The sequence below is a fragment of the Vigna umbellata genome, chromosome 1 (assembly GCF_029865625.1).
Source record: "Vigna umbellata cultivar VRB3 chromosome 1, Vumbellata_1.0, whole genome shotgun sequence".
NCBI classification, from domain to species: domain Eukaryota; kingdom Viridiplantae; phylum Streptophyta; class Magnoliopsida; order Fabales; family Fabaceae; genus Vigna; species Vigna umbellata.
Genome location: NC_142165.1, coordinates 76,823,617 through 76,895,248, shown reverse-complemented (window position 1 = coordinate 76,895,248; position 71,632 = coordinate 76,823,617). Strand labels below are relative to the sequence as shown.

General features: G+C 35.7%; 5 protein-coding genes, 1 non-coding gene and 1 pseudogene across 9 annotated transcripts; 2 read left to right on the top strand and 5 right to left on the bottom strand.

The window, feature by feature from the left end:
* Positions 1–4,023: 4,023 nt before the first annotated feature.
* On the bottom strand, positions 4,024–22,911 carry LOC124819789 (beta-glucosidase 42). 2 transcript variants are annotated; one of them, XM_088104280.1, is made up of 13 exons: positions 22,646–22,911; positions 21,320–21,386; positions 21,151–21,209; positions 19,563–19,638; positions 18,289–18,363; positions 18,123–18,213; positions 7,926–8,151; positions 7,410–7,525; positions 6,100–6,314; positions 5,984–6,018; positions 5,699–5,798; positions 5,393–5,501; positions 4,024–4,416 (listed from the first exon to the last, which is right to left on the bottom strand). In XM_088104280.1, exons 1-13 carry the CDS (start codon positions 22,757–22,759, stop codon positions 4,221–4,223), a joined length of 1,479 nt encoding a protein of 492 aa, XP_087960406.1. In that variant the 5' UTR covers positions 22,760–22,911; the 3' UTR covers positions 4,024–4,220. The 2 variants fall into 2 exon arrangements, with proteins under 2 accessions (XP_087960406.1, XP_087960407.1); XM_088104281.1 differs by having other exon boundaries at positions 18,123–18,210; positions 22,646–22,910.
* A 1,239-nt stretch (positions 22,912–24,150) lies between these two features.
* Positions 24,151–26,013, top strand: LOC148206412 (putative E3 ubiquitin-protein ligase RHC2A pseudogene; annotated as a pseudogene).
* A 2,876-nt stretch (positions 26,014–28,889) lies between these two features.
* On the bottom strand, positions 28,890–29,996 carry LOC124844265 (N-terminal acetyltransferase A complex catalytic subunit NAA10). The gene is made up of 2 exons (XM_047321159.2): positions 29,623–29,996; positions 28,890–29,410 (listed from the first exon to the last, which is right to left on the bottom strand). The coding sequence occupies exons 1-2, from the start codon at positions 29,920–29,922 to the stop codon at positions 29,126–29,128; spliced, it is 585 nt and encodes a 194-aa protein (XP_047177115.2). The 5' UTR covers positions 29,923–29,996; the 3' UTR covers positions 28,890–29,125.
* Positions 29,997–31,186: 1,190 nt separating this feature from the next.
* Positions 31,187–45,679, bottom strand: LOC124844267 (F-box family protein with WD40/YVTN repeat doamin). The gene is made up of 9 exons (XM_088104279.1): positions 45,326–45,679; positions 45,033–45,215; positions 43,862–43,916; positions 35,854–35,952; positions 34,513–34,616; positions 33,795–33,884; positions 33,266–33,405; positions 32,271–32,355; positions 31,187–31,703 (listed from the first exon to the last, which is right to left on the bottom strand). Exons 1-9 carry the CDS (start codon positions 45,511–45,513, stop codon positions 31,334–31,336), a joined length of 1,314 nt encoding a protein of 437 aa, XP_087960405.1. The 5' UTR covers positions 45,514–45,679; the 3' UTR covers positions 31,187–31,333.
* Positions 45,680–50,845: 5,166 nt separating this feature from the next.
* LOC124823198 (protein RETICULATA-RELATED 4, chloroplastic-like) lies at positions 50,846–57,014 on the bottom strand. Of its 3 annotated transcripts, none has more exons than XR_015783592.1 (8): positions 56,463–57,014; positions 54,375–54,443; positions 52,923–53,054; positions 52,764–52,817; positions 52,644–52,688; positions 51,663–51,802; positions 51,285–51,423; positions 50,846–51,185 (listed from the first exon to the last, which is right to left on the bottom strand). XR_015783592.1 is itself a non-coding variant. In XM_047295369.2 (8 exons), the coding sequence occupies exons 1-8, from the start codon at positions 56,967–56,969 to the stop codon at positions 51,137–51,139; spliced, it is 1,122 nt and encodes a 373-aa protein (XP_047151325.1). In that variant the 5' UTR covers positions 56,970–57,011; the 3' UTR covers positions 50,846–51,136. The 3 variants fall into 3 exon arrangements, 2 of the variants coding, with proteins under 2 accessions (XP_047151325.1, XP_087960404.1); XM_047295369.2 differs by having other exon boundaries at positions 51,285–51,410; positions 56,463–57,011; XM_088104278.1 differs by lacking the exon at positions 54,375–54,443 and having other exon boundaries at positions 51,285–51,410.
* A 6,931-nt stretch (positions 57,015–63,945) lies between these two features.
* On the bottom strand, positions 63,946–64,017 carry TRNAQ-UUG (transfer RNA glutamine (anticodon UUG)). The gene has a single exon. It is a non-coding gene; the product is annotated as a tRNA-Gln (tRNA).
* Positions 64,018–67,481: 3,464 nt separating this feature from the next.
* LOC124823193 (cinnamoyl-CoA reductase CAD2-like) lies at positions 67,482–71,282 on the top strand. The gene is made up of 6 exons (XM_047295362.2): positions 67,482–67,766; positions 67,872–68,041; positions 68,127–68,318; positions 69,248–69,410; positions 69,958–70,144; positions 70,927–71,282. The coding sequence occupies exons 1-6, from the start codon at positions 67,646–67,648 to the stop codon at positions 71,069–71,071; spliced, it is 978 nt and encodes a 325-aa protein (XP_047151318.2). The 5' UTR covers positions 67,482–67,645; the 3' UTR covers positions 71,072–71,282.
* The last annotated feature ends 350 nt before the right edge of the window (positions 71,283–71,632 follow it).

The window sequence follows — 71,632 nt, the reverse complement described above, 5'->3', positions numbered from 1 at the left end:
GAACGTCCGTTTAGTTGACTGAATGATTTTGATGCATGATGGTGATATGATTGTATGGAATGAAATATGAATGAATTAGAGTAAGTACGTAGGCTCTAAGCCGGATCCAAATGAATGTAGACACATCAAGACGTTAAAGAATCATATTTAGAATAATTCAATTATAGAAACCTAATGTCCGTCAATGACCGAACACGGTAAAAGGATTTACTGAATTTGGACGAACGCTATTTCATCAAGTTTGATAAATTAGAAACGATTACGAGCGTTCGGTATAAGACCGAGCGACACTCATTACGAGAGCTTGGGTTGAGACCCATTACTGATTTAAACTCATAATAGAAATATTGATAGTAATAAATATAATACGAGGTGATGAAGATAGGGTTAAGAATGACTAAGTATCCAACTATATGTTTACAAGATGCTCAATTCCTCACATAACACTCAGGGGCATCTACGCTTGGCCGAACGCTCAAACATAGCATTATTATAGAGGGCGTTCGTCCTCAACTAGAATTCTTTCCAAATGAAAGAATCCCATTTCAACTATGTTCAACAGGAAAACCGAACGGTAAATGACCATTCAGTGACGAACGTACTTTATCATAGTGAAATCTCATATACAGAATCTTTTACATTTCAACTCATTTTTCTTAACTTATAACTTCATAACTTCAGAACTTTATAAAAATTCCTATCATAATCAATTTTCATATCTCATACAGCACATATCATATAAGTTTAATATATTTCATACATTATAACCTAATTCAGTAAATCCTTTTACCGTGTTCGGTCATTGACGGACATTAGGTTTCTATAATTGAATTATTCTAAATATGATTCTTTAACGTCTTGATGTGTCTACATTCATTTGGATCCGGCTTAGAGCCTACGTACTTACTCTATTCCTTGAGTGTGGGTCTGAACTCACGAGAGTCAGTTCATTCAACTGATTCACGTGGTAAATAATGTTCGTCATATAGGGTATATTATTGTAATCGGTCTTATTCTATTCTGAAACTGGAGATCTCTATGTCTCGTTCCTACGTTCGTCCTCATTATGAAGAGGGCTGAACGTTCGGTATTTTATGTCCTTGGAATGGATGATGGAAATGATATTAAAGTGAAAGGGTGTACAAAGGGTTTACAAAAGGGTGTAAAAAAGGTGTACAAATGGTGTAAAAAATGTGTAGAAAGGGTGTAGAAATGTTGTAGAAAGGGTTTAGAAAGATTGTATAAAGGGCGTAGAAAGGGTGTAGAAATGATGTAAAAATTGTGCATAAAGGGTGTAAAGAAGGTGTAGAAAGGGTGTGTAAATGATATAGAAATGATTTAGAAAGAGTGTAGAAAGGTTGTACAAAGGGTGTAGAAAATTGTAGAAAAGATGTAGAAAAGTATAGAAAGGATGTAGAAAGGGTGTAGAAAAATGTAGGAAAGTTGTACACTATTTCTACACCCTTTCTACATCTTTTTACACATTTTCTACACTTTTTCTACAACTTTCTTCACCCTTTCTATAACCTTTCTACAGTCTTTCTACACCCTTTCTATACTCTTTCTGCACTCTTTCTACAACCTTTCTAAACCCTTTCTACACTCTTTCTAAACCATTTATACACCATTTCTACATCCTTTCTACATTCTTTCTACACACTTTCTACACCCTTTGTAAATCCTTTATACACCCTTTGTACACCATTCTACACTTTTCTACACCCTTTGTAAACCCTTTATACACATTTTCTACATCTTTCTAGAAAAAATGTGGATACACTATTTCTACACCCTTTCTAAGTCCAGGTTAGGGGTTCAGGTGGTCAGGAGGATTGGAGGGTCTAGGGGGTCCGAGGTCTAGGGTTAGCGGTCTGGGGTCGGATGATCTGAGGGGCAAATTGAAGAGTATTATTATAGTGTGGGTCACATTTTTTTAACGAAGTGGTACCATAGCTTTATGCTTTGAGTACCGAGAAAAAAAAGGAAGGGGAGAGAGTCAAACAACGTGATGGAAACAGTGAGTGCTTAAGTGTTTTGTGAGAGAGATGACAAAGGTTGTCAATGGTATAAGTGTGCCACAACTCATAAAACCAATTATGATAATTGGTGCCTACAAATAAAGGCATTATGGAGATCCCAAAACATTTGGGATATGATGGAAGATGGGTACGTTGAACCCGATGGTGATGAACATCAGACGGTGGCACAGATGACTGTGTTGAAGAAATCACATGCAAGAGATGGGTAAGCATTGTATTTTCTCTACAATGCAGTAGATGAGTCGGGATTCAAAAAAATAGTGAATGTCGTATCAACAAAGGAAGCCTAGGAGACATCAGAGGTTGCGTATAAAGGTGACAATCACATATGACAAGTCTGAATACAAGCTCTCAAAGGAGAGTTTGAACAATTGAGGATGGGACCCAAAGAGCATGTAACCGAGTACATAACTCGGATGAAGAAGGCGGTCAACCAACCCGGCAGGAATGGAGAACAAATGCCACATAACCGGGTTGTGGGAAAAATCTTGCGATCACTCACAGAATATTTCGAAAGTATCGTGTGTGCCATTGAAGAATCAAAGGACTTGTCAGTTCTCATAGTAGATGAACTTGTTGGGTCATTAAAAGCCCACGAACAAAGGAGAAGAAGTTGGGATGATCGAGTTAAACCTCTCGACCAAGAACTACATGTACAGTTTGACTCGAATGAAACTTGAAATACTAAGAGCTGAGGTCCTAGAGGCAGAGGACGAGAAGGTTGAGGATGAGGTGGACGTGACCGAGGTAATTTTTAGGATGACAGTGAAGAACAAATCGATCATCAGAATTAGCGTGACCGAGGACAAGAGAAAGGCCGAGGAGATCAGTCAAGAGTTGAGTGTTTTAAGTGTGGCAAGCATGACTACTATGTGAACAAGTGCAAATCGAGGAAGTGCTACAATTGTGTAAAGGCTGACCACATTGCAAAGTACTGCAAGGTTAAGACAAAGGGGGAGACAAATCTCCTTACTAAAGATGCGAAAGAAGAGTGTGGAATCTTGTTGATGGCAAAGAGCTCAGATGTATGAAGTATGTACATGGATAGCTTGGTTCCAACAATGGATGAAGTGATCTCGGTAAATGATGAGACAAATGTGAAGAAGGAAAACCTAGAGAAGAAACTCAAACAAAAAGATGAAGAGATTCAACAGATAGGAAAGCTTCTTGATGAAGCTAATGAGATTATGAATAAATAGAGGGCTGAACTTGAGAAACTAAAGAAGGTGGTTGTTGACAAGGAGGAGGAAGCATCTAGTGTTCTTCCACATGACGAAAACGTGAAAGATGAAGATGGTGAGAAGAACCAGGGTATGATAAGCTCAGATACTAAGATAGCAAAAAATATGATGAACAAAATTTCAAACAAAATGGAAAAGTCGATCAAGATTGTTGAAAAATCGTCTAAAATTCGAAACGAGTTGGTCTACAGAACTTCCATTTAAAATGTTTTGAACTAAAATCTAGTTTCACACTACTTCAATTTTAAAATTGCTTTAAACTAAAATCATAGCCTCTCAACAAAATTTTTTTTTAGTGAAGTCATGTCATTGACATACTTTATCCACTTTCGTAATTTATAAAAATCTGTCCATTTTTGTAATTTAAAAAAAGAATTACACCAAAATGGTTCTTTTGCCTTGGTTATATTTTACGTAAAATTATTAACAATTTAATGATTGTGTGTGCGTGTTTGTGGTCGGCGTGTGTTTTTTTTTTTGCATGCACTGATGGGACTTGAACAGTGGGTTATAGGCTCCAATTAGGGTTGTTAAAAAAATTACGCTTAACCAAATTAATATACTGAACAGAATTTCAATTGTATAAAACAAACATAGTTTTTTTAAAATAATTACCCTGTATTATTGTATTAATTTAAATTTTTAAAAATTGAATTCTAAAATATAAGTACTTGAAGTGAATTATAACTGAGATTGTGGTTTAGTTTAGTTTTATGATAACATCTCTACTTGCGACAGTCACATCAAAAGCAAGAGAAATAAATATGAAAATAAGAGGGGTTTGACAGACTTGGTAATTAAGTTGGATAGTGAGAAAAAATGAAAATGTAGAGAAATGACATTGCATACCACACAAAGCTTCCAACTACCGATATGGGTGGAATTTGTTCTTATTTTATTCAATTCCTTGTAGCTAGCAAGACCAAGTGAAGAAAGTCAATTACTCTTCTTTACCATTCTTGTTTTCCCCAGCTTTCAGAAACCGTGAAAACCAATACGCAGATGATTTAGGGTGTCTGCTGAGTCCATTTTTATAGTCTACATATACCAATCCAAAGCGTTTGGTATAACCTTGAGCCCATTCAAAGTTGTCCAGTAAAGACCATGCAAAGTAGCCCCTCACATCTACTCCATCCCTGTGCATTCAAATCATACACAAAACTTAAGTTTCTTAAGAGTCAACTCAAAATCTCAGTCAGACTACAAGGTCAAGTTTGGTTGTTGTGCTGATTTCAGAAAAATATAGCATATAAGTATGCTGATATAAAAAAAAATACAAATTTAAAAAGAATCACTAAAATGTATAAATGATAACAAAAGCACAAACACACACCATTTTAATCTCACAAAAAACAGATGGAAAATAATCAATATCTCATACTAGAATATCACACTTCATACTTTCAATCTCATAATTAAATCTTATTCATCAAGAGAAAGAGGAGTCAGTTAAGAATGGCAATCCCTTCAAACGGATCACCTTCATTTCTACCAATACCTCAGTTCTCTCTTTCATCAGATGAGACGGAGATTTATATCCATCAAACTTAGATCAACTTAGTGGGAGTGTATAGGTCTCGTACGTTGCCAAGTAGCACTCAAATTAAGTATCTGTTTTTTTAAACTGGCTACTTTTGGTTTGGATCATTTAAGTACCCAATTGTATTCAATACTGCTACGTACCTATTTGGTGATGAAATTAAATGTACCTTTTTTTTTTCAAATTCAATTTCATTGTTTTTTGAAAAAACTGTATGGGAAAGATCCTGTTTAGGGTTCTTTCTATTCTCAAGTATACCTTATTGTATGAAAATCGTGGTAATAAAGGAAAGGGTGAAGGATATACAAGAAAAGTACATACAATTTCAATAAGTACTTTTGTGTGCTAACCTTTTTATCAATCATTAACTTCTCAAAGATATACGAACAAGACAAGAATAAAAACTTAAATGCAAGAAAAGCGAACATGGCATAACAATATGAAGTAAAATGTGGTCATTAGGCATCAATCACGACATAAGATGCGTCTAGCTACGAGATTTGTCGTTAGTTGGTGAAATAAAAAGGTTTAATTGAAGCAGATGGCTTGTATGTAGAAAGTGGCAAACTCACTTTATAGCCTGAGCAACTGATGCAAGATATCCCTTGAAATAGCGAACTCTAAGTTTGTCATCTAGCATCTCATGTAGCGGCGAGTCATCACTATCTTCGTCATCCATACCTGCCAAAGAGAATTCCGGCCTCAGATAGAAGAGAACGGTTTTATAATGTACTCGTACACATTAATATTTTTATGTATCAAACAATTCTGAATTGCCGCTATATAGTCAAAGATTCTTTCTTGGCATTTTTTTCATTAGTTGTTTATATATCTGTTTTCTTGCCAAACTTATAGGAAGGATAAGTATAGTTACGTACCGTTCTCTGTCACAAATATGGGAGTAGCATATTTTTGTGATACGTAATTGAGAACCTTCCGAAGACCCCAGGGAACAACATAAAGCCACTCTGATGCTGCCTGTTACACAATAAAAAGAAATATTTTCTTTTGCTAAATACAGGCTAATAGTATTTGATGATAGTTAAGCCCACCAACAATGTGATTGATTGTTCACAAATTTTAGACACCTAATTCTTATTAGTTGGAGAAAGAGTGTGAGCCTAATCTTACAACAAGCACATTGAATGAGGGAGAATACACACCTTCTCACCTATGGTCTCGCCACCTTCCCATTCCACTAATGACAGGAAGCACACGTGTCAAGGAGAATTCATTCTGGAAGATATTTTAGAAAATGAGAAAATTTTCCAATTATTACCAGTCCTTTTTGTCTCCTGCACCTTGTAGTAGTAGTTTCCTCCAGCGCTTTCTGTCACGTGAGAAATAAACCTTGACGTATAGTGATTTAGACCAATAAAGTCCAATTTATTCAAGAGAAGTTTCTTGTCCTCCTCAGAGAACTTGGGAAGTTGGTCTCCAAGTCGTTCACGCATAGACTCAGGATAGTCTCCGAAATACAGTGGATGCAAGTACCTGGGTTCAAATCATATTTTAGCAAAAGCATGCATCTCATACCAAGGCTAGATATGACTTCACCAGAAAACCTATGCAAGCCTCATATCCTACTTTCTGTTGTTCTCTTCAGTTTTCATTTTTCTTATTGCTAATATTGTGTGCAAACGATCATCCATAGTATTTTGGGAATGAAGGTGAGATTATATATGTGGGTACAAGTGGGATAGACAGGGTTACAACAAGACAAGAAACGACTTCGGTTCATCAGGAACCGAGGTATAATCCTACCATTTTATGCCTCGGTCCTTAACCGAGTCATAAAGTCAACCACTTTTTGCCTCGCCTGAATATGCCTCGGTTCAGGAACTAGTGTCGTTTCCCCTAGCTACACTAGTGTAAACCCTTAACTCTCAACCTTAAACCTTTAAGTGAACCATAAACCTTGAACCTAAACCCTAAAACTTAAACCCTACACTCTAAACCATAAACCATTCATCCTACACCCAACACACTACACCCTAAACTCTAACCCATAAACCCTATAGCAGCAAAAGCTTTCTGTAGAAAACGATCGTCTTCCACTATGAATGATTGATTACAAGTAAACAGCTGTACACAGGCCAGGAAACTGAAAAAAAAGGAAAAAAATACCACAAACAAAAAAACTCAATATCCAAAAAAACAATTTGCTAACTATAATTTTCTCAATTGACTTGCGTCTTCCTTTCATATTCTTGATAACCAAAATTGGACTCTTGGATACTAGTATATAGAACTGGATCAAAAATTGAAGATATTCGGTCCATGAAAATAGGATAAATAGTTTTAGTCCTCTAAATGCTTTTTTTAAAAAAAGTTCTAGACCGTCAAATGTAGAAAAATATGGTTTTAGTCCCTAAAAACTAAATTTGAGGGATTAAAATAATTTTTTTAAAACTCTTTAATACTTCAAATTTATTGTTAAGGAACTAAAATCACTTTCTTTTTTGAAATTTAAGGGACTAAACTGAAATTTTTTAATTTGAGAGATAAAAATAGAATTCAACCTGTATTTAAGGAACTAAAATGTAATTAAACCACATAATAATATGAAACAAATGCACAAGGAACTACCAGCCAATCTGAAAATCCAGGCGCCTTGCTGCAGCAGATTTATCTTCAATCTTATCAGAATTAGCTTCTGCCCATTCACAATCTACCACGATGCCCACTTGTCCCCCTTGTTTTTCCTAGATCATCAAGAACTAGAAAGAATAAAATTTTACCTTCCAAACATTTTTTTAGTGTGGTCAGAGCATTAAATTATTGATGAACAAAATTCACGGATAATTTGGATATATGGATCGATCAACTGCACTGGTCTCCACCAAAATCCACCTTTTCACTCCAACACTTTTTTGTATGCTTTCTACTAATACTTTATTAGATCAGATCATATGCACATAATTTAAATACATAAAATCAAGTTAGAAAAATAGAAAAATAGGCAAGTAAATGAAAATCAACAAAATACACAGGGGAGGGAGGAGTGAGGAAAGCATCATATTAAAATAAATAGTGCACAAAATAAAAGTAATCCAACTTGTAAATACAATTTTCGTGTAGAAATAAATGAGTACCGCTGTGTACCTTGTACTTGTTTCGGTATATGGAAACAGCTGCTGCATGGGCTAAAATTTGATGGTGTGCTGCCAAATATGGCTCTATACGAGCATTCTCACGTCTTCCTGGAGCAAAAATTGCAGTATCATATCCATTGACCGCAGTTTGAAGTGGCTCATTAACAGTCATCCAGTTCTTCACTCTATCACCAAAACTAGCAAAGCAAGTGTCTGCATAAACAGCAAAATACTCTCTGGCAAGTGCCACATCAGAACCACACCATTCAATAATAGAATATTGAAAATCAATCCTTAAGATGACAAAAGCTGGGCTTTATGAGAGCATAATGGGTCAAAAACAGCATTAGGTATTCAAGGCCACTAGAATAAATATACAACATCGAATGTAAATTAGTTGACTCAAACCAGGTTCTCGAAGTTCAGGCTTGTGTAAAAATTAAGTGTCCATGAGCCTATTTACTTAGCAAGACATTCAGCAATCCGTAAATCATTCTTGATGATTGATTTTAACTCAGATCGAAGATGTCTCAATTTAGCATTCACGGGAGAGGAAGAACTTATAAATACCCTGCCAACTTTGCCAAGAATGAAAGCAGTAGACCACTTAAGGTGGCACTGTGTTAGGATATGGGGTGGCAGGGTATAATGGGTAATGGGTTTACAGTGTTGATTCTTGTTTGTGTGTGTGATTGGGTTGTCTTAGTTAGGTTTCTAACTCAGAAACCTAACACACTGTTTCAGAAATTGTTGAGAACAGACATTCGAAGAGCAAGGAGTCATGTTGCTCCCATGCCGAATATACTGGATTAACAGTATCAAAGTCATGATCATGCTCGGAGAAAGACTGGAATGGAGGGAATGACAATAAATTTAAGGAGCTCTTAGCCTGTGATCACCCTCTACTTGCTGCTTCCATGAAACAATCTTTAGGATCTCATTTGTGTGAGAAAAAAGGAAGTAGATATAGAATAGTCCAGAGTCAGGGAAAACATGTTTCAAGATCAAAGAGAAGTTCTTGAAACCATTGTTATATGCACAGATATCAGGATCATATCTTTAGAATTACTGATATCAGGGTCATATCAAGATCATGTGTATATTATTAGTGGGGTTTCTAGGATTATATTTTTAATATTAAAAAGTATCAAGTCTCCTCTATTTATTGTATTCGTTTCTTTTTCTCTAAAAAAAATGACCTATGCTATCACGTATCAACATGTTTTTTAGCTCAATTTCTCGTTTTATTATCCTTTGACATAGTACCTATAGCCTCTTAAAAATTGTGTTGGCTCCTCGAACCCATGTTTTGCAGAGATTTTTTTTTTTTGTGAAAACATTTGTTTCTTCAAAGGTTCGCTAATTATTCCAGCTACTTTTCCAATGACATTTTTACTCAGCAACCACAAGGTTGGGATCATGTCTGTACAAAAAACAACCCTCACACTCACCCTCAAGTGCGTGCTCTCTAAAAACAAATATGAATTCCTTGCCGGTGCATGGGCGACACTTGAGGACTAACCACCCCTACCTAAATGTTCCTCCTCCAAGCGATCATAACTGTGTAGCTTTGGCTCCATCAGATTCTGAAAAATGGCTTCCAGCGAAAGCTCTTCATCTAGAACAGATTCCTACATCTTTTCTAGCCATATCATTAGTATTGAGAAGATGGACAAGTCTAACTATTTCTCTTAGACTTCCGAAATCGGGTCATGGTTCAATGGGTGGAGTCACAAATCCGATTTCAATACATCCCAACAAATGAACAAAAACAATGGACAAAGACTGATACTCCATTGTGCAGTGTTCTCAAGTCTAGTATCCACATGTTACTCACCTATTTTTCGTCCTCATGAGATGTGTACATCAGTTTGGAGAGAGGCATGTACTCTCTATACTAATGACACCAAACCTTTGCACAAAATTTGTCAAGACCTATTGATAGTAGTTACTCCATGATGATTTGATGGCCTTACGTATGCTTAGTTTGGTTGGATTCATGTTGCCTTAAATGATTTTCATTAGTTCCTACCACCTACAAATGTAAAGGAGTTGAGAACCGCATACACTTGTTATGACCTTAGCCTCGTATGGCTTACCTCAAGAGTATATGTTAGGTTTCTAGGTAAGAAACCAAACCAGACAGCCACTCACACACTCTCTACTCACACAGATAAAAAAAGAATGGGTTTCTTGTATTCAACACTGGTAAGATACAATGTACAAGCAATCAATGGGAGCCTAACCTCCCCGTCATAACCAATGGTTTCTGTCAAAGCAACTGTTGTCAAAAGTCGCCTAACAAAAGAATAGAATTCTATTTATACAAGTCACTTCCCGCCCATCCTAACTGCTAAAGCAGTTAGGATATTAACTCTTCTTTATATTCTACACCCCTTATATCCTATCATTACACCCCTACTTGTGATTGGATTTTGTGATCACCAAGGAACCATGAATTCATCCTCTTCTAGACAATACTCCTAAAAATAAACAGGGAGAACATATCTCTTCAACTAGGGACTCTTCTGCATTTGCCTCACAGAGGACTAATTATGGGTGCTTTCAAACAAGTAATTCTAAAAATCATTTAAAATGAGAGCATTTTCACAACAATAGCCATACAATTGAGAAGTGTTGGACATTGCACAAGAAACCTCCTTGTTCGACCAATATTATTGATGCATCTATTAATGAGCCATTGTTGCCTGTGCATTGCCAGCTGATCAACCTTGTATGTCTCCTGCAACATATGAGAACTTTCTCCAATGGTGTGAGAATCACCAAATTGCTAATAACACTGTTTTGGTAGCACACTTATAAATCATCCACTTGTCTCTCTATTGGATTAGCAAAAATAACAAACAAGAAAATGAAAGAACAAGAATGTCTCAAGTAGATGGTCTTCCATTCCTTTCTATCAAACGAAGTCATTGTCTCACTAAACTCTTCAACAGAGCATTTTATAAACATGATTTAGAGCCAATCATCACAATTCTTCACCTTGACTTTAGATCATGGAAGAGATTTGTTCATCATCTCCTTGTTCCTCAATGAAAAACTAATCTACTCCAAATACCGTTTGAACTTCAAGACTATCTTTTTTATTCTAACCTTCCCAGACTCAACAATGTCTCGCACAAAGTGTAGTCTAACGTTTATGTATTAGGTTCTCTTATGGTAGATTTGATGATCAATTAGATGAATAGCACTTTGACTATCATAGTGAATAGTCATACAATACTGCACAATACCTAGTTCTCCATCATCCCCTTCAATCACAATGCCTCCTTTACCCCCTTGGTAAGCAAAATATACTCTGCCTGGGAGTAAACAAGGCCACAACAGATTGCAAGTTGGTCTCCCAACTAATTGTAGTTCCAAATAATGTAGACACATACCCAGAAATAGATTTTATTGTACCAACATAACCTACTTAGTTAGCATCAATAAACCCCTCTATAGTAGTTATGCTATGAGTAGAATGCCTATACACTAGACCAAACAATGTTGTTCCATTTAGATATCTCAGCATTCACTTCAAAGCCTCCCAATGAGCTTGTCATGGTTGTCATGAACCTGCTAACTACACTAATAACATGTGCCTAATTCGGTCTGCTATAGACCACTCATACACAATACTTCCTACTCCATTAGCATATGGAATAATCTTCATCTCCCTCTTTAAAAGAGCTTGGGCAATTGAGAGCTTTGCATAATGTCCTAAAGATATTCTCATAGGTTTAGATTCATGCATCCTAAACCTCTCAACCATCTTCTACAAGATAGACACAATATCCCAATTGTATGATCCCTCTATATGTCCATCCCGTGCTTCGCAAGACCTAGATCCTTCTTTCAAACTTCAAGCTCGATTTTTGTTTGAGCTCCTTCAATTCATTTTTATTACAGTTGGCTATTAGAATATCGTCTATATGTAAGAGAAAGAACAACACAAACCTTTCTTCTGTTATGAGGATGTAGACATAACTATCACAATTGCTCCTTTGGAACCCTCTCTGCCTTGAGAAATCACCACATATCTTGTACCACTTCCTCAGACTCTGTTGCAATCCATACAATGACTTCTTCAAGAGACACATTTTTCCCTTCTCTTCAACAAACCTTTCAGGTTGTTGCATGTAAACAATTTCCTCCAAGATACCATGTAGAAAAGTTGTCTTAACGTCTAAATGTTCCAATACCATATTATACTAGTTAACATACCATGTTATAGAGTTAAAGTTTTCTGTATATAGAGGTTGATGTACTGTTTCAAATTAATCAATTGAATAAAAAATCTTCTTTCTTTCAAATTAACCTTTCTAGTATACTTTTATTAACACAGAGAGCTTCACAAGATACATTGTACAATATATACACTCAATGGTCTCTATATAAAAACCAAGAGCCAAAAGAAAAAAGAAAAAACATTAAAAGGAAAACCATTAAGACAATTACAGAAAGAGGCACTAGACGTTCTAACTAGTTAACACTATTAGATTATCTCTAGTGAATGATCTTCTATTCCCTTCTATCAAACAATGTAATCACCCAAATGAGCTCTTCAACAAAGCATTTGTTGAACATGATTTAGAGCCAATCACACTTAATCTCCTTCCTTGGGCTTTAAGTCATTGACTCTGGACCAATCGATTATATATCTTGTAATCATTATCTTTTCTCTTCCCTTAGTACTTTTCACAATTTGTTCATTTATTTTCTATTACCATTGTCAATGGTTCACAAACACAAGCTTACGACATTGGCATTACCCATCCCCTTTCATCTCTTACAGTTGACTGTGTTCTCTATGTACCTAACTGCCCATTTAATTTACTATTTGTCACTTGCTTGACTGAATCATGTGACATTATCTTCAATTTCACTAAAAATACTTGTTATGAAGTAAATTTTAAGCCTAACTCACCCCACAAAACCGACTTGTAAGGTGAGGTTTGTACCCACTTATATACTCTAAATTAGTCTTATGTCTAGTCAATGTGGAACTTCCAACAATACTATTACTTTGCATGATTAAATATCAGGATAGACAATTGGCATCATGTAAGTTGCATGTCCTGTATTATCTTTCTCCTTCAACACATGTTTGTACATCTACTATTTATCTAATGGTCAGTCATGCACAATTAGAACATCCCGGGTTGACCAAATTGTAGAAGACAATGTGAAGTTTAAAAGAACTATCTAATTTGAATTGTTAGTTGTGACAATTAGGTAAAAAGATTTTGCAATCTTTTTCTGATAACAATAATTAACAAGTTTTGTATCATTTCTCTTTAGTTCACAATATTTGGGTTCTTTCTTGTATTGTTACTCCTACTGGTTTCTTCTTCACAGTCATGTTCCTCATCACTTTCTAGGATATTACTCTGACAAAATGTTATTTTATTAATCAAATCTCATCATACTTCCTTAATTATTAGGTACCTGACCTTTTTTCAACTTGATATCAAGAATGCATTTTCCCATAGGAATCTTAATGAACTCTACATGAAGCATTGTTACGTATCTGAGTACGTAAACTAACCAAATACAACCTTTCACACTGTCTCACACGTAACATAACAATAAACGAATAACAATGGATGAATGAATCTCTTTTATTGATGGTAATATCTGAATAAACAAGAATAAATAAGGATAAACAGTAATTGGGAGCATAACCTCCTTCAATTACTTTGAGAGCATAACCTCCCTCACAAGACAATAATGTCTGTCACAAAACTCAATAATCAAAAGCATGTCTTTAACCCTAGACTCTAACTTTATTTATACTAATTATTTCCCGCCCATCTCTTATTAAATATTTCTCTAGAATATATCTGCATTTAATATAAATATCCTTATATTTAATATTTAATATAAATATCCCTATATTTAATATTTAATATTTAATATAAATATCCCTATATTTAATATAAATATCTCTCCGTATATTATCCTAGCATATATCCTTAATTATAAATATCTTATATTGAATATTTCCCTAAATATATATTTATTTACTCTAATTAACTTATACTATATTTATTTACTCTAATTAACTTATACTAAATATTATCTCTGCTTATATACTTTCCAACCCTTATTATTACCCCTACCAATAACAGTTAATAGGTCCTGACAAACACAGGGTAGTTTATTTATAATGTAAGATATGGTCAATGCCCTTAATACAGAATGGGCTGAGCCCAATTAACAGAAACACACATCTTAACATCTAACAATAGTCATAATTATAGTTGTTAGATGTTAAGATGTGTGTTTCTCTTATTTGGGCTTAGTCTATTCTGTATTAAGGGCATTGACCCATATCTTACAATATAAATAAACTACCCTATGTGTATGTTAAACACACAAGGGATATTTTCTCCCAATCTTCTCTATTTCTCATATGGTATCTAGAGCACAGGAATAGTTCCAGTCAACTCCACGGTCTTTGGCACTCATCACTTCTGCTGTCGTTGCAGTCGCCACCGCTGCCGTCGCCTCCACCGTCGCCGCCGCCGCATTCGCCGGAGTTCCAGAATCGACCGGTGACCACACCATCGGAATCGTCTCGGCCGGGCGACCACCGTGGTACGAAGATCGCCGCGAACGAACCACCCACGCGCCTCCACGAGCCGCCGCAAGAGTCACAACTGTCGTCGCTGCCGCCGCGCGTGCCGGCACGTCGTCGGAGCTTTCCGCCGCCGATCAGCACCGCCGTGATCGCCTCCTCGCCCTCTTTCTGGATCTGTGGTCGTTGCGTCAATCGGAGCACTTTGAATTTTTAGGGTTTCTCCCTCTCCATGGCGTCTTCCTCGTCTACAAACACCTCTCTTGTTGGCTCATCTTCTGATCCCTCAATATATACCAATTATGTGAATGTACATTTGTCCACTGACAAGTTAGATGGCACAAATTATGCAACATGGGCATCCGACATCAAACTTTGGTTGAAGAGTCAAGGGTACTTAGATCATCTTACTCAAAATGTGACTATTGCTCCCATAGATGACACTTCCCGCTGGATGAAAATTGATGCTCAGTTATGCATTGTTATAAAGTCCACCATTCACTCCTCACTGAAACAAATGTTTCGATCCTATGAAACATGTTCAGAAATATGGGCACAAACGAAGTTATTATACACAAATGACACTCAACGTCTTTATGGTGTTTGTCAGGACCTATTAACTGTTATTGGTCCGCGCAATCCTGGTCCCATGGCAGAATATTTGGGTAAAATTCATGCCCTTCTTCATGACTTTAATGATATATTACCTCCTGCTTCCACTCCTGCTGAAGAATTGGAACAACGATCAAAGTTCTTCATGTTGTTGGCATTATACGGACTCTCTGATGATGTTTCTCATGTCCGTGATCAGATTTTGGGTTCTCTTGTCATACCCAACTTTACTTCTACTTGTTATGCTCTTTTGCGTATACTGAGCAAACCCGTCACTGAGACATCCCCTCATACTGATGATTCCTCTGTTATGGCTGCTCAACGTGATGATCGAAGTCGGTCTCGCAAGCCAAGTAAAGGATGTCCAAAATGTGACCATTGTGGCAAGTTAGGCCACAAGATTGATAGATGTTATGCTCTCCATGGACGTCCTCCTCGACCTGTAGCAATGGCAAATTCTGATCCACCTCCCCGATCACCGTCTGCAGACCATCCTACTTCATCTAATACCGTATACAAACCTGCAATCTTTAACGAATTTCTCAGATGGTATGAGGATCATCAGCACTCTGGTTCCACTACATCTGCATCTGTTGCACGTACAGGTACACCTTTTGTTGGTCTAACTCACTCCCTCGGACCTTGGGTCCTTGACTCAGGCGCCACCGATCATATCACTGGTAACAAGTCCTTGTTTTCTTCCTTGTCATGTCCGGATAATTTACCCTCGGTAACAATGGTTGATGGGTCTAGAGTCTCATCTCATGGTATTGGTACTGTTAATATTTTTCCATCCATATCCATTGATCATGTACTTTATGTCCCAGGGTCTCCCTTCAACTTATTGTCCATTAGTCGTTTAACTCGTACTCTTAATTGTGTTATTTCATTTACTAAAGATTCTGTTTGGTTGCAGGACCGAAGTTCGAAACACATGATTGGCACAGGATGTGAGTCTCATGGCCTTTATCATCTCCGCCCTTCTCCACATGTTGGCGTAGTCATGGAGTTACCATCCCTTCTTCATGCTCAGTTCGGTCATCCTAGTCTTGCTAAACTACAACAACTTGTCCCGAGATTGTCCACATTATCCAGTTTGTCGTGTGAGTCTTGTCAGTTAGGGAAGCATACTCGTAGTTCCTTTCCTCGTCGTGTCTCACAACGAGCGTCGTCCCCCTTTTCATTGGTTCATTCTGACATTTGGGGACCTAGTTGTGTTAAGTCCATTTTAGGTTTTCAGTATTTTGTTACCTTTATTGATGACTATTCCAGATGTACTTGGTTGTTGGTTGCAGGTGGGTGTATGCTATCAAGGTTGGTCCTGATGGCACAATTGATCGTCTGAAAGCTCGACTGGTTGCCAAAGGCTACACACAGATTTTTGGTTTGGATTATGGTGATACTTTTTCTCCAGTGGCAAAAATGACCTCTGTTCGCCTATTCATTGCCATGGCCGCTCTTCAACAATGGCCTCTTTACCAACTTGATGTCAAAAATGCTTTCCTAAATGGTGATTTGCATGAAGAAATTTATATGGAGCAACCGCCTGGCTTTGTTGCTCAGGGAGTCATCTGGATTGGTATGTCGTCTTCGCAAATCCTTATATGGCCTAAAACAGTCTCCTTGGGCCTGGTTTGGTAAATTCAGCTGTGTTGTTCAACAATTTGGTATGTCTCGCAGTGAAGCGGATCATTCAGTGTTCTATCGCCACTCAAGTGCTGGATGTATCTACTTAATAGTATATGTCGATGATATTGTTCTCACAGGAAGCGACTATCTTGGCATCTCTCAGATGAAACAACACCTTTATCATCATTTTCAAACCAAAGATCTTGGCAAACTCCGGTACTTTTTGGGTATTGAAGTAGCACAATCCAATGATGGTATTGTCATATCTCAGAGGCAGTATGCGTTAGACATCTTGGAGGAAACAGGGTTAATGAACTGTAAATCTGTTGAGATACCTATGGACCCTAACATCAAACTCCTACCAAATCAGGGGGAGCCTTTCTCAGATCCTGAGCGGTACAAAAGATTAGTTGGTAAATTAAACTATCTTACTATTACGCGTCCTGACATTTCCTTCGCAGTTAGTGTGGTGAGTCAATTTCTAAACTCCCCATGTGAAGACCATTAGGATGCAGTTGTTCGCATACTAAAGTATATTAAAGGATCACCTGGAAAAGGTTTGCTATATGGCCCTAACAACGATACAAAAATCGTTTGCTATTCAGATGCTGATTGGGCTGCTTCCCCTTCTGATAGGAGGTCTACTTCTGGATATTGTGTCTCTATTGGTGGCAACCCGATATCTTGGAAAAGTAAGAAGCAAAGTGTTGTGGCAAGGTCCAGTGCAGAAGCAGAATATAGAGCTATGGCATCAGCTACTTGCGAGCTTGTGTGGCTTAAACAATTGCTTAGTGAATTGAAATTTGGAGATGTCACTCACATGACACTTATATGTGATAATCAAGCTGCTCTCCATATTAGCTCTAACCCTGTCTTCCATGAGAGAACCAAGCACATTGAAGTTGATTGTCACTTCATTCGAGAAAAAACCATATCAGGAGATATCAAGACTGAGTTCGTTAACTCAAGCAACCAGTTGGCAGACATATTTACTAAGTTCTTACGAGGACCTAGAATTGATTATCTTTGAAACAAGCTTGAACATATGATTTATATGCTCCAACTTGAGGGGGAGTGTTAGATGTTAAGATGTGTGTTTCTGTTATTTGGGCTTAGTCTATTTTGTATTAAGGGCATTGGCCCATATCTTACAATATAAATAAACTACCCTATGTGTATGCTAAACACACAAGGGATATTTTCTCTCAATCTTCTCTATTTCTCATAATAGTCATAAAATATATACAATCAACATAATCATTCCAGCTCCACAGAAATAGGTTACCTCTCAAACTACTACTTTCAAGCACAATACAAATCAATTTTATGATTATTTGAAAAGAAACAGATTGTAGAATAAAAACTCAATTACATGAGACCTACACGATTTGTTTATTTAACCATCCTCCCATTGTCTCATGAAGATGAAGAGGAAGATCCCAATGGTACAACGTTACATAAGGTTGTATGCCTGCTGGAAAATAGAAACTTAATATAATTTTTTTAAAAGATAAAAGGATAAGGTAAATTAGCTGCATGCAGATCATACCTCTTTCAAGAAGAGCATTTATAATGTTGTTATAAAAAGTTATCCCTTCGTCATTGATTTTGGTTCCTAAGCCATCTACACCAAAACAACCATTACAATACAACAAAATGATAAATCCAAAGAATCGTTAGCTTCTATATACACTAATAAGACAACACAAATACCATTTTCAGAATGAGAAGTATCTCATCGTGTATGGACTCATTTAGTGAAATCAGTTCGTTTTCAAACTTTTTAACTTCTCTGTATCACCTACTTTACTCCTAAAACCATCAAATGCCCTTGCATAATCTACATTTGTAAACATTTCCATTGATAATACCCTTTCTTCTAAATACCAATCATCTTCCCATACTTGCTGTTAAAATGTAAGAAAGAAAGAGTAACGAGAAGTGTGTTTCTATAGTTATATAACTTTTCTTCTAAATACCAATCCTCCTAAAATGTATTTCTATAATTGTATAACTTTCCTTCAAATACTGAAGAATTTGATTCACTATATACGAGTGTCTTTCTCAAGGATCATGCATAAATTAACTGAACACAGTCACAGCATAAGAAAACTATAGTCTACTGTGAGATAAATAGATGAGTTTTCCCACAAGTTCTTTGGTCTTGGAGATGAAGAAACTCATATTCATGAGTGGCTAAGCGAAGCACCATCAAACATGCAGAAAAGTGTATTTTGAACCAATCATGGAGACTCTGGATTTCTTGTCATGCCATATGGGATCACCAAGTCAGATGAATGAAGCCTTGTACCAGCACTTTCATAAGTTCATTTATGCTTTTGATGACATCTAATACAGAAAAACACGGACTGAACATATGCATCATGTGAAGTTAGGATCTTTAATTGATATCGTAGCTTTAAAAAGGCAAATTCGAACTATAATCATAAACAAATATTTCCTTCTCCTCATAAAATGTTCTGTATTAGTTTAGGATGGCTTCAAATAAGAGGAAAAGTTTTCCACTATGGATCGCAAGGAGGCTTTAGTTCCTTGACCTGTGATTCAATCTTATGAAATGACACACATAACATGCTTTCCCAACTGGTCCCCTCCCTTTCAATCTATAAATAATCCTTTGGTCAACATTTGTGAACAATGAACATATATTTGGAGCAAAAAGATTAATATATTAGCTACTGACTAAGTAATGTTTACACAGATAAACTTTCAGGATTCATGATGTCGGGACATCAAAAATGATTTATGAAACTACTAACCATATAGAAAGCACGTTTAAAATTCATAGGTAGTATAACTTACCAGGAAAAATACGAGACCACGAAATGGAAAATCTGTAAGCATCAAATCCCAACTTGGCTATTAGATCAATATCTTCCTGTTACGATTATTACATTCAGAATGTTAAGATTTGAAAATTTGTGCATAAGGCAAACCAGCAATAATACTTCACAGAAATAATTACAATACCCTAATAAAATTTCATATATCCCTCCATATTCAAGCAAAAATAGAGTCAATGACTTTCCAGCTAAAAGTATTTGGCTTCGAAGAGAAAACAGGTGCGAAATTATCAACGAAGTGGTAAAAAGAAAAAAGATGCATGCATGCAAAAAAGTCAGTCTCCAAGGAAGAAACATTTCTTGAGCAATGTAGTTTAACCCAAAATAAATTGACAACAGCAATATATAAAACGAAAGGCTTAATACCCCTGATGGTTCCTATTTTCGTTAGGTGTGTTCGATTTGATCCCAGTTTTTTTTTTCTGTTTAATGTTGTCCTAAAGAATGTAATTTTTGTTCAATTTAGTCTTTTTTACAAACTGCGTTTAAATCGTTAACGGCATACCGTCCAAGTGTGCACAAGACTAATGAGATGACATTTAACTTCTACCACATCAGCATCTTCTTCAACCTTCAACCCAAAATTAGGGTTCTGCATTTGGGGAAACCTTCCTGCGCCTGCACCGCGAGAAGAAGGAAAACGCTGCTCGTGGTTTTACTTCAATGGAGGATGATTTCGTGAATTGTGCGGCTCATGGTAGCATGAAGAAGACGAACCTAGTTGTGTAAGAAAGCACTCATGGTGGTCGGTGGAGGCAAGCAGCGGTGTGATTTTAGGTTTCTTTGATTTTGGATTTTTCTGGATTTCCTTGTGGTTCTCTACAGGTTGGAGAAGATGATGGCCTTGGAGCTTTGCGCGACGGCGGCAAGGATTGTCGCGTTGACGATGAAGCTCTCGATTTGGATGATTCATGACTAATGCTCGAGAATGAAGACTCGAATGAAGTTCGAGATTAGGGTGGCTTGCGACATTATTGATGGTGAAGACTTAGTGGTTTGGGTGGTGCGATTTAGCTTTCTCTGTTTCTGGCGGTTTGGGTGGGCGGCTTGAGAAAATCCTGTGATGGCGGAGGCGTTTAGGTGATCTAGGTAGCACGGCGGCCTGAGGAGAGTTTCGTGATTTGGGGGAGATCGCGACTTTGATGGTGGTGCCATGGAGGTTGCGTGTGATGGCTGCCATGGTTCTCTGCAGGAGCGGCTTCACGGCGGCATGGTGACTTTGGACGAACTCTGCGGCGGCGGTGGCGCTGCGGTTCGGTGGCGGCTCTAGGGTTTCGGTTTTTGTTTGGGCGGAAGGTTGAAGAAGATGCTGACGTGGCAGAAGTTAAATGCCATCTCATTAGTCTTGTGCACACCTTTAAACGCCGTTTGGAAAAAGGACTAAATTGAACAAAAATTACATTCTTTAGGACAACATTGAACAGAAAAAAAAACTGGGACCAAATCAACACACCTAACCAAAATAGGGACCATCAAAGGTATTAAGCCAAAAAGAAATAAATGAATATCAAACATTAAAAAAAAAAAAAAAAAAACCTGTTACTGACCATGTACCGATGATAATGATCAACTGCAACATCACCATTGCTTTTGTCAATAATTTTTCCTAATAAAACAATAAAGACAAACAAGTAAAAAAGCATGAAGGGGTGCCATTAACAAAATGATATTGAAGAGTTTCACAATCTATTAATATCAAAGAAAAAGTTCTCATACCGTCAGTGTGTGAGAAGGCATCCCATATGCTAGGACCTCTACCACCCTCCTTGCAACCACCTTCTATCTATAAATTACCAAGTAGTTTAATGTCTAATTGAACAACTTTTCCATCAGTTATAAATATGAAATTACTTGTTTTGATATATTCCATTCTCCAAGTAATTGGCCAAAAGACATTGATCCAAGATCTCCCTATCATAGAATAGTTTATATCTTAATTACCTTGTCTTTCATGATAAGTACACATTACAAGTTATTTTGAACAAATGGTCACCTAGTTTGGCTCTATAGCTATCATAGAAAGTCCTCTTGATCAAAGCCAAATTTAGGATATGGTTAACAGAAATTAGAGGAAGCCGATGTTTAAAGAAAAAGGAGTAAAAAAGATCGAACAAACTAAGCACTGCAGTGTAACCTCAACCGAAGAAGGAAGAACTACAAAGATTAACAAGACCAAGAATTTCTAAGTTCAAATGACAAGATGAATTAGATGAGGTGCAGTAAATGTTTGCAAATCCAAATTAAGTAATGCTATGTAAAAATTTTGTTAAAACACGTCAAAGTTTTTTTTTTATCATCAAACACATCAAAGTTGAACATTGACAGTATAAAAATTCAAGTATTCTCCCAAAAAAATTGTGTCCAAGCACTGAAACCTTAGAACTAGATCTATAGAAAAGAAAAACAATAAAATAGAGTATAACCAAACTAAATAAACTACAACATAAACTTCTTACAGTACCCCAAACGCCAACATTAATACAGAGAAAGCCAAATCAGAGATCATCTTGAAGGGACTTTTTTAAATAATAAAAACAATAAAAGGTTGTTGGGTTCGCAAGAATTATAAGAAAAGACACAAAAACAAGAATAAAGAAACTTTATTTCAATACACAAAGTATGTATCAACACAATTTATATAGCATCTAGTTTGGCATATTTTCTTTATATAGAACCTAGAAAAGGAAACAAGAGAAAACCTCTAAAACAGGAGAAAACATCATCTAATACAACTAATAAAGGGTAGACGGTCTAACAAAACATTACATTACATTATATAATAAATATCTAACAGACTTTCTTGTGTACTCTTCGACTGTCATAATTTTTAGATTCACTACATTACATACATACAGAAAGTTCAATAACAACAACACAACTTTTTCTCTTTCTTCTTTCTTCTTTTGCTAAAAACATAGACCAACAGAATATTTAATAGGATTAAAGAGGTAAAATAAAGAATCAAGGCATTCACATTTGGCAACAAAATGGTGTTCAAAGTGACATAAAATATTGGAAGAATGAATCTGCATTGGCAGGAACCTGGTATGCAGAAGTGGCAACTCCGAAGACGAAGTTTGGAGGGAAGTCGCTGCGGGAGACAGAAGAATTTTCGTTGTGGTCATTTTCTCTCAGGAACTCCTCTCTCTTCACCATTTTCAACTCTCTCTCTCTCTCTCTCTCTCTCTCTCAGCACCGTCTTCTTCAGTTCAGTGATTCCAAAGATTCTTCTGCTTTTCGTTAACGGTTTTTATAGACTCAACTCAAGCAATAACACGACCACACACAACATTTGACGTCGCTGTACTGTTCGGTATCATCACATTATCTTCTGAAAAAACTAGATTTAAATTTACTTATTATTCTTTAACGAAAACTTTTCGCAATAAATTAATTTGTGTGTTTTACTTTAGTCGTTTATTTGACATAAAAGTTAGGGTAAATATTCTTAAAAAGTAAAACTTTATAAATAAAATTTGGTTTAATCCTTTAGTACATCCCTATTTATGTACAAATGTCTCAATTGGGTCCTCGTTTTTTAGAGTGTATCAAAATGGTCCTTAATTTTGAAAATTCATATCAATTGAGTCATTTCCGTTAAGTTGGCTGGACGGCGTTAAAAAAATTCATGAGTGGATGCTGAGATGACGAACGAACGCTCGTCCACAAGCGAACGAACGCTCGTCCACCAGAGAACGAACGCTCGTCCACCAGAAAACGAACGCTCGTCGACCTCTTACTGCTGGACGACCGTTCGTTCCACACTGGATGACCGTTCGTTCGGTGGTCGACGACCGTTCGTTCGGTGGTCGACGAGCGTTCGTTCGCTGATGGACGAGCGTTCGTCCGCTGGTGGACGAGCGTCCGTTCGTCATCTCAGCATCCACTCATCAATTTTTTTAACGCCGTCCACCCAACTTAACGGAAAGGACTCAATTGATATCAATTTTCAAAATTAAGGACCATTTCGATACACTTTAAAAAACGAGGACCCAATTGAGACATTCGTACATAAATAGGGATGTACTAAAGGATTAAACCATAAAATTTCTAAGAATAGTAGAAGGTAAAAAAATACAATTATGACATTCCACTAATGGTTTTCTTTAAGGTAAGTGTCAACTTTTTCGGTAATAAATTAATAAAAACAAAAAATAAATTTGGTAAGGTTTTCTTAAAATATGATAGATATTCCGAAAACGACGTCAACAAGATCTAAATCATCAAGTTCCTGTCAACCAATGTAAATATATACAATACTTAAATATTGTTACATAAATTTAATATTAGTAATAATCTATTTATATAGCATAAATCGATTATTAAGAATAGAAGGATATAATATGGTTACAAGTAGAAAATTTATTTATTTATTTTATGTAATGGTTTTAGTTAGGGGTGGACAAAATGCAGTTCAGTGCACTGTACTATAAATAATTGTAGTTAACTATAAAATAGTTTAAGTGAACTGAACTGAACTAAAAAATAGTTCAAAGAAATTGAACTGAACTAGTTTTTAGTTCAGATACACTAGTACAATTCAGTAAACTGGTACAGAAAACATCAACAATAATACTACCCTGGCAGCAACTAAGAAATTAAACTTGAATCCTAACATCCGTGGTTGTCCCGACTGCGACTGCGGATTCATCGAAGAAATCGAACACCCGCCGCGCTCAGTCCACCTCGACCCTTGCCGTCGTCGCTTCCCTGCTGCCGCCATGTAAATGATCGGCCAGCGCCCTGCCTCCGACAACGTTGTCCGTCCCTTCCTGCGCCGCACCCGCCACAACGGTGGTGACCGCTCCCCCTTCAACCCCGTTATCGTCCTCCTCGGCAGCGCAGCTGCCACCTCCGCTACCAGCGAGGAGGAAAGTCGAGGCTTTGAGCTCTTCTACGGCAATGGTGCCGATTTTGGCTTGAGACCCTTGCCTCCGAGCATGTCAGAGTTTCTACTCGGATTTGGATTCGATAGGCTTCTGGAGCAACTGTCTTAGATTGAGATCAACGGTATTGGAAGGTATGAGCACGCTTCTGCGTCAAAAACAGCCATAGATTCCTTACCAACCATCGAAATTGATAACACTCACTTAGCCATGGAATCACACTGTGTGGTGTGCAAAGAAGCTTTTGAATTAGGTACCGCGGTGAGGGAAATGCCGTGTAAGCATATATATCACCCTGAATGCATCTTACCATGGCTAGCTTCGAAGGTTTTCAATTTGGGGTGAAATTTTTTATTAAAAGAAAAATCTGTGGTTCAGTTAACTGTACTCAAACTCTGTAAAGTTCAGTTTCTTTTAACTGTACTATAGAATAGTTTATTTAGTTTTTAGTTAAAACAAATTTAGTGTTTTTAAGTACATTATAGTATGGTTAACTGTAGTTACAATACAGTTTATTGAACTATGCCCAGCCCTAGTTTTAGTAATTATTTAAAAGATTTATATGTAATTCTAAAATATAAAAAGATAACGCGTATAGTATGATTAAAGATATTTATTGGATAAAATATCTGATTAAAGATATTTTAAGCGGTTAAGATATTTATGACTAATTAACCAGATTTTCAGGTAAGGTTATTTTTATTTGGCTTATAAAACACTTATAAATACAATGACAGAGTCATAAGCCAGATACGTTCCATATACACTCTATTGACACTAGATAATAGTCTAGTGATAATAAAATCACTTTCTTGAGAGCTGAGGCTCCATAACTCACGCCTGACTTGAGTGTCAGAGCAAACGACTTCTAGAAAGGACAAGCGAGCAAAACATCGGACAAGCGAACGACATAGACATCCTGAAACAAGGAAGACACGTCGGTAAGGTATGTTTCTCGATCCCATAAAATATTTACTAAAACATTTTGGCACCCACCGTAGGGCCGAGCGGCATCCCATTGAAACTGCAAGGAACCCGGACGCAGTCTCAGCATCGTCATGTCAACCACACCCCAACATATTGATCTCCGTCAACAAACTTCTGCAATTTTACAGATAACTATTTTTGATATAACCATCTTAAATGTTATATAATTTAATTCATATTATATGTTATATAATTTAATTTATATTATGTTAATACTTCGAAACCACAACGTGCTATCCATCTTAGTGCATCGTCCTCGGTGACGGCTGAAAAAGGTAATTGTTTATAGGTTTAATTGCTTCCTTTGTCCCCAGTTTGGTTGAATTGTGTCAAATTCATCCTCATTTTTAAAAAAGTTTCATTGTCGTCCTCACGTGGTATAAAAGTGTCAATTGAATCCAAACATAGAAAAAATTTGTGTCAAAGTAGTCATTTTTCCTATATATCTGTGTCTTCCTTTCATATGTCACTTCTCTGGAGCTATGAAAAGCCTTAAATTGGATAAGGTAAAATGAATATCTGTACTTGATTGTATGAAAGGAAGACACAGAGATATAGGAAAAATGACTACTTTGACACAAATTTTTTCTATGTTTGGATTCAATTGACACTTTTACACCACGTGAGGACGACAATGAAACTTTTACACCACGTGAGGACGACAATGAAACTTTTTTAAAAATGAGGATGAATTTGACACAATTCAACCAAACTGGGGACAAAGGAAGCAATTAAACCTTGTTTATACTAATGTTACTATTGATGAAACTTATGTCACGTAAGAAAGAGCAGGTTTTCTTTGAAAGAAAGGCTTTAAAAGGAATCACCTCCACCTCCTTTAGCAAAGGCGAAGAGAGCGTTCGTGGATTGGGTTTGTGACTACCTGGTTATAGGCGGCATCATCCGTACACGCCGCCTGCAAGGCGATCCCGCCGCGTCGTTCAGTCCAGCCCCGCGTCAGCCGCTGCGACTTTCAGGCCGGCCCCCGCGTCATCCACCGAGTCGTTCGGTAATCATGTATTAGTAGACACCACTTTTTCATTATACTATGATCAGGTAAAAAGAAAATCTTCAGCTGCAGTATGATGATAAATCATGAAGGCCGCAAGAGTATTGAACATGATGCAGAAGGTGGCGCATTCTTTCGGCATCATCGGAGCCGATTCCACTTTTTAATCAACGGCGGCCAGAACCGCTACCCATCGCCCACAGCGCCACCTCATTGCCTTTGCCGGCCAAGACCACAATGCTTCCGTTACAGCCATCATCGGTTTGTTGCTACAGCGACAATTAGAAATATCGTTAACCTGTGGCCAGAGACCTAGCTCACATCTGAGTCGATCATCACTGAAATGGTGTCGTCAAACAGTACAGTCACATCGTCCAGTCCATCCTCTGCGGAACTCACGACATTCTTTGCGCCATCCGGTCCGACCTCCAGCGCGCATTAAGCCACCCGTTACGGCACATTAATGATAATTTTTCCATTAGTACCTGTATCCGTCATGATCAACTCCTTTTGCGGGGGCGCCTCACTATTTCCACCGGCATAGCCTCTGGCGCCATTCATGTCCACGTCGAGGGCCAAATCCAAGCCCGACGATCCCCACGGGCAAGTCGCTGATTATTTCGAAATCATCATCAGAACCAGCATTGGCGACATCTTCGCCGCCATGACTACTGCCGACGATGGCCTTAGCCGACCTCTCTGCATTACCTATGAGGTTGTCTACTTCGTCACCGAGAGCAACATCGGGCAGCATAAGCCGAAGCGTTTCGGCATGTTCTAACGCCACCACAGATCATCGCCCTGTCTCACCGGTGAACCATCACAGTGCAGAGTCTCTATCTCCTTCGCGACACAGGCAAATCCCTTTCTTCCTAATTGAAACCCTAATTGCAAAGATGACACAAACACCACCAGCATTAGAGCAGGTCTAGTGCCTCGGCACCAAGACGACGACAGTCACCTACTGCGGGCGCGGCTGCAAACATATCAAAGATCAGAGAATGTCCTATTCAGCTTGTCGAGCCGGAGATCCTCCACTTCAAGGCTTCCGAGCCTATCCTTCTCCTCGGCTGCGCTGGAGATCCTCTTCTTCAAGGCTTTCGAGCCCATCCTTCTCCACGGCCGCCACCGTCTCATTGGCGTTAACATGCATCCAGCTGGCTTTCGTACAGCACTATTGTAGGATCGAGAAGAGGATCCAGCATTTTAACAAGAAAGAAGATTTTGTGTTTAACATTAGGTTTTCCTAGTGTATCATCTATGTGCCTCGACAAAGCCAGCACTATATATTTCAAAGCAGCACGAGCACGAACAAGTGAAAGGGGAAATTACTTTCAAGTCTGCTCAACTTTTCATTCTCAGTCATATGATATGCATGGATGCCCGTGATGGCATATAATACTTCTAGAGATTTGCTGGGTCAATGCATTAGGCTGTATCTGTCATGCTTAGAATTGGTTCTGGCATCTACACTGCATCCAGAATTAGTACATTGAAAATATTTTCCACAATCAAAGAACTGAATTTATCTTTGGAATGGTAAGAATCTCTTCTGCTTCAGATAACGAAGGAAAGCAAAGATTCAGTATCCAACTCTCAATATCAAGTTCTTCCAATAACATTGTAATCCCCTCTTGAAGCACCTCAAGAATAGATAACCTGAGCAAATTATCTGCATCTGAACTGATTTCTTCCTCAAAAATCTGAATCATTGCCTCCTCAGGGATGGGTACAAATGACTGAAAGGTATTTGAGCCACGAACAAGGGCGCTGTTATCTCCAGTAAACTTCCTAGGTTTCAGGCATTGACAATACGAGCTACTCAATTCACTACAGTCGAGAAGCAGAGGAGATAATATTCCAGCTCATAAACAATGATGAATGGGACTTATTTTTCAGAAAGAATTCACACAATATCATTGAAGTGGTTGTTTTAGCAAGGTGACGTAATCAACTCATTATGCCGTCATAAAGGTATCATATGACATAATCAAATCCCATATGCTTAAAGTATCATGGAATTCAATTAATGAAAGGGAATCGCAAGCACTGGTGCTAATTATGTGAAGATAAAACGTGCGAAATCCAAGCAGAGTGGATCCTCCATTTCAATCCGGTCGCTTCTTCATAAACCACGTGTGCGTAGTGGCATGAATCGCCAATTCAAAACATGCAGCTACAGCGACATAAACACAAAGTAGTAACCGCTACTATGAAGAAAGTAGAACAACCAACAAACCTTTTTCCCAGCAAAACTGTAGACAGTAGTGGCCACAACAGCCACAGCTATGCTGGCACGCACCATGGTGCCAAACAAATGAAGCTCCAGTAGATCAATGCCGCTCCGCATACCACGACACCAATCTATAGTGCCTGCAATTAAAAATCTGCTCACAGCAAGTCCTCGAGTGAAAATAAAATAAATTCCCATGACAAAAATCAACAAAGATACCAAATCACAGCAACCCTGTTATTCATTCAGGCATCACAAAGCCGAAACCAAAACAGCAAAGAAAAAATTTATATCAAAATGAAGCAACACAGCCCAATAAATGTACAACAAGTTTGCACAACACAATTCAACCACAGCCTCCTACTTCAACCAAAAGTCTCATTTCTTTCCACGACTTAACCATTCAATCAGGTGGCTTTGGCATTCCCCTTGACCTCTCCGGAACAACACATGCCTCCATGTTCGTGATGGTGGTGGTGGTGATGGTGATGGTGGTGATGGTGGTGAAGATGGTGCTGCTGATGCTGCTGCTTCCCCTTGAGCTGCTTCCTCATGTCATAAGCATCCTCTCCGTCCGCATAATACTTAGCCTCCACATCATGAATCTTGTACCCCAAGGTCTCGGTGTACAAATTGAAGGCCGCGCGGTTGCTCTTGCGCACGTGCAGGGACACGTACTCGGCACCAAACACCTGTGTGGAAGAATCCAATACAAGACCGAGAAAACAAATATATGTAATTATAGTTAGCCTGATTTACTTTTGGTTCTATATTTTACAAAATCCACAAATGGAACCCTAAATCCCCAATTTTATTCTCTCAGTTTTTAATTATAAGTGATTTTAGTCCCTGAATTTTTTTTCCAATATAATTGATCTATCGAAAGATAGGAGTTGTTATGTACCTGTTCCATGGCGTTCTGTGCGGCGGTCATGAGTTTGGTGGCGAGACCGAGTTTGCGGTGGGTGCGGAGGACGGCAAGGGAGGTGATGTGGCCGTGGCAGTCGGTGGTTTCCTCCTCCATCTTGGCGAGGACGTAGCCAACGATGCGACCGTTGTAGTCTTCGGCGACGTAGAGAAGCTGAGGCCATGAGAGGATATGATAGAAGTAATACTTCATCTGGTAGTTCTCAGGGAGGCAGAAGAGGTTGCACGCCTGCATCGCCAGAAGGTCCTTCACCGTCGCCTTCCTTATGCACACCATTTTCTTTCCCCCTTTCCCTAACTCCCTTTGCTACCTATGGCGTCTTTCACTATGAACACCACACTGCACCCAATAAATAAAACGATTAATGCTAATTTTGGACCTCTCTTTTTTTCCTTTTTATTGTAAGTGTTATTAACTCAATAACTTTTTAAAAAATAATGAAAATATAATGATAATTACGTAATATATAGTTAATGTTTTATGATGTGTTGTGGTATTAGAGGATTTGGTTATTTGAATATTATAAATAAAATTGTGGAAGAAAAACATACGCACCAAAATAATACATTTTTTATATATTTAAAAAATACAAATACGATTGTAGGGAAATTAGTATTAGTAGATATATAGATAGATAAAACAGAACATAAGAATGTAGGTACCAAAACAATGTATTAAGACATATATAGTTATAGATTTTGCAAATTTAGTTTCTTTATTTTCTTTCATGTGTGAAATATTTAATTTTTTTTACTGTGTAATTTTGTTTATTTGCTTTCTTTCCCGAATTTAACTTTTAATATTTTTGGAATTTAATTTTGTATTCATTAATTTGGTGTTTAAGTTTTTTATTGAAAATACTGAAATAACATTTTATTATCCGATTGCATCAGTATTTTTATTGAATAATGATAAATTTTAAGTTAATAGTATATCAAAACTATATAATTATGTAATTAAATTTGACAGAAAAGAAGAGAGACTAAATCTATCTATGAAATAATGATAGTAAAACGACAACATCCACTAATTTCATGAGTTCAAGTGAATGTTTATTCAATATTTTACTTTTCGCTTCTTTTTTCTTTCAAGTTACAATAGCTTGTTATGTAAGAAGAATAGCAAGCATCCTTAAAAAGAAGTAAACAAAGGGAGTTATACTTATCATACACTAATAACAGGAGAAAGAGAGTCAAACCACTTAATGTCTAATCTTTTATCAATCATAAAATTGCAAGCTTAAAATGAATTCCTTTATGAAAAGAAAAAAGAGATTCCTAATCTATCTACCTTTAAGAGATCTGGAACACTTCGAGAATAAGAAAAAGCTTCACATACCAAAAACTAATCACTCCAACCACACATGTCTATATCCACCAGCCAAGAGATCTTAACATCTAAAATAACACCCATAATCTAAGAATAAAATTTATTGTGATTTTTTATAAAACTCTTCCACGATAGAATTCTATTTAATGAACAGAGGCTCAAACTACCCGAAATTATGAACCAGTGCTTTATATGATACACAAGAACGCGATAATAGCTTGATAAAATTCATGGATTGTATAATAGTGATAATTATTTAGAACGATAAACTTTTCTTCGTCACACTACAGCTCTTCAAAAAGATAATTATTTACAAACACTATTCGGAAAATTAAATACTTAATTTTACAAAGAAATGTCAGCTTCTGAATTTCCATAATCTGATGTCACTGGTATTGTGTGTGGTAACAATCTTCTTCATTCCAACAGCGAGGCAGGTAATAGAAGGTCGATCAGTTATACAAACGAGGTGCTCAATATTTATTAAGTCATCCTCGGGCAACCTCTGCCCTTTTATTCTTTGAACGGAACCAGAAGGACTTTGAAAGGTTGATAACAATTTATCATCCATAGAAAAACAAGCAACAGTTTTGCCATCGTTCTGATTTAGCAATCTTAAGATACCATCTATTCCACCAACGACTAATGTTGATGTGTCATTTTGCATGTGCTGTAGGGAGTATATAACATTAGGACACACTCGGTTGCTCCACAACAGTTTCCTTGTTCTGCATGAAATGGACAAACAAGGTTGAGCATATGATTAAACAAAATAGCGAACATTTAGTAGTGATTAAACAGAAACGGATCATTACTGGTTTATGCTTGCAGTAGAAACAATTTCTGTTCCATATAAGTTCGTGTTGTAGTTAACGTCCTAGGAACAGACGTTTTATTTTTTCCATTCTTACCTTGTCTATGAGACATAAAAGTTCCAGCACAAATGAATAATGTAATGGAAATACGAAAAATTCCAAATTTCTGGGAATGAAACAACCGGCTTAGAGCCAGAGAACATATAATGTGCTTCATTACAGCAGTCTTAATTTCTTTAGGAGTTTCCTACCCTTTTAGGATGTTCATAAACGTTATATCAGCTTCAGATAATTTTTTTAGTAAGTCATTACTTTGTCTATTTGATTCCCTCTAACAAAGAAGACTAAAGCAGTTCTCAATTAAATTCATATAATCAATATACTTTTTGTTGTAGCAATTGCCTATATAGTAGCGTGTAACAGCTGTAGTGCACGAATGCACCTAAGGAGCAACCTTTATTACACTATTGCCGCATTTACCTAAGGTCCCAACAATATGCACATCCAACAGCTGATCCTGCGAATAGTAGCTGAGAGGAGGGATTGAAGCACATGGTCCTTATGCCTATGAGACAAAAATTGAATCAGATTCACTTTTTGCACCAGAAATGTATAGTGCTTTTATAATATTAGCTAAAACTAATCATGGCACTCTATGGCATACAAAAATAATATCCTCAATATATAAAGATCAACAAAATATTTCACCAAATAGAACTGGTCCACCAAAACATGAGCATATATAAACTTCAACAAAAGACCTCAAATTTGGGAAGATTACAAGTCACAAAAGACATTCAAGTGTAATAATCGAGCTCCTTGCATATCTCCATGAATCCAATGTTTCATATGAGGACCAAACACACTAAAATAGATTATCATTTCATTAGGGAGATGTTATCTATATAGGTATCATCAATTGCTTTGTAAAACAACTTACCAGTTAGCATATGTTTTCACCAAGTATGTGAGAAAGGTCCTTGGATGAATTAGATATACAACAAACTTGGTGCATACTACCTATTTGCTCTAGCTTGAAGGGGGTGTTTAATTAAAGTAATTTTGGCAGGACACAAATATACAATAGTATTGTAACTTAAATTATTAACATTTATAAATTAAGTTCCAATCATTATGTACAAGTAATAACTCTTTTAATTTGTCCAATTAGAGACATTAATTAACCAATTAAATACTTTTAGAAAATATTTTCATAGCTATGTGTGCTTTTAATATATATATATATATATATATATATATATATATATATATATATATATATATATATATATATATATATTGCCCTATCCCATTTTTGGTGGGCTGGGCCATAACAGGCCAAACTGACCCATTTTGCCGCCCTTGGGTATAACAGAAAGTATAATTGAAACACACAGAATTCATCCATTGTCTCTTGGTTTTCTCTTCCCTTGACATTAACCAACAAATGCCAATTAAAAGGGATAAATTTTTACCTCTGACATCACTTGATCTAAGTGTTGCTACCTGTTGAACAGAGGATGGATCTGATATTCTTATATCCCCTGAAGTGGAGCCACTTATTATCAATCGATCTTCGTTCAAACATAAGCATGTTATTGGTACAGGGTGCATTCTGCAGATAACAAGTTGTGCACATCATGAATGCTACATGACATCTTGAACATATTAATCAAGCAATATATATGAACCAACTTACAAGAATGAGACTATTATTTTTGTTTATGAATGGGATTATTTGTTCCAAGCCACCAAAAAAATGACTACACCATTCCTTTTCAACCAATGTTGATGGGAACTTGGGTATTATGAGGTGCCTAAGTCCCACATCAAGTAGTATGGAATACTCATTGAAGTATTTAAGCGATCCTCCCCCTTTAATAGCTACCTTTAGAGTGCAAGGATGCATATCAAATGTTATAGTTCAAAATCCTTTCTTGGTAAACTTAAAATGTTGCTGACCAGTTTTGGACAAAAATCAACATAAAAAAATCTGCGAAATACCTTAATATTTGAGAACATCTCCTACTGTACATGTCAAAAACACGAACAGCTCCATCATCACACCCAACCACAGCTTCTGGATCAACATAGCTGAAAGAACAGAACAGAAAAAAACTCAGATATCATATGTAAATAGTTTTTCGTCTTACTTCTGTTGAATACTGAATATCTTCTGTTGTACAACTTTTATAAAGCTGCTTTTAAACCCTTGTCTTTCTTTCTTGCTGGTTTTGTAAATGGCCACCCTTGGTTGTGTGGGTATGTTCTAGGGCCTATTTTCGCTATCACTAGGACACCCACCATCACCACAAAGAAACACAATGGTAAAAATTATTTATCATGGTCTGCCTCTATGGAACCTTGGTTCCTCCTTAAAAGATAACCCCTACTAGACTAAATAACTTCCTCTAATCACCCGTAAACTGTCCAATTACTGTTAACCGTTTTGTGACTTCTAATTTTGAACCTTTTTCCTAACATACATCTTAAAAGTCTTATCACGTACAGTGGCTTATCATTATCCAAGAGAGTTACATACCCTAATTAGTTCTCTTACACATAATTCAACCTGATTTTGACTATAACAAAGATCCAATTGAGTGATAGACTCATGCAATTCACCAAATCTTATTATTCAACTAAATAGGTTGCCAACTGACTTCATGTCATCACTCCACACAAAAAGATAGGAAGTAAAAAAGAGTGTTGATTAGTTTACCGCATGCATGAACCTTTTACAAATTTGCCTCCAAGTGAAGGAAATATGCTTCTTTTCCCATTCCGCCTCCATATGCATAAATGGCTACCAATTAGACCAACAATCTGAAAATAAAATTTTGGAGTTCAGAAACCATAAAGGATACAATCTTCCACGAGCCAGCAACTTAAAGAAACTTGAATTGACCCCAGCACTTTTTAGGCAAATTGACAGTATAAATGAAAAGATGTAGCAAAAATAAAATAACACTGGCCTTCAGATGCTTTGCAGCACAAATAAATTACATAGAAAATTTCAAACAAATAGAGGACACAACATTGATGCAGGTGATAACTCTAGCATTGAGTGTTTGACGTAGATTAGTCAAAGGATTGAAGCCCGATCAGCCCAGACAAGCTATGTTAGTAGCACGAGATCCCAAGTTGGATGTATAGGACTTTAGTGTGAGGATTATAAGGACCTGGGCTCACCCACTGCATAGCTAGCTTTTGTAGAGCAATTCTCGCAAGATTATTATGAATTACATGATTGGTATTAGGGCATTATAGTTGAACAAATTACCAAAATATGTTTTTGTATAAAGTTTACAAGACTCATATCTACTTAAGAAAGCCCAAAACTGCATTCAGATCAATAGAAATAAAAGGATAATAGAGTAGTTAAGTAATTCTGTTGTATAGTTACTTTTCTGTTATAGTTTCAGTTATGCAGTTACTTTACTGTTATAGTTTCAGTTGTACAGTTTATTTTCAGTTAGAAATTCTGATGGTTTGTTATCTGCTGAGTGAGAAGTTCGTAGTAGCTTGCAGTGCAAGTATTACTGTACTATAAATAGCTTCATCTCTCTTGTATAAATTTAGTTAAACAAGAAATTTCTTCATCTTGTCACTCTCACCCCTTTTTATATAGATCCTGAACTGTATTAAAGGAAAACAAATCTCAGCAGTTTGACAGTGCTCATCTCCCAGATCAAGAGTTCAAACCAATTTCTGCTTATCTTCCTCTACCAGACTTCCCTGTCTACACTTCCTCCCAATTGCATCATGTGTCATGATGCCACACTCCACAGCCAAGGCAGAGTTAGTTGCCTATTCTCCCTCCCAAGTTTTGATTAGGTGCATCTCACCTATTATTCCTTCTTGTACATCACTGAAGTCTTAAATACGAAGGATATGATAAATAATGAAATGAGTTGATTAAATTTCATAGTAATGCTTTTCATTCCCAATAAAGAACAATATTTTAAACAGGTGGTGTCATATGATTTACTGATACAATGAAATTCCTTATAAGTGCACAGTGTAAAGTTAAATCGATAAAGCATTCATTCAATTAATTCACCTTGCTCTCATCAAAATCAAAGTCAATTAAAGGGAATATAGCTGGCATTGAGTGTTCTTCTATGCATTTGTAGCTGTCTAAAGACCAGAGACGAATAACCTGTCATAATGCCATTGAAATAATTAGTACAAGGCCTAATGTAGTCAGAAACTATATCATACTATTTATAAAAAGACTCAGACTAAACAGAAAAATCCCTTATATTTATAGAATACAAATATTGATTGTGAGCTAGCCCTCTGCAGTTTATTATTCATATGCACTTCCAACCAAAAGATAAGATGCCACGGACAAATACCATAACCAAAAAATTCAATAAAATTCAACATAACCAAAAAATTCAACAAAATTCACTGGTGTGCTAAATTTTTTTCCAAAAATTGTTTTATTTTTTTTTAATTTCTGGCTTTATGGTTATGTTTGCTTTAGTAATCGCCACATTGCTAATGCCTCCACCTTGAATTTGTCTAGTCATTGTAGTACCACCTCAGTGTTTCCCCAGCACTACCACGGCCATTTTGTCCAACGACACCACAGTTGTTATTGTCCAAGTTAGGTGACTGCCATGCTGCCAAAATTTCAAGAATTTGAGCTCTGACGCCCTTCCATGCAACTCCTCAATGTGTCTTCCCTCTTTGTGATAGCCCCATCCAGCCTCCCCCCTAGCGATGACCACCACCATCAAACTCAACTCTCCATCCCCTTTCCAGATCTAGTAAATCTTAAAAAGACAAATTTGTTTAACCTAGCAGATAATTTATCAAGATCAGGACAAAAATTATGAACGAAGCATGTGGACCCAAAATTTCTAAGTGGTAAGAGATGGAGAGGTTTGTTAGATGTTAAGTTGTGTGTTTATGTTAATTGGGCTTAGCCCATTCTGTATTTATGGTTTCTCCTAATCTTCTCTATTATTTCACATGGTATCTAGAGCACAGGAATAGTTCCTGCCAACTCCACGGTCTCCGGTACCCATCACCGCCGCTGTCGCTGCAGTCGCCGCCGCCGCCACCGGAGTTCCAGAATCGATCGACGACCACACCATCAGAATCGTCTCGGCTGGGCGACCACCGTGGTCAATAGATTGCGGCGAACGGACCACCCACACGCCTCCACGCACCGCCGCAACAGTCACCGCTGTCGCCGCTTCCCGCCGCGCGTGCCGGCACGTCGCCGGAGAGTTCCGCCGCCGATCAGCACCGCCGTGATCGCCTCCTCGCCCTCTTTCTGGATCTGTGGTCGTTGCGTCAATCGGAGCACTTTGGATTTTTAGGGTTTCTCCCTCTCCATGGCTGCCCAACTTGATGATCGGAGTCGGTCTCGCCAACCAGGTAAAGGACGTCCAAAATGTGACCACTGTGGCAAGCTAGGCCACAAAATTGATAGATGTTATGCGCTTCATGGATGTCATCCTCGACCTATAGCAATGGCTAATTCTGATCCACCTCCCCGATCACTGTCTGCAGACCATCCTACTTCATCAAATACCATAAATAACCCTGTACTCTTTCAGGAATTTCTCAGATGGTATGAGGACCGTCAGCACTCTAGTTCCACTACATCTGCTTCTGTTATACGCACAGGTACCCCTTTTGTTGGTCTGACTCACTCTCTCGGATCTTGGGTCCTTGACTCAGGCGCCACCGATCATATCACTGGTAACAAGTCCTTGTTTTCTTCCTTGTCATGTCCGGATAATTTACCCTCGGTAACGATGGCTGATGGGTCTAGAGTCTCATGGTATTGGTACTGTTCATATTTTTCCGTCCATATCCATTGATAATGTACTTTACGTCCCTGGGTCTCCTTTTAACTTATTGTCCGTAAGTCATCTAACTCGTTCCCTTAATTGTGTTATTTCATTTACCAAAGATTCTGTTTGGTTGCAAGACCGGAGTTCGAAACACATGATTGGCACAGGATGTGAATCTCATGGCCTATATCATCTCAGCCCTTCTCCACATGCTGGCGTAATCATGGAGTCACCATCCCTTCTTCATGCTCAGTTAGGTCATCCAAGTCTTGCCAAACTGCAGCAACTTGTTCCGAGTCTGTCGAAATTATCAAGTTTGTTGTGTGAGTCTTGTCAGTTAGGTAAACATACTCGTAGTTCCTTTCCTCGTAGTGTTTCACAAAGAGCGTCATCCCCCTTTTCATTGGTTCATTTTGATATTTGGGGACCTAGTCGTGTTAAGTCAACTTTCGGATTTCAGTATTTTGTTACCTTTATTGATGACTATTCCAGATGTACTTGGTTGTTTCTCATGAAGAATCGTTCTGAGTTGTTTTCTGTTTTTCAATCTTTTTTCAATGAAATAAAAACTCAGTTTGGGGTTTCTATTCGCACTTTACGCAGTGATAATGGCCGTGAATACCTTTCTCAACCGTTTAAACATTTCATGGCTTCTCATGGCATTCTTCACCAAACCTCATGTGCCTATACCCCTCAACAAAATGGGGTGGCTGAGTGCAAGAATAGACACCTTATTGAAACAACTCGTACCCTTCTCATTCATGGTCAAGTACCCTCACGTTTTTGGGGTGATGCTGTTCTCACGGCATGTTATCTTATCAATCGCATGCCATCTTCCGTCCTAGATAACAAAATCCCTCATTCTATCTTATTTCCTCAAGACCCTCTACATCCATTACCTCTTAGAGTTTTTGGGTCTACATGTTTTGTTCATGATTTTAGTCCTGGTCTTGATAAGTTATCTCCTAGGTCTCACAAATGTGTCTTCTTAGGATTTCCACGGTCACAAAAGGGCTATAAGTGTTTTTCCCCTTCCCTCAATCATCATTTTATCTCTGCTGATGTCACTTTTGATGAATCTTCTTTTTACTTTACACATCTATCTTCTAATTTTGTACCTCTCCCTATTACTGTTGATATTCCTCTTATCTGTGATCCTCCTGGTGATGCTCCATCCATTTTGTCTCCTCCTTCTTTAGACTCTCATTCACCACAGGATCGTCCTTCACCACCACCCCTTCAGGTTTATAGTCGCCGCAATTGTCTCCCTCATGACTCACTTCCACTGCCGCCTCCTGTGTCTCCTCCGGCTCCAGCAAATGAGTCTGACTTGCCTATTGCCCTCCGTAAAGGTATACGCTCTACCCGTAACCCTTCCCCCCATTATATTGTTCTTAGTTACCACAGATTATCTCCATCTTTTTACACTTGTCTCTCATCCATTTCTTCTGTGTCACTTCCTAAATCTGTGGGTGATGCCTTAACTCATCCTGGCTGGCGTCAAGCTATGCTGGATGAATTAAATGCTTTACAGAAAAGTGGAACTTGGGAGCTTGTCCAATTACCATCTGGAAAGTCTGTTGTTGGTTGCAGGTGGGTTTATGCTGTCAAGGTTCGCCCTGATGGCACAATTGATCGTCTGAAAGCTCGACTGGTTGCCAAAGGCTACACACAGATTTTTTTGGTTTGGATTATGGTGATACTTTTTCTCCAGTGGCAAAAATGACCTCTGTTCGCCTATTCATTGCCATGGCCGCTCTTCGACAATGGCCTCTTTACCAACTTGATGTCAAAAATGCTTTCCTAAATGGTGATTTGCATGAAGAAATTTATATGGAGCAACCGCCTGGCTTTGTTGCTCAGGGGGAGTCATCTGGATTGGTATGTCGTCTTCGCAAATCCTTATATGGCCTAAAACAATCTCCTCGGGCCTGGTTTGGTAAATTCAGTTGTGTTGTTCAACAATTTGGTATGTCTCGCAGTGAAGCGGATCATTCAGTGTTCTATCGCCACTCAAGTGCTGGATGTATTTACTTAATAGTGTATGTCAATGATATTGTTCTCACAGGAAGTGACTATCTCGGCATCTCTCAGATGAAACAACACCTTTGTCATCATTTTCAAACCAAAGAACTTGGCAAACTCCGGTACTTTTTTGGTATTGAAGTAGCACAATCCAATGATGGTATTGTCATATCTCAGAGGAAGTATGCATTAGACATCTTGGAGGAAACAGGGTTAATGAATTGTAAATCTGTTGAGACACCTATGGATCCTAACATCAAACTCCTACCAAATCAGGGGGAGCCTTTCTCAGATCCTGAACGGTACAGAAAATTAGTTGGTAAATTAAACTATCTTACTGTTACGCGTCCTGACATTTCCTTCGCAGTTAGTGTGGTGAGTCAATTTCTAAACTCCCCATGTGAAGACCATTGGGATGCAGTTGTTCGCATACTGAAGTATATTAAAGGATCACCTGGAAAAGGTTTGCTATATGGCCCTAACAACGATACAAAAATCGTTTGCTATTCAGATGCTGATTGGGCTAGTTCCCCTTCTGATAGGAGGTCTACTTCTGGATATTGTGTCTCTATTGGTGGCAACCTGATATCTTGGAAAAGTAAGAAGCAAAGTGTTGTGGCAAGGTCTAGCGCAGAAGCAGAATATAGAGTTATGGCATCTGCTACTTGCGAGCTTGTGTGGCTTAAACAATTACTTAGTGAATTGAAATTTGGAGATGTCACTCGCATGACACTTATATGTGATAATCAAGCTGCTCTTCATATTAACTCTACCCTATGTATATGCTAAACACATAAGGGAGATTTCTCCTAATCTTCTCTATTATTTCACAAGGTTCATAAGGAAATAAAATAGAATGAAGAATTTGTTATGTAAAACCAAAGATGACATGTGATTAATGAGATAACATGGACTAAGAACAACATCATCCGGAAAACGTTGAGGAAGCTCACCATAGACTAAAATTGTGCTGGTTGTTTCAACGAGATGTCTATTCTTGTGCTTAGCTATCCCATTTTGTTGAGGTTTATAAAACACATGACGACTGATGAAAAATGCCATGAGAAGAGAAACAAGATTTATTACCAATAATGTGATTAGTGGCACTTGAGTCCAGAGCCTAATGGTTAAGAGAGTGGGAGAGAGTGAGGCAAGCAAACAATGTAGCTTTGCGTGAAAAAAAAAAGCAATGGAACCAAAGTTCTAATGATGTTCATACCATTGAGAAATTTGTTTAAGATAGCTTGCTATCCTAAATTATTAGATGAAGTGGGACCTAAATTGGATGGTTGTGAGGGAGCAACTTGGGCAACCGCAACAAATCGAGGAAGACCATGTAACATCAGTCAATTTTGTGACTGAACCTATGACAATGTTCACACTTGTATTCTACCTAGCTTTCTAGGGTGATTGTGAATATCACATATTAGTAAATGTTGAAATATTTTGCATAATTTTAAACTTAGTGATAATTTTGATACAGTTATTTTACATTTACTTTACACTTATTAGCCATTCCCATCCTTTCTTGCCACTCATGGCAATCTTCATAGGCTTATTTGTCCTCATACTCATTACCAAAATGGTGGTGTTGAACAAAAACATAAGCACATCACTGAATTGGGCTTAACTGTATTTCATCATGTTTCTCTTCACCACTTCAGGGGGAGAAAGCACTTGAAGTGGATGAACTCTCCATCTTGTCATTACCATGTTTGTCTTTGCAGGATGTCCAAAATCTGAGCAATGAAGCTACCATAATCGACAAAGAGGAAGAAGACAAATTTTTTGGATAAAAATATGAAAGAAGAAAACAACTCACTTTGACTCTTGAGCAAGAAAAATTGTCTAATCTAGAGGTGAGGATCCCAGAAGATAACATTGAGGAGGTAAGTAGTACTAAGGATTTACCCATTGTATTGAGAAAGGAAAGAAGATCATGTGCTAAATATCCTATTTCTTAGTATGTTTGCACTAACAATCTCTGTGATAAGCATGAAACCTTTATTGCTACCATTGATGCCACAGAAATTCCTACCTCAATCTGGGAGGCCATGAAACTTGAACATTGGAATCAAGCCATGAAAGAAGAGATGAATGCATTAGAAAGAAATTCAACTAGGGAGATTGTTGATAAGCCAAGAGACAAGAAGGCAGTAAGGTGTAGATGGATATTCATAGTGAAACATAAGGAGATGGGACAATAGAAAGATATAAAGCTAGATTGGTGGCAAAAGGATATACCCAAACTTATGGGATTGACTATGAGAAAACGTTTGCCCCAGTGGTAAAACAGTTCGAGTTGTTCTCACTTTGGCTACTCATTTTCGATGGGACTTACACTAGTTGGATGTGAGGAATGTCTTTCTTCATGGAAATCTAGAAGAGGAAGTGTACACGGAGATTCCCCCAGGTTTTAAAGGGAAAAATGAAAGAAACAAGGTATGCCTTCTAAAGAAAGCATTGTATGGTCTTAAGCAATCCCCTAGAGCATGGTTTGGAAGATTTACAAAAGCAATGGTTTCCTTGGGATATAAACAAAGTCAAGGAGATTATACTTTATTCATAAAGCACTCTTCTACATGTAAACTCACTATATTGCTTAACTATGTGGATGATATGATTATTGCAAGAGATGATGAAAAAGAAAAATTGGCAGCCCAATTTGAAATGAAAGACCTAGGAAAACTCAAATATTTTCTTGGAATAGAGGTTGCTTACTCCAAGAATGGAATTTTCATCTCCCAAAGGAAATACGTACTTGATCTCCCCAAAGAAATAGGAAAGCTAAGATGTAGAACCTCAACAGTTCCTATAGAACATAATCACAGAATTGGAAGTGAAGAAAGTTCTCCTGTAGAGAAGGTCCAATATTAGAGATTGGTAGGAAAATTGATTTATCTATCATATACAAGACTAGACATTGCTTATGCAGTTAGTGTAGTTAGCCAATTTATGCATGATCCAAGAGAAAGACACATGCAAGCAGTTGACAAAATTCTCCCATACTTGAAGTCAAGTCTAGGAAATGGGCTATTATTCAAAAGGGAAGACACATTAACTATAGAAATATATACTGATGTTGACTATTCAGGTTCTATTACTAACAAAAAATTTACTTCTGGGTATTGTGTCTTTCTTGGAAATAGTCTAGTAACGTGGAGGAGCAAAAAGCAGATAGAGTATCTCGTTCTAGTGCAGAAGCTGAATTTCGAGCTCTTACTAAAGAAATATGTGAAGGACTCTGGATGAAAATTTTTTTGGATGACCTTAAAGTCAAGGTGGACAACCCTATGCAACTACACGATAACAATAAGTCTGTCATGAGCATTGATCATAATCCAATACAACATTATAGGACCAAACACTTTGATATTGATAGACATTTCATCAAAGATAATTTAAACAAAGGCTTTGTGATTACAACTCATGTTCCTATAGAACTTTAAATAGCATATATTTTTACAAAAAGGCTCCCTCTGGGTAGATTTCAAGATCTTGTATGCAAGTTGGAAGTGATTGATATTCATTTACCAACTTGAGGGGAAGTGTTGTAAATAGAGGAAAATCTTCCTAATTAGAGAAAATATATGTAGAATCTTCCTAATCAGAGAAAATATTTGTAGGATCTTCTAGATTATTTTCCAGTATATTGTTTCCTTATTTCCCATTGTTAGAAGATTAGATTGTTACAAATAGAGGTAAAGAGAATTTAATAGACATGAATGAAAATAATAAAAGTCATTCTCTTTTTCAAGACTTAACAACCAACACTGAGACCAATATATAAGTAACCCAGCCCTTGGGGAAGAACCAAACACTTAATACTCCACTGAGGATCCCATACTATTCAATGTGGGGCTTAGGCACCCCAAAATACAGAAGTCCCTATCCCTTTATAACATTGTCAATTTGTTGCTATATATAAAATACAAGTTCCTCAATCAATGTGAGATCTTCATATATTTGTCTTGTAAATAGTTGGAGATGTATATTGTGCTATTCATAACAACCAAGTGATCAACTTACTAATTGCAAATTTGCACTTTGTATAAGACATGCAAGTCTCAAAAAGGTGAGACACAAAAACAGTTATAGTCCACCTTCAAGAAGTTGGTAATCTATAGAGAACAAAGAGTAACCAACTTGTTCTATGCCAGCAGCTTAGGGAAAAGGAAACCTTTCAAGAATCAGAAATTGGAAATATAGAAGATAAAATGCCACCCATACCTTATCACCCACGCCAGTACCTAGCACGCCCATTTTCATTCGGCACTGAGCAACCCTGAATTGAAAGGTAGGTATTGGAAATCAATATAAGTCTGGCATGTTGACTTGATGAGCAGTTATAACTCAGACACACATAAAGGGCGTTATAATGCACTAAATATGGATTAGTCAACTTATGGCCAAAGATTCACCAAAGGTAGGTATTGAAAATGAATATAAATCTTGCATGTTGACTTGATGAGCAGTTATAACTCAGACACACATAAAAGGGCATTCTATAATGCACTGAATGTGGATTAGTCAACTTATGGCCAAAGGTTCATCAATACTTATGAGAAGCCTTGATGGTTGCAATAGACGTACTGAGAGCACACGGACTAATGCTACCAGAGAAGGGTAAGCAAAAGATATGGGAGTAAAATTCTTTACTTACCAAGAAACTCAAAACAATCATGCCAAATAAGATCCCAGCACTAACATTCACTTCAATAAAATTTCTAAAGTGCTTCAAGTTTTCTATTTTGAAAAAAAAAAGAATAATAATCAACAAAATGTTAAAGTTCTATTTAAGGATTACTAAATGAAAGCCAGGCACTTATGGCAACAAAATAGGGCCTCATTTGGACTTGAACAATAAACAGATCCACACTAATAAACCATTCATTCTCAAATACCGAACCAAGTTATCAACCACATTCGATTCAACCACTTACTATCAAGTGAAAAAGCACCATCTAATGAGTAATGCCTCCCAAGTGAATATTGAACCCAATGTTACAAATATTATTACAATGGCAGATTCCAGAACGTTTCATGATGTTGAAATGGCACACATCATAATGTCTCGACTTGCTCATTTTATGCAAACAACGTGCAAAATGTAAATTTGTACAACTATGTCTGTTAAGAGCACTAGTCTGTTAGAAATATTTTTTGCTCTATATAAAGAAAATTTACATACTCTCATCGTATCTTTCCAAATCAAGCAATTACACAACAGTTTATTCTATGAAAGTCCTCTCTCATTCTTGGAGATCTATGACCTTTGGCAACATCGATTAGGTGTCACTTGCATATCTTCACATTTTTGTGATAACGTCAAGGAATCAATTGTTATGTAAAATAAAGAGATTGAAAACATTACTAAAGTGCAAAGGGAAGATTTAGGTACGTTGTTGAATGACCCTTCCACTGATCAACGTAAAAGCCACCATCTAGAAGAGCCAATCTATGCTGCTCCATAACCATCTCTCCTAAAATGACCCTCAAGGGCTTTTCGGTAAATTCAGACGATGAATTCTTTATGTTCCTCTCACAAAACTCTCGCAGTGAGCGGGACTCGACGATGGCGTTCCTTCACGAATACGCACGCGCGAATTTCAGAAAAGCACGTGCGAATTGAGGATGGTTTGATTGAAACTGATTGCATAAGAAAAAAGGAGAGAGTGGAAGTGAGCGAGGTACCAGAGTTTGCAAACGAGGGAGCAACGAACGAGGTCGAACATGTCGAGGAGAGCGAAAATGGTGCACACGATGTCGGGGTCTAGAGACAGTATGTTCGTCGGAGTTTTCCGCCGTTCATATATTTGGTCGGCGGTCGCCGGCGAAAGACCGTTCTTCGCCGCCGTGAAACTCTGTTGATGTTTGTTCATTGTTTAAAGGAGGGAATCAAAATCACAGTGACAGAACACTAAGACAGTGATTTAACGGAGCAAATGGTGAAGGAAGAATCGGAAGGGAAAACCGAGATAACGGGGGTGACCTTAAGAAAATGGGTGGTGAGTGATAGACGTAACCACACCACTCCATGAAGTGATGTGTATATTTTGAATGAGGTGGCATAAAAATAAAGACTTAATTAGTTTTTGGTCAAAAAGTTTTCAGTAAATTCTTTTATTTTTTTAATTAAAATTGAGAATAAAATATTAATTAAATCTAAAATAAAATTTTGGGTAAATTAAAATAATGTAGTGAAAAAGGACAGAAAAGTAATTAGAGTTGACTCAATTGTTAAAAGATCGTATGTATATGTATGAGCTTTAACATTTAAAAGTCATGAAGGTAAGAACTAATATGTATGGTTGAAGGTTGTCTTGAATCCTAATGTCCACTCTGGTTTCTTCTCTGACAAAATTGTAGTATATGAGGAGGAAGATAGGTGTAGTGTTCATGTCTAAAATCACTTGAAGGTGTCGTTTACCAAAAATAAAGTTTCCCAAAAATAAAGTTGAGTATTTTATAAATTAGTCTTCTCTTTTAGGATTTTTAGACACTTTAATTTTTGACAGGTTGCTATTACATGTGTTTATCATATTCTATCTATTTCTCGATCACCTCTAATTCCATATTTGTTTATTGATTATTATTCATTAGTGTTTCTAGAACAATACTTTATTGATGCATGGAAACATTCTTCTTAAAATACCTTTGTTAAATTAGTCATAAAAGTTGTTATACAACTTATAGATATGATTAAATGATCATGTGATCTAGATAAATAGCTAGATTTGAATAACATTATTTATTTTGAATTTCATATTTATTTAGTGGCTAATGGTAATTGATAGTTTATGAAAGAATATTTTAGGTTTAATATCTATTTTAGTTTCTAATTTGGGGTGGTGTGTTCAAAGTGATCCTATTTTGTTGTTTTGAAATTTCACTATTGTCCCATATTTTGTAAAAACAGTTTAAGTTAGTCATTTTTCTTATAGCGTTAAAAACCTAACGATGTAATTGCCCATCTGGTCAAAAGTGAATGAGGTGTCCAGTTTTGTAATACATGTCACGCTGAGGTCAATTGAGGTATAAATTTTAAAAATAAAAATTAATGACGTGGAAAAGGTTTAACAGAGTCTTAAATGAAATCGTGGTTGTACTGTTTTACTACTGCTCGTGAAATTGTTGTTATGTGTCATGACTAATTACATGGTGGAGGAAGTGAAGAAGTTCCATTCTCCTTCACCATGCCCATCATTTACCTTTTCTTCACCTTCATCATCACCATAAACCTCCATTCTTTTAACACAGACATTATCACATCTCACTTGTACAAATAGAAAAACAACAACTCATTACCCATTTCTTCATCCTGAACCCACAATCAACACACCATTCTACCACCATCATTTTTCAACCTCAACGCATACACAATAACACTCTTGAAACCCACACAGTCATCATCCGAAATCTCCATTCTCTTTCTCTTTCTCCTCTGTCCATTCATGCATAAAGAATACAAAAAACAAAGGAGAGTCACCATTCTACCACCACCCAACACATTGAATGCTGGAATCACAAAGCAATTAAAAACAAGGAGCAAGGTAAGAAAAAATCCTAAATTGCAAGATAATGAACACCAAAACCTAAAACGTGAAATCAACCCAAGACAAGGAAACTCGATTCGCAAACAAAGAAAAGAACCTCAAAACATTAAAGTCAACCCTGATTCAAAATCCTAATTTGAAATCCCTAAAATTTGCAAGATCTGAAACACAAGTAAAGGAAACCACAAAACGCTGCAATCTGAAATCCCCTTCTTGCGAAACACTCTCGATTCGGAACGAAAAGGGAGGAGAAATCCTATGTTGTGTCTTCAAGTTGGAGATTTTCAGGAGTCATAGTCTTTTGGTTGGGTTGATGAGGCTTGTTAAAGACAAAAGGCATTCAAATGGAATTTGCCCAGGCTCTACAGAACAGTGTGCTTGGATTCATAAAAGTGTACTCAATTGCCACGTCAATTTGATCAGTTGCCACATAACTGGACAGGTCATTTATTATTGGATAAGGTGGACATTACGCCGTTAGGTTTTAAACGCCGTAAGAAAAAAGGACCACCTTAAACCGGGTTTACAAAACATGGGACAATAATGAACTTCTGAAAAAGGGTAGGACCAGTTTGAACACATCACCCCAAACTAGGGACCAAAATAGGTATTAAACCTAAAATATTCTTCGACCAACTATCAATCACCATTAGCCACTAAATAAATATGAAATTCAACTGTAAATATCACACTCTAGATATTTTCTTGATCGCCTTACTAGCACTCAATTGCGGATTTTATGGCCCAGTTGTGTCATCTTTAATTCTTTGTAAAATTAATACAGATTATCATAAATTCATCAATTCCCTATTTTTCTTCTTCTTAATACCTTTTCATGTAATTATAAGTTAAAAAAGGTTATTTACTTACAAAATATGATCAATTAAAACATGATAAGTGTCAAATTTATATGGAAATTTTAAGTATTCTAGACACTTATCAATTAGCTACCGAGGTTTTTGCTACCAATGTTTTAAAATTTAAGACCAATTTAGACATTAATTTCTTGGTAGCTAAATCCTTGTTCATAATATTTTAGTTGTTAACAATTGATAGTTTTTGGAAACATTAATTATTTTTCAATTACAATCCACCACCACATAATAGTAGGTTAAATAAGTTGTAAATAATGCTAAATTGGTTATTAATTTGGTTCAATTATTATATGACCTTGGACAACCACTGTACCTTTAATAACAATGTTTATAAAAAGCTTTGAATTTCATCATATTTGAATAGTAACCACTAATACATTTTTTGGAAACATATTTTAATTATTGTCAAAAAAATGGGTTAAATGATTGTCAAGATGTGGTTAAGTCAATTATAAACTTGATTAAGTGATCATATAACCTTGAACCACTTGACCTTCAAACAGGAGTATTTATAAAGTTTTGACATTCTTTATTTCATAATGGTAATCAATAATTGGGTGTTTGTGGAAACATATTGTAATTATTCTTGACTTAAACTATGCAACACCAAATCGGGTTAAATTAGTTCAAATAAGTGGTTAAATGAATTGGTTAAATGATCATATTACTTTGGACACTACTTGGCCTTCAATAATCGTGTTTATAAACCTATTAGTGTCTTTAAAATTGAATGCCTACCATTGATTGAGTTTTTGGAAACATACTTTAGTTATTCTTCATTTACACTTAGGAAGAAAAAATGGGTGAAGTAAGTGTAAAAATGTGGTTAAAGTAGACATAAACTTGGTTAAATGATCATGTGAGCTTACACAACTATTTGGCCTTATGGAATAAGCTCCTTCAAGCTATATGACTCAAACAAGGTGGAGACTTTCAAATGGGTTGATGGTTGAGGAAGTTTGATGTGGTGAGATGGTGGTTCCTCCTCCAAGCTATATGACTCAAGCAAGGAGAAAGTCTATGGTAGTGTTTGGGTGCTCTCAAGAGAGATTGGATCAACTTTTAAGGAAGGGTGGCTATAGAAAACCTAGATGGGGTGCTCTAGCCTTGATGACCTAAGTTGAGTAACATGACACAAATTTGACAATATAACAATATTTAATTCAAAAGTGAATTTACATGGGGAGACACATGCATCAATCAATCGTCTTTAACAACCATGTCTCTCTTGATGAAACTATGTGTCAAGTTGTTAAACACTTGTTCACGACCTCGGTGATGACCGCTCTGGACGATGCTTTCTCTCAAGAAATCTATGTTCCTCCTCCAATGCTTCTTGTCATTCTCGAAGAACCATCTGTTGAATAAGAAGCTTTAAAGGAAACCTATGTCGCTCCCTCCTCTTCACCTCCATGTACACCATGTCCAACTTTTGAAGACCTTGACCCTATCATACAAACACCTAGCCCCCCACACCAAACCACAACCTCAATCTCTCAATTTGACCTAAACACTAACCAAATTATCCCTCAACCACAACCTTTAGTCACCATTCTAGCCAACACCTCCCTAAACCTACCTCCCTTACCCTTTGATCCAAACTCTCAAGCCATCTTGACCCATGTTCATCACTTGCTTGCTAAAAACAATGCGTACCACAATAAGCTACAAGTGTCGCAATGTTTCAAGAAAACAAGGAAGAACAACAAGCAAGCTTCCGAAACCTTCTCAACACCCTAAACAATGTCATTGCCCAAATATTTCCCAAAGGTTAAAGAGTATGACAAAGGTTAAAACCTCCTTCTTATCATGAGGTAATAGTTTCATATTTGAAAGATATTGTGGATAATGTACAAGAAACTTAAATGCCAAGACTAATAATTAAATTCTTTTGCTAATGTAGGTCCTAGAAACTTAAATGCCAAGACTAATAAAAGTGGGCAATCCATAATAGAAAATGAGAAAGAAGTTGAAGAGATGGAAAAGGAAAAGAACTTTCAATTAAAGATGACTTAAGTGATGTAAATCTTGGAGAGGAAGAGAATTAAATATGAATGATTGGGATAGAGTTTTTTTTTGTTTGAGGTTGCTTAGTATGTATAAGCAACAACCATGGTCTATAGTAATTATGTAACAACAACACATTTTTTTAATGGTTGTAATGCAAAATTTGCTTAGTAACATACATAATTATAAGAATCTTATGGAGTAGCCACACTTTTTCTTTAAAGTTGTCTTGTTGAAATTGTGTGGTAAATACATGTAAATACAACCACTCTTTTTTACTATAAAATTATTTTATTACTAATTATATCCATATATCTCGTATATTTAAGAATATGTTACATTTTTTTTTAATGTTTGTGAATCTTACTATTCATGATGGTTTGATATATAGTTCGTATCTCGATTCAACTATCATAATCGATATATATATATATATGAGTTTTCCCTTGTATCTTATACTGTAACGTTTCTGTTTCAGAGTCTTAAAATATGTTTTACAGGTACTTGCTTTATTTTTCTTTCATTCTTTATCTGCATGTGAGGCCTTTCTCCTTCTTCACACACCTTGCCGTGGTTAAGCACCAAGACATCAAATACACTGTCACGACTACTACCAAAATCCTGATACCAATAGATGAATAATTGTAAGAGAAAGAAAGGGAAGACAATAGTTGCTAAGGAGCCACGCACGCACAGTAAAAACTTAGAAATAACTGCCGGTTGTATAAAATGCAAAGATCAAATACATAATTGCAAGTGGCAAATAACAGTGATGATTATAGTTCGCAACAATATACAAGTGGTTAACTACCCATGATCCAAGTAAATTCAAGATTTGTTTTAATTACAAGTATTTCTGAGAGTTTTTTTCTTACTAAAAATATAGAATTCTTATAGTTTTATATCAAAAAAACTCTTGCCAACGTTCGTTACATACAAACGTACAATTTTGCTTAGACAAGGCAGCAAGAGAAACAAAATATAGGGCAGCAAACGTAATCATCAACTGAAGTTCCATGAATCAATATACTTGGGCTTTGACCAATGCAGCATTGCATAAAATATGCTTAATCCTTTTTCTTTTGGACTCCAACCCATCGAGCAAAATCCACCCACCTACTCACAAATGTGTAATAAATAATTAGGAAGAAAAGACACTGCAAGCGTAATGGTACATATTCATAGAAATCAATTGAGATTAATCAATAATCTTACAGTAGCGAACCCCAGTAGGTATTGGCAGTTCTAACAGTAAAGTATGCTGCGGTTAGCATAAGCTTGTTTCGGTGTAGTAATGGTTCAAGAATTCGTTGCTCAATAATTCCTGCAAGTACCTGGTACCTGATAACAAAGGCTAATCCTTAATAAGAGGTTTTATTGTTTGTTTTCTTTTTTGTTTTGCTAACTAGCAGAGATCCTCATGATCTACAAATTTTGCAACTGTGACAGTATACTACTAGTGGATAACTCAGAATACAATCTATTCACAACTACTGTTCTCTTGATGGGATGTCCAATACTGTAAAAATACAAAGATAGAAGAAAAATAGGGGTAAAATACATTTATTGCAGTTTGTTCTGACAATGGAATACCTGATGTTGCTAATGACAACCATGTAAACTCCATGTGCTACACTGGTTGATATTACAGGTAAATTCTCAGCCTGGGCAGCAAATGTTTTATTAACAGCATTCTTTACATTAATCAACGCATTTGTTATCATAGTACCAACCTGAAAAGGCATTGCCATCAGTCAAATTACGCAGAGCACGGCCCAGATATATCTCAAATCCTGTTCGATACTATTCTGCTTATAGAACTTCACCATGATGAATGAGTGTAATTAGTACAATAGAAACAGTTTCTTCTTCGAACATGTAGCCCTTATGCCTCGTACGAGCCACACTACAACATGCTTGAGGAGCAGGTGACATATCTCTAAAATAAATTTGTAACATGTATTTTATGTCATCTACTGTACTTAATGATGCATCTAAACTTATTCTTTCACGATTTTCTATTTATTTTTGAATTAGGGTATTCTTCAATTGGGATTCAAAAGATTAATTTCTTGGAATACTGAAATCTATTTGAGTTGACCTGTTTTACACATGCTTTTCCATACACTCTAATCACGGATAAACTCTTAATCATATGGTTAAAGAAGAAAGCTATCTACTAACTATTTTACACCACATTGTATATGTAATTAGTTGTTAGTTAGTTTCAATGTTTTCTAGGTGAAGTAATTCACTGTTATATGGCTAAATACATAATGAAGTCTCAAAACAAGAACTTAGCAAAAGATTTATATCAGACTAGGAAACAGAGTGAAATACGAAGAAATAGCAAGAGAAATTCTAATCAATATAATACTTCTCCATTAACTTAAATCTTAAACCGTGACACCTAAAAGCTCAATCCAACTGTCAAAAACAATGAAACCGCTGCAAGAAGTCTAACCTAAATTAATTTTTGTTTTTCCATATATTTTGAAGATCAGCATAACTCCAAGACCAAAGGCTATAACAAGCTAAAAGGGTATTTTGTAAACAAATAATGTGCTAATTTACCAATGAAGCGCTGGTGCCAACAACAAATAGCTTTGCGCCGTTACGCTGCATAAGAGACGGAGATGATCCTCATTTAAAAGGAAAAATTATGTGACTTGCTTTAAATGATCCAAGACATACCACTATAGCACCTATTCTTTGGAGAAGGGTATACGATGTTCCAGGTAAAGCCACCTGTAGAGATTATTTAACTTTCTAATCATATCCAGTATAGCAATTACAACTAAAATTATAACAAAATTCAAAAGAAGAAATGTAGAAAGATGAAGGAGTGTTAACCTGAAAAGCATTATCAGGACAACCATAGAACAATTTAGCAATGGGTCCAGCACTGACTGCAAGGGGAGGTTTGAGAGAAACAGTAGGTGCAGGAAACCACACAAGTAGAAAACCTGTTACAATGCCTGTTACCTAAAACAAATTTAAAAACTGAATTAGGTGCTTCCCAAATTCTTACATAAAGAACTAGACAGAATACAAATTGAGTTTCACAAGAGTACAAAGAGTTAGTTCAAATATGATTAGTACAAAAGGGAAATTTTGAGACCACACTACTTCTGGCTCGAAAACAAAAATATGTGGATTGACTTTCGATGGAGTATTAGGGTAATTTTGGACAAGCTTCTCCATAGAGGCTTTTAGGAGAAAAGGATATGATGAAAATGAAATTAACTTCTTCATAAACTATAATGGGCTTATGCACATATTAAAAATAAAAATTTAGAAGAATTAGTTCGAGGAAACTCTTACAGATTAATCTGTTCATAAGCTAATTATAACTTACGAAGAAGCTCATTTTAGTTTCTCTCCACTTTTTGTCATAGAAGTCCTTATAGAGAAACTTGTTTAATAAAGTCTCGTAAAAGAATATAAATCTATCATTTGTTGATTTAAGTCTGCTAATTGGAAACTAGTGCAACAGCTCACAAACATGGCAAAACTTAAGAAAGAAGACATAAAGCTGACACATTATAGTTGCAAAATTCTAATTTTCTAGTCCCTATACCTCTTTTTCTCACATGATTAATCTCCATACATAGAATATTGTAGAAAAATTGACAAAATCATTGTACCTCTTAAAGACTTATCCGCGCCACGGTATATGTACAAGTCCCCGGAACAAATGGAGTAAAAGAATAAACCCATAATATAAAGAGGATAAGAAGAGAAACTAAGAAAAAGTAAGAAAATAGCTTGAGGAATAAAGTTTCCTTTTTGAGAGGAGAACAAAAAATTTGATTTGGTGTATGATTTGGAATCCAGGAAATGCTTTATTGACAGAGCAAGAAAGTTGGTCAAAAGCTAAAATAATGAATAATAAAAACCGTTGACACTTATCAATTAATAAGAAAATAAAAATGGTTGACCAATGTTTAAAACTAACTTTTCTTTTGCAATTATTATTATTTTATAACATAGAAACATTCAATTTAAACATTGGACATAATTTTTAATTTAGTCATTGTATATACCATTTTAATATCTTTCAGCCTCTAACATAAGGACTGAAAAAATTAAGAGTGATATTCATTGGAGCTAAAGAAAATAGCACTTTTAACTATAAGAATTAAAGAAGATTTTTTTTAATTAGAGTAATCAAGCATGCAATTAAATTTTCGAAGTGATAACATTTTCAATCACAAGCCTAAAATGTGATAAGTTGGAAAAAAATTTAGAATTATTTTGCTAGATTACTATAGAACAAATATTATATCCTGGTGTTAAACATACCACATTCGCAACAACAAAATCCAGCTCCTTCTTAAAGTTTTCCTTACGGCGCTTCAACTCTGCAGCTGCCTGGAAGCACACAGGATATCCATTACAGATTGATCATATGTATTATAGACGCTTCGCTATAAGACACTACAGGTTATTTATATTCACGGCACTATTCTTACGGAAACTGTTTTGTATATTCATGCTGATGAAAATCTCAATCCATGGTTAATTCATAGTATAATCTCCCTATGCCTTATTTCTTTTCAGGTCAAAGCAAATTATAATTTACAGATGTAAGAAAATTATGGAAGAGATTTTCAGAAATAGTGGAGAATTTATTTCATTTGACACACTAGCTCCATGGATTGGTAACACATTTCATTTAACCTTAAATGTTCATAATACTAGTGACCCTTCAAATGTTTAGCGGTTACATAAAAATAATGTCCTCTAATACATAATAAGAAAATCCTCAATAGTTATTTTACACACCAAGTTTTTCCCTCAATCTTGTTAAGTCTTCAAAGTTGAGATATTTAGTGAAGATATCTGCAAATTGGTCTTGTATCTTCACATCACCTAATTCCACCTTTTTCTTGACAATCTTTTTTTAAACTTAAATGTCCAGTTGACTTCAATTGCTTTATGACCCTCAATAGAAGTTTTGAAAACTACTAAGTACCATTCTTCTTAATGACTTTGATATCTTCCTGCATGCTTCAACCTTCTTCTGTCTTCCAAAGCGGTATCAAAGGTTAGGGATTCACTATCCACAAATAGACACAACAAATTATTTGTAAATACTGTTTAATCATATATCTCTTGAATACTTTTCCTTTTTCATGGCCCTTCACTTGATTTTGCTTGGGGGATGACGTTTTATGAATCAAAGGTGTTGAAGAATGAGGTGGAGTAGAAAATGCATTGTCATACAACTTTTTTAATGACTTTCCTCTAAATAGGGAACAGTTTCAATCCAAACTTTTATTACATAGATTTAGCTTTCAACGCGCATATGTATTATAGAACATATCCAATACCATTATTTTAACAGAAAGTCATTGAATTCTTTGGATGTAAATCCATCTTTTCTAAAAGACCTTAGAGCCTTGATTAGATAACCACCCTCCTCTTCAGCTTTAAATTTCTTAAAAGCTGCAAATGCCTCAAAATTTTCCTTCAAGTGGCTCTTCTGTTCTTTATTCGGCTTCTTTTGGGAAAACTTCTTCAATGCTTGCCAAGGACACATCAGTATTCCCCTCACCGTCTTCTCATCTCTGTAGGACTTAGAGCTCCAAAATTTAAATGGTCAAACCTCAAACGTCATCATGCTTCATCTTCTTCTGTAGGCCTTTAAGCATTTTGCTTCATTGGTCTTGATGCTTAAAGTGAACATTCTATTTAGTAATCAATTTAAAGTTTTAATCTCTAGGTCTCAAACAATTATCTTTCGAGATAATTTTATAGCCCTTCTCAACATGACGTACTGGACTCAAAATATTGCTTCTTCGTTTAGGAACATAATAGACATTCTTGATTAATTTTGGGAGTCTCATTTAAGGAAATTAAAATAGTATCTTTCCCTTGGATTTTCACCTTAGAAGAATCACCAAAGGAAATATTTATCTGCACCTTTTTGTTCAAGCTACACAAAATTCTCCTTATAACCACAAATGTGATTACTTGCTTCATTATCAATATAATCTTGTATAATAATTCTCTTCAAGTTCCCAAACATCTTGGGAACCTAGACTTCAATGTGATGACACCAACTATTATATTCGCATCGGTAAGACAAGAATTGAAACAAATTCAGGTAATTGTTTCTCATCTCTCAGCTCACTAAATATTTACCTCAATTTCATAAAAAGTAAAAATAGTCCAATTCAAAAATAACATACAAAATAATTATTAAAAAAAAAAACATATCTGATTGTATACCTGACTATTTCATTCTTCATTAAAAATGCAAGAATACTTAAATAAATATAAATTCATTTCACATAATTGAAAATTAAAACTTATCCATCTTACATAGAATAAAAAACCTAATATATTCGCACTGAAAAAGAAATCAAAGTTGGATGAAAGAAGAACCTTGGTGAAGATGATAACACCACTTTCGATGAGAAGCTTGGCCAAGAACAAATCATCTGCGAGCAACCTTTCCCTAAATCCACGGAACTTGAGCAACCACCGCAGTACAACTGACTGTTCCATCTGGAAGAACCTCCGCATTATCGAACCCGGAACCCTCCCCGCGGAAACTGCTGCCGCCAAGTCTTCCGGCAAACTCTCCAACCCCCGGCCGTCCTCCGCCAGCGCCACCATCGCCTCTTCCCTGTTGCGGCCCCTTTCCTCGTCTTCATCACCGCCACCACTGCCCCTGTTACCGCTTCCGCCGCCACTCCCCGACGAGCTGCCACCATCCCGGTATGCGGAGATGGCGGTGGCTGTAGTGTGGACGAAATGGGTGGTCGTGAAAGGGCAAATTTTAAGTTTGAAAGGCAAGAAGATGAGAGTTGGGTGGGGTGGCAGTGACGAGTTGTTGCAGTGAGAGAAGAAGGGCGTGGATTGAGTGAAGAAGAAAGACGCTATAGCCATACGTGAGGATAGTTGGTGACGTTTAAAAAATGGAGGGAGAGAAGTCAGAGATGATAAGGTATTGGATAACGGGGAATTTTTAACATTTTAGGTATAATTATTAAAAAGTTTAATACTTCATTTATCCTTAATTTTAGATTTTTTTTTTTGTTAAATTGGTCTTACATTTTAAAAAAGTTATGTTAGGTTCATATTTCGTTAAAATTGTTCAGAATAATTCTTTTGATTTACGACGTTAAAAATATAACGGTGCAGTTGTTTTTGTGGCCAAAACTGAATGACGTGTGAAATTTTTGCAATATGTGGCACATATAATATAGTTGAATGTGTAAATAAAAAAATATATAATGAGGTCAACTAGGTTTAACGAAATGGGTTAAATCAAATTATCCTTATCTAAGAATTCTATCGTGATTTATGAGTTTAACAATATGGTGAAACTGGACTTGTAATCATTGTGCGTGGTGATTCCTTGAAGGTCAAATTTGAAGAGCGTACGTTCGTGAGGTAAGTGTTGCTAACCCTAGCCTACTTACTTGATGTTCTTATTGTTGGATTTGGGGGTTAGGGTTTAAGGTGAAAATAGAGGGTGGAAAGTAATGGTGGAGAGGAAGTGGATGGTGGAGGTGGAAAGTAACGGTGGAGAGGAGGTCAATGGTGGAGTGGAGGTGGACAAAGATGGTGGAGTGGAGGTGGACAAAGATGGTGGACTGGTGGTGGAAACTAAGTCAGATATCTTTCATGTGTTTTTCGTGATATCCATTTGGGACCAAAGTACACAGTTTTAAATTGAAAAGGGGACCACATTGCACATTTTTTGACCAAAGGGGAAACTAAATTTAACATTACATATAAATACCTGAACGTAAACATTGAGCTTCACCTTCACATTACATGAACACTACACTTTAACGTAAACATTGAGCTTCACCTTCACATTGTTTGTGCATTTCTGGCTTGTGCAATTTGCAGGTTGGTGTCCATGGATGCTGCTTGCGAACTAGGGTTTCTGCAATTTGGGTAGCGATTATGTATGTTTATGGTTTGCTGCATGTGTGAATTAAGTTTCTAGGTGTCGCGATTGCGATTTTCTTGTTCATATTTAGGTTGAAATTTATGGTTTGCAGGTTAGAGATTTCGATTAGGTTCTTGCTTAATGGTGGTGAGGTGCAACGCATGGTAGAGATTTTGCCCTGATTACGTACTGGTGACGCGGTTTAGGGTTTCATGAAGGCTAGGGTTTGATTTTTGGGTTTTCTGTTGCTTTTCTCTGCTTCGAATTGTAGGTCTGTGTTGATGGTGGTGACGGCAGCATGGTGGCCTGAGGGTTTGGTGGTGGCACGTTTCGTTTTGCGGCAGCAGCGACGGCTAGGGTTTCACGGTGGTGGCACAAGGGTTTCTAGTCTTAAGGAAATAAGGGTTTCACAGTGTTCTCCTATCCTTTTACATTAACATTGTCACATCAATGGGTCACAATTGTCACGTCATAAAAAATTGGACAGATCACAGTTGTCACATCATTGCACCGTTATGTTTTTAACACCGTAAGTCAAAAAGACCAAATTGAACTGTTTTTAACGAAATATGGGACAATAGTGAACTTTTTTAAAAGGTAGGACGATTTTGAACACAACGTCCCAAACTAAGGACCAAATGATGTATTAAACCTTATTAAAATGTTTAATTAAGTTGATAGATTAGATATTTTTAAGTGAGTTTCGTCTATTTTTATTAATTATTTAAATTTTTTCTATTTTAAATTAAGTTTAGTTTTTAATTTTTTTCTTTTGTTAATTACGTGGTTTGATTGTTATTTTTATCTCATTATTTTATTTATTTATTTATTTTTATGTAAAAAGTAGGATTGGTTAATATAAAATTATATTGTAGTTAAGATAAAATTATGATTAGTTTATACATGTTGGATAATGGAGACAGTCTCATTAATAATGTCTTTAATCATGGTAAGTGATAAGTTTTAAGGATTAATTTTTTTTTCATAAATTATTAAGTAATTTTAATTTTAGTGTTTTTTTCAAAAAAAAAAATTCTAGTTAGATTTCTATCATTTCGAAATTCATGGATTAGCCCAGTGTTAGTGTTTTTTATGTGACAAATAGAGTGGTACCATCTCGTTTTAATAACACGTGACAAATTATATAATTTGAAGACTTAAATACTAATTTTGTTGAGTTTATTTAACATGATGGATTAATTTTTGTAATTTTATTAAATTTAATAAAGTTTTGTAACATTATTTAAATAGTTAACGACATATTGAACAGTGCGGCACAATTCATCTGACATGTCAATTTATCTTACGTGAAGGGGAGATTCATTTTCTCACCCATATCCTCATCATCATCTTGAACTCAAACATTTCTCCCAACATTCAAGCAACATGACACAACCTCCTTACCATCCTCATCTTTGAAGACCTCCCCTCCATCAACCCCAATATCATAACATTAGAAGATTTCATCTCCTTCATCTTCACCTCTAGGACCCATCACACAACTAGATCATCCACCTTCTGAAACATAGGTAAACTCTATAAAGGAGAGGTTTGAATAGAATTTTAAATTTTTTTCGCAAGTAAGTGTTAGATGTTATTGCAAGGGTTAGACGGTTTGTAGATAATGTTGAACACTTAAAGATTTTCAAAAGCGTTTAAAAAGCCTTTAAGATGAAAACAAGGATGAAGACTTATTTTTATAATGGTTCACTTAAATATGAGCTACGCCTAGTTCTCCTTTAAGCACTCTTAAAGGGTTTCACTAATCTTTGAAAGATTTCAAATGAGTTTCATCATTCCTTGTTTACAAACGAGTATTATCACTCCTGGTTTTACACTAATCCAATTGACTAGATCATTTTCTCTGCTGAATTAAACAAAAACTAGTTTAATTCAATTCTGAATAAACAAAAACAATAAAATGTTTTTATAAAACAAACATATGATAACTCTCTTGAAGATGATATTTTTTCAATACAAAGAGTATCACTAGTGCAGTTCAGAGAAACGACACCGGTTATTTTCGTTTATACGCAACGGTTCCTGAACCGAGGTATATACAGGCGAGGTAAAAAGGGGTAGCCTTTTTGCCTCGATTCTGAACGAGGCAGTATGTGAGGATCTTTTGCCTCAGTTGGTTTCAAACCGAGGCGGTAGATGTTTTTTTTTTCCAGAAAATTCGGACTTTTGCCTTTCAAAATCATTTTTCTTTCTTTTTTATCTACAACAGCGGAGGCGACAACAAAACAGCGTGACGAACGGTCAAAGGCGGCGATGAACGGCCGAAGGCGACGACAAACGACTAAAGGTGGCGACAAACGGCCGAAGATAGTGACGAACAACTGGTGGCGACGACGAATGGTCACTGGCGACAAGAAACAACGTAGTTTGCGTGAGAGAAGTAGAGGCAACAACTTCGAACAATAGGTTAAATTTTTTTATCATGGCGGCCAGTGGTGGAGGTAGCGACGGGGTGGAGGCAGCAGCGACGACCAGTGGTGAAGGCAGCGACGACGACCAGTGGTGGAGACAACAATAACAGATCTGCAAGCTATTCGCTCGAGATGAGAAGCAACAATTTGCAGGTGAGTCTAAGGTTGAGTTTGACTAATGCGAGTTGAGGATGGTGGTGGTGAGAAGCTTGTGGAAGAGGAGAATGAAAGGGAAGAATGAAATAGGAGAATGAAACGGGAGAATGAAAGGAGAATCAAATGTCTGAATTTTACAAATTGAAGAAGTTATTACCTCAATTAAGTAGATAACCAAGGCAATAAGACTCTACTACCTCGGTTCTAAAGACAACCGAGGCGTAAACCTTTCAAAAAAAATTCAAAATAAAATTATTAATAGAAAAATTTAAAGATATATTTCTAACTATAGGCATCGGTTCACGGTTAAACCTAGGCATAAATACCTTATGGCATCAGTTCAAATGGAACCGAGACAGTAGAGGTTGTTAAAATGGATTTGAAACGTTCAAATACAGAGGTTGTCAACTTTGGCAGGACATACTGCCTCGGTTATGCACAGAACCGAGGCAGTAGACCAATTTTGAAAAAGTTGGCAGGTGAAAAGTTTGATTTGCAGAGGGAAAGCAGGGTTTTTTTTGCCTCGGTTGGTCAGAGAACCGAGGCAGTATACCCTTTAGCCATCGATTCCAATTGAACCGAGGCATATAGTTTCGCAAAGGTTACGAAATTGCCACTGCATTTTGATACGCTTCGATTTTTTTGAAACCGAAGCGTAACGTACGAGTTAAAAACCTCTTTTTGTACTAGTGTATCCAAAAACTTGTAAAAAAACTTTTTTTTTCAAAGGCAGTTAGGTGATGCAAGTTTGAGAGAAAATTGACGACGTAAGAGTAAATAATAATGATTCTTCTTGTTCTTCTCTTCATGCGTTCGTCTTTATATAGACTTCTTCAAAAAAGATATGTTACTTAGAGCATTAACTTTATCACATAAGGTGTAGCCTTTTGGTATGAAGTCAGATGCTATGTTGCTTCATACAAAGGCAATTGTGATGCTTGTATAGATACGTTAGACAAAAGATATTGAGAAAACATTCCCAAAATGTCTTCCTATCTCTGAACGTTCTTTTGATCCAATGTAGAACATTTGAATGAAGCTTTTCCTTTAATGATTTGCACAAATAAAGAGAACACGCCATAAAAAATAAGAGAGTACTTTTCGTACATTCTTTTCATGTTAGACGTTTATTAACGTTTAGGCATGTTACGTGTACTATAGCATTTATATATATCCTATTTAGAGTAACATTTAGGGTTTAGGATAGTGTTTACACATGTATAGCGTTTAACATGTTTATCGTAAACAACTCATTTTAATAAATTTTATTTCGTTAGACACTATTTTTAAACTTCAAAACAATGGTTGCTTAGACAATCTTGTCTTAACACCTTCATCTTCTTACAACACTAAACAATCCATCACCAACATAACCAACCCACACTGAACATAACCATCATTAATCACCCATCCCTACATACCTTCATAAAAAAAACACTATCACAAATCTTCTTTCTCCATCATTCCAAATTCAAGAAACCTCAATCACATACCTCCATTTCAAATGCAAGAAACCCTAATCACGAAACATTAATCACATACCATCAATTCAAATTCAATAAACCTCAATTGATTGTATGTGGTTATGTGTTGGTCCGTTCTTAACTAGTAATTGACTAGGGAAAAAGATGAAGTCGATTGTGGTTGAGAGTAGTATTGGGTGTATTGGTTTTGTGAAAATAAAGATAATGCAGAAAAAGTTTTTATGTTTGTTTTGTGTTGATGATGGGTGGTTCGATGTTGAAAAAAATGAATATGTGGAGATGAGTTTTGTTCACGGAGGAAGAAAATGGAGTGTGAAGTTGGATCCTTGGAGAAGGTGGAGAGTGTTTTATGAAGATGAAAGATGAGTTTTATGAAGTTTGATGTGTGTTAGTGTAGATGAAGTTGGATATGATGATGGAGGAAATAGGTCATGGAAGATGAAAGTGGTGATGGAGGAAAAAAATACACTTCATACAATGTTAGTTTCTCTACTATACCATTAACTATTTAAATGTTATTACTAGAAATGACCAAATTGACCACAATTGACTAAAATTTGGACTTTATTAACAACAAAAAAAAGATGGCCACATTGAATAAAATCAATGAAAATAGGGACATAATTAGTATTTAAACTTTAAAAAATGAAATTAATTTTCCACTTCATCTTCTTCTTCTCTATTAAGGTACCCATCCAAGGTTCTCCATTTCCAGGAGTGTGATCCATTTCCAGCATGTGAGGTCCTCAGCTATCCAACACAGACATTGTAACACCTAATTTTTGAGATGTCCTAGGTTTACAAAATTTTTTGAGAACTTATCTCTAATACCATTGCGAAATATAAATTAAATAATTTTTTTTTATTATAACTGAATTTAGAAAATTTTATAAATCAAATGTAATTATAAAACGTTCATGGAATCTCGTTACAAAACTATTAGCACTGAAATTAAAATTTCATAGTTCTCTCATGTATTTCCTTGCTCAACTCTACTTTAGCTACATTTGTATCAACATCTACTCTAATACAAGTACAAATCATCAGAGATAAAAACTACAATCACAATATGCAAGGGTGAGCTAACAGAAACAATTTATATAAACATAAATATTTATTAAAACATTGCTTACGCATGGATCACACCACTACTTAAAACATGAAAAACAAATTCGCATCATGTTCAACATATAAAAAAATAGTGATAATTTTAAAATGTCAATTTATATAATTTTTGTTGACAAGTGCATCCAAACCCATAAAATATAATAATATATGAACTTTTAAGTAAATATATTTTTAATTATAACAATAAAAATTATTCATTATTTTATATTAAATATAATATAGTAATTTTATTAATTAGATAATTGTATAATCTTGTACTTTTTAATATGTGAACAAGATGACGAACAATAAATTTATAATAGACTTCATACTTGATTAAATCTTATTAAAAGTTATCTTTTCGTATAAATAATTTTACAGTTTTCCTTAATTATAAGATTCAATATCAAATCTTTTTCATTTTATAATGATTAAAATATAATTAAATCTTAATTGTTATTTATTTCATGTCTATTGGACAAAAAAAATTGTAAAACACTATATTTAGAAACATATAATACAGAGACACATGTTTTAAGAAAATAACTCTCTCTGCAATGAATTATGTATTAAATTGGTGAGTTTATTACAGAAACATTTTCTTAAAATGAGTTGTTTTTTAATAAAAAAAATCTATCAGGTGTCGAAACCAGGTGAGTTCAAAATACAGAGTGTTGTTAAACAATAATGAATTATGTATGTCTGCAAATAACTTGGTGAGTATAATAAAGAATTTTTTTCTTTTAAAATAAGTTTTTCTTTTTTAAAAAAAACAGAAAAAAAGGTCCTACCGGGAGTCGAACCCAGGTCGCTGGATTCAAAGTCCAGAGTGCTAACCACTACACCATAGAACCCCCGTAATATTAATAAAGTTTACTCAAAATATAAATTTTCAACTATACTTCAATAAAAATATAATAAACCTTTTTATCATTTTTAATAAATTATATAAAGTTCACTCATTGTTAACTTTGGCTGCACTTTTTTTCTCTCTTCTAACTGTTCTTTCCACCTTTTTTCTCTCTTTTCTATTTCTCTCGCCATTAACTAAAAGCAGAAAGTGAATATTCTTTCCTGCCATCTTCTGTACGTGATACTTTCCCCTTGAAACTGGAAACACACAAGACTGGAGAAGTGGTATTATCAATGAGGCTAGACAGATGAAACCAACACCAGTGTTGAAATGTGTGCAATATAGCTCCGAGTCCTGGGTGTTGGACACTATCATATGTTTCAGCTCCTTCAAAATAAGGTGATTTCCCTTCCATTACACTCTTTAAAACAACACCCAAGTGCACTTGCAGGAAAGCCTTTCAGTACTCAAAATCTTCTGGGCTTTTTCCTATCCAAAATAGCACCAAGATTGGGTAATGCATTATTAAATTTCTGAATCCTGAGGAGGCCTTTGATAATAGATGTTTCGGATTGTGAGAATCTTCCTTTTTCCATCACCATATTGATAAGTCGGATAAGGGTGTCCTCCCTTGATAAAGAGCAAAGACCTTCAGCCAAGAAACCAAATGACTGGAACTCTGGTAATATTCCTTTCTCCAACATTTCAATCGTAAAATCAACAGCCTCTTGTATCGGTCCTCCACCATTACAGAGGCCACGGAAAAGAATCTTGTATGATACAGCATCCGGAGGATCACCTTTTTCCATCATTTCTATGAAAAGCCTCATGGCTTCGCTTGTTCTCTTCCTTTTGCAGAGTGTTTGAATCACAGGGTTATAAGCATGTGGAGTCAAGACCATACCTTTCATCTGAAGAGATTTAAGGAGCTTAATTGCAATCTCTACTCTCCCCGCCTTACACAGCCCCATAATAAGGGTCCTATAAGTTACAATATCTGGTTCACACCTCATCGACCAGTGGAAGATGAGGTTTGGGTTGATACTTTGTTGTAACATATAGTCAGTAAGATTATATGTTTTTCTCTTTTCTGTTTCATAAAATTTGTTTATTTTTTGGGATAATAAATAAGTCTGATCAGAGATGAATTTAAGATATAGACCAATAAAGAAAAGAGAGAGACCTTAATTAAGGTTGTATTTTTCTTTTACTTCATCTTCTTCTTTTTTTTTTCTTAGTTCTTGGTGCTGTAAATGGGAGGAAATTAATTCCGGTTTTGTCTTTTTATCTGTGCTTTCAGTTTTGACATCTTGTTACACTTCATATGACTGCCATTGACTTTTCCTCCCTATGTTTTTCTTATTTTAGCTTATTTCTCTATTTTTTGTAATCCCTATATTTTGGTACACATAAACTTTTGAACCAGTAGGTACTCAACTCAAATAATTTTAATATATATTACTTAAATACATCTTCAAAATTATTCTTTTAATTTTTTTATTATATCGGCGGGTTATAAAATTAGTCTATATCATTATTTATTAATTATGTAACATGCATTCAGACGTTACAAAATTAGTCTTTATCATCATTTATTAATTACGTGACATGCAGTTAGACCTGTTACATTACTAATTAATATGAAAAAAAAAAACATATAGCATTTTGTTATCATTAAACAATAAGGAGTATCATTTAATTATTTTTTAAGATTCATAAGCAAATACAAAACATTAAAATTAGATTTATTGTATTTACATTTACCAACAAATTTATTACGATGTACGGAAGTTGATGAGTAGAAAGAAAAGGTTGAGTTTGGTGAGTAACTTCACTCTGAAAAGAACCTAAAACACTAGCATGCAGATGTTGTCTCTGTGCCATTGTGCATGCAAGGTGATGTGTTTCTCTTTTAATTAATGTTGAAATATCACGTATAGAAGATGGCAGGAAGTAATATTCAATTTTTTCTTTTAGTTAATGGTGAGTGAAATGAAAAAAACAAAGAAAGAGAAAAAAGGTGGTGAGAATAACAGAAGAAAGAATAAAAAATGTGCAATTCGTTACTTCCAATTTAATGGATAAAATTTTATTTATATAATTTTTATAATTTTAGAACTAATGTCTTCATTTCTAAAATTGAACACTAAATAAAAATTTAACTCTTAATATAAAGACGAAGTAAATATTTAAACCTTATTTATATTTTTTTTAAATATAAATTTTTCTATGTTTTAAAATAAAGTTTCACAAATACACTGTTTATTTTACTCCTGTAATAATATTTTTCAAGTTTCATTAACATAATTTATTTTTAATCATTTGGTAAATAGTTAATCCAATGTTTCAAATTTTTTTGAAAGAAACATATATTATGTAATTCATTTTTGAAAGATTCATTTAGATTTTTATCATGAATAATAATAATATATTCCCTTAACCTTTTCTTCTAGTTTATTTTATTGAATTTTTATATTAATCGTCATTAATAATAACAATTTATACTAAAAAATATATTGTTCACTTTCAAAATTATAGTGATTTCAAGGCAGTGTTTATAGCTCAAGGTTTCACTAGTTTCTATAGTAGATTTTGATGTGAAATTTGTGACAGTTTCCTAATTGATTCTCTCTAAATGGAAAATATAGAAAAAGTTGATTTAATCACCTTTTATTCTTGGTTCTCACCTTTGGATTTGGTAGAGGAATACACTTTTAATATCTTCTCCGAATTATAACAATTATGTTATTATATACAATTATTACTATTAATTTGATCGACTATAAACTGCTTGGACTTCGAATGGTTAATTAATGAAGTAATTAAGATTTTTTTTGTAAGAGTCACTATCAAAACCTTTTCACTTTGTAAGTATTAAACACATAATTAAACCTTATTTGTTATTTATTTTTATTAAATAAAAGAAAGTAAAACACTCTATTAGATGAAATATTATACCAAAATTTAATATTAAGCCGTACATCATATATATATATATATATATATATATATATATATATATATATATATATATATTTAAACTCACCCAACTTAGTTTAAAGAATGAATCAGAAAGAATGTTATATGATATTTAATATTACTTTTCAAATTATTCTATAATTGGAAACCTTATTTCTTTGTTTAATAGAATCTGCAAATTCAGAATAACTTACCAATTACAGCAAGATCAATTATATACCTACCTATATCTTTGTTTAATGCACATCTTTCCTACCATCCAATTTTTTCTTTTTTTTTATTTCTATTTCTGTTTAACGCATCTCTTACAAAATCTTATCTTCTGTTTTCTTTCTAAATATTTACAAGATAATAAGTATGTAGCAGTCAATTTCGTTGCAGTAATTAACTTTTTTCAGCATCATTCGCCCAGACAAATGGGGTCACACTTCCCGCATGGTGTAAGTAGATAAGGTAAGCCACCTGGTTCATCTCAACACCCCTCCTTTTTCTGTATCCAGAAGTGTGTGCAAGAGTATCGAACCAAACAGCACTTTTTTAATGAATAATAATGCAAGCCACGTGATTCCTTGGAACACTATAATTTGCCTTCAGTGAACAAAGCACAACACTCCACGAAGAAAGCTCAGAGCAGAACAACATAATCCACAATGAGCACCGCCGCTGGAAAAGTAGTGTGTGTCACCGGCGCTTCCGGTTACATCGCTTCCTGGCTCGTCAAGTTTCTTCTCGAACGCGGCTACACCGTGAAGGCCACCGTTCGCGACACGAGTATGATTTTTTTTGTCTTCTATAATTTTTGTTTTCGTGGTTGATTATTTGTGGTGATGCATAACTATTTGGAAGATTAAAGATTGGGTAATGTGTGATGTTCAGGTAATCCCAAAAAGGTAGATCACTTGCTCAGCCTTGATGGTGCGAAGGAGAGATTGCATCTCGTCAAGGCCAATCTTCTAGAAGAAGGTTCCTTTGACTCTGCCGTTCAAGGTTGTCACGCTGTGTTTCACACTGCCTCTCCCTTTTTCAACGATGCCAAAGATCCGCAGGTTTGCTTCTTTTGCAATTTGATTTGTGCATTTATTTTTTTATCTGTTGCTGTGTAATATTTTGTTTTTAATTTATCTATTGCAGACTGAGTTGTTGGATCCGGCAGTGAAAGGGACTCTGAATGTTCTGAAATCGTGTGTGAACTCGCCCACGCTGAAACGCGTCGTTTTAACTTCTTCTATTGCTGCAGTTGCGTTCAGCGACAGGCCTAAAAACCCTGATGTAGTGGTTGACGAGACTTGGTATTCTGACCCGGAATACTGTAAGAGAACAGGGGTATGTACTGTTTCCTCTAATAAACTTTCATTACACGTTAATCTTCATTACCTAGATGAAACTTCATTGAAGAACCACACAAATTGTATATACAGTAAAGTTTCAGACAACGAATAATTTGAAGACCAAGAAGATCTACTGGTGTGAGTTTTAGAAGAAAAAATCTTGAATACAAAATCACTTTTTACTTCCACTAAACGTCAATCCTCATTATGTATATGAAACTTCATTGGAGAACCACACAAATTGTATATACAGTAAAGTTTCAGACAACGAATAATTTGAAGACCAAGAAGATATACTGGTGTGAGTTTTAGAAGAAAAAATTTTGAATACAAAATCACTTTTTACTTCCACTAATGTATGTGAGTCTAATCTTTCAAAGAAACCATTGGTTTAACACCATTCGTGGAAAAATAAAAAATAGTATTTCAAGCAGAGTATGGCTTATATTCTTTGCTTTCCATAGCATGTAAGTGCACAAAAGCTTTTCATGATACGGCTAATGTTTTATCTATTAAATTTTGATGTTATAGCCAACGGTTTAAAATCTAATTTGAGGTGCATAGAGACGTTTCTCAAACAAAGCATACAAGTAAACACCAACAATTATTTTAGCTTCATCCCAGTGAAGACTGGGTATTCCTTCGTATGATTAAATTCTGTTTGTTGTAATTTTGGTATTATGCACTCATTGTTCACTAATTCTCATGCGTAGCTGCACTACAAAAGAATTTAATCTGCTTCTCTCAATTTGTTCATATGATATGAGAACAGCTTATTAGTTGTAATTTTATATGCATTAGACGATTGCTACTGAACTTTAATACTTATATTTATTCAAATGTCAACCAAGTGTTGTAATTTGTTATGTATCATGTGTTATCATGTTCTTCACTTTTTCTTTCTATTTCCTGTTTTTGTTTTAGTTATGGTATAACCTTTCAAAGACTCTGGCCGAAGATGCTGCCTGGAAATTTGTTAAAGAAAACAATATTGACATGGTTACAATGAACCCAGCATTGGTTATTGGACCTCTCTTGCAACCAGAGCTTAATACTAGTTCTGCTATAGTTTTAAGTTTAGTTAATGGTAAGTAATTACTATTTATGCAGCGTGCTGTATAATTTCTATTGTTTGCTTTGTCTGCTTCTTGATTACAGAATGTAATTTTTTTCAACTACAACTGTTATGAGTGAAATGAAATGAAAAGGAAATATAAAATAATAAAACAGAGATTAAAATGCAATACGAAAAGGACTGGCTAATAATTTGTTATAATTCAACTCAAACTATGTTATGTTACTAATAAACGCTGCTGCATAGCTAAAGCGTTAATGATAGAAAACAGAAGAGAATGATAATAAACTACTGCACTTTGTTATTCACTTATCAGAGTCTTTAAGTAGGCAAATTCAAACCCCACATAGCCAGACATTAGGAATCCTACTATCAAGAGATAATTGAAATTACAGGAACAATAACAGTAAAATGTTTTAAACCACTAACAAAGTTATTTGCTAACTACTTGGACTCATTAACCCCACACACTCACACACATGTACAGCCTTCATGTGTTATGATTTTCACTGCACAATTTTTAGATAATTGAAGAAACTGATTCATCGCCTTGACACAGGAGCGAAAACATTTAAAAACAATTCTTTGGGATGGGTCGACGTGAAAGATGTTGCAATGGCCCATATTCTAGCATATGAGAATGCTTCAGCTAATGGAAGATATTTACTAGTTGAGAGAGTGGCACACTTCGGAGAGGCTGCGAAGATTTTACGAGATTTATACCCAACATTGCAAATTCCAGAGAAGTGAGTATAAATATTTTGATAGTATCTAAATTGCATACATTTTATATACATAAAAGGTGAACTAAAGTCCCCGTCTGTTGTACCTTACTGTTTATTGCTTTACTTTGCTTAAAAACTGAATTTAGTGCATAAATGCATTCAGCGATGATGATCTGAATCTATACAAAACCTTAGATTCTATAGGCTAAAACAACATAACAACCTTCCTAACATAAGACTATATGCCGCTACCAATTTGTCCTAATTTACAATATCAACAATCTGTTGTAACTCAAGCTTATAAAAAATATATTAATTTACTAAAATTAATTAGCTACTGTACAAGTGGTGTGGAACACTCTTGGCTGGGGAATAGATATTATGACTTCTTCATGCATAAATTTTTAGATATCCTGGATTTGAACATGTATTGTTTTGCATATGCAATATTGATACATATAACTCTAGGTGCATACTTGAGATTCTTAGTTTCACCATAATCTAATGACTAGAACTTTTCACACTTAAACGTCTCCAGTATATTTTTGTAGCTATGGTAATTTGTGTGGTTGGAATTCATTAGTGAATTATATGTTCATTAGGTGAGGCCAAAAGAAAAACTTTGCATATGTAGGTATTTAAAAAATTATTTTGTAAGAAAAACTCATTAGGTTATGGGCCCAACGTGACACTTGATTTGGTGGTCTAATGTTGTTTTGCATTTGTATAATTATAAGTAATTTGAGATTTTGTTGTTTTTGATTTTTCTAATACCCATTTCACTCTGTCAACAATATTGTCAGGTGTGAAGACGATAAGCCATGGGTACCAATATTTCAGGTTTCCAAGGAAAAAGCGAAGAGCTTGGGGATTGACTATATTCCTTTGGAAGTGAGCCTCAAGGACACTGTGGAGAGCTTGAAGGAAAAGAAGTTTCTCAAAGTTTAATGGTACCCTTAAAGAAATGTGGAAACCTTCTTATGCCTAGGCTTGAGTAAATTTAGTATTAAATAAGAAACTGATGTAAGTGCTGTAATAAGTGATTCTTGGACTGGTTTGTTCCGGTGACAAGTTTCAAACATGCGTCCCCATGTTAGAGTCTGCATTAGACATTGTATCCTCGTGATATTATATTAGTAGAAGATGTTTGTTTGGAAAATTCGTTGGTAAGATCAATGTGGAAAATTAGTTGGTAAGATGAATATTGATTGTCTGTCAGACGTAAGTAGGATGTTTTAAATTTGAGATACCTAATGTGTAGGCATGTGTGATATTTGGAGAGGTCTTTGTCTATTTTTAGTACGAAAAGATTGTAAAAATGTATATTTGGTGTAAAATTTAGAGGCAAAGATTGTAAAAATGTATATTTGGTGTAAAATTTAGAGGCAGTTTAGTAGACGTTGTGTATTTAAAAAGTTAGGAATGATTTTATTTATTTGAATAAGTGAAGGATCAGGACTAACATTTGTTGGAAATTGAAATATATTGATTTTTTGTTGGGAAATTGAA

What these genes read in the sequence shown, in the direction of transcription:
- LOC124844267 (XM_088104279.1), bottom strand. Translation starts at nt 45,513, where the DNA reads ATGAACAAACATCAACAGAGTTTCACGGCGGCGAAGAACGGTCTTTCG. An exon ending in TGGAAGGGTCATTCAACAAC is followed by an intron (nt 43,917 to 45,032) that starts GTACCTAAATCT and finishes CTTTCAATTCAG; the next exon opens with GGTTGCTCAGTGCCGAATGA. An exon ending in GCATATTGTTGGGACCTTAG is followed by an intron (nt 31,704 to 32,270) that starts GTAAATGCGGCA and finishes CATTTCATGCAG; the next exon opens with AACAAGGAAACTGTTGTGGA.
- LOC124823198 (XM_047295369.2), bottom strand. Translation starts at nt 56,969, where the DNA reads ATGGCTATAGCGTCTTTCTTCTTCACTCAATCCACGCCCTTCTTCTCT. An exon ending in ATTTTGTTGTTGCGAATGTG is followed by an intron (nt 53,055 to 54,374) that starts GTATGTTTAACA and finishes AATTTGTTTTAG; the next exon opens with GTAACAGGCATTGTAACAGG. An exon ending in GTTGTCATTAGCAACATCAG is followed by an intron (nt 51,411 to 51,662) that starts GTATTCCATTGT and finishes CTTTGTTATCAG; the next exon opens with GTACCAGGTACTTGCAGGAA.
- LOC124823193 (XM_047295362.2), top strand. Translation starts at nt 67,646, where the DNA reads ATGAGCACCGCCGCTGGAAAAGTAGTGTGTGTCACCGGCGCTTCCGGT. An exon ending in AGTTTTAAGTTTAGTTAATG is followed by an intron (nt 69,411 to 69,957) that starts GTAAGTAATTAC and finishes GCCTTGACACAG; the next exon opens with GAGCGAAAACATTTAAAAAC. An exon ending in ACATTGCAAATTCCAGAGAA is followed by an intron (nt 70,145 to 70,926) that starts GTGAGTATAAAT and finishes CAATATTGTCAG; the next exon opens with GTGTGAAGACGATAAGCCAT.
- LOC124844265 (XM_047321159.2), bottom strand. Translation starts at nt 29,922, where the DNA reads ATGGTGTGCATAAGGAAGGCGACGGTGAAGGACCTTCTGGCGATGCAG. An exon ending in CACAGAACGCCATGGAACAG is followed by an intron (nt 29,411 to 29,622) that starts GTACATAACAAC and finishes TCTTCCACACAG; the next exon opens with GTGTTTGGTGCCGAGTACGT.
- LOC124819789 (XM_088104280.1), bottom strand. Translation starts at nt 22,759, where the DNA reads ATGGTGAAGAGAGAGGAGTTCCTGAGAGAAAATGACCACAACGAAAAT. An exon ending in TTGCCACTTCTGCATACCAG is followed by an intron (nt 21,387 to 22,645) that starts GTTCCTGCCAAT and finishes GGTAATTTATAG; the next exon opens with ATAGAAGGTGGTTGCAAGGA. An exon ending in ATCATTATCATCGGTACATG is followed by an intron (nt 19,639 to 21,150) that starts GTCAGTAACAGG and finishes TAATCGTAACAG; the next exon opens with GAAGATATTGATCTAATAGC.